General features: G+C 49.7%; 3 protein-coding genes across 9 annotated transcripts in view; all 3 read right to left on the bottom strand.

Moving 5' to 3' along the window:
* Nucleotides 1-1,290: 1,290 nt before the first annotated feature.
* On the bottom strand, nt 1,291-13,467 carry TBX21 (T-box transcription factor 21). Its single transcript, XM_039873691.1, has 6 exons — nt 12,724-13,467; nt 5,843-5,997; nt 5,348-5,469; nt 4,682-4,840; nt 4,472-4,533; nt 1,291-4,213 (listed from the first exon to the last, which is right to left on the bottom strand). The coding sequence occupies exons 1-6, from the start codon at nt 13,212-13,214 to the stop codon at nt 3,595-3,597; spliced, it is 1,608 nt and encodes a 535-aa protein (XP_039729625.1). The 5' UTR covers nt 13,215-13,467; the 3' UTR covers nt 1,291-3,594.
* Nucleotides 13,468-33,389: 19,922 nt separating this feature from the next.
* Nucleotides 33,390-50,844, bottom strand: TBKBP1 (TBK1 binding protein 1). Of its 7 annotated transcripts, none has more exons than XR_005655110.1 (11): nt 49,193-50,136; nt 48,552-48,811; nt 48,013-48,135; nt 47,650-47,754; nt 46,471-46,651; nt 45,706-45,881; nt 45,447-45,508; nt 36,929-37,047; nt 35,970-36,697; nt 33,786-34,945; nt 33,390-33,690 (listed from the first exon to the last, which is right to left on the bottom strand). XR_005655110.1 is itself a non-coding variant. In XM_039873686.1 (11 exons), the coding sequence occupies exons 3-11, from the start codon at nt 48,774-48,776 to the stop codon at nt 34,817-34,819; spliced, it is 1,848 nt and encodes a 615-aa protein (XP_039729620.1). In that variant the 5' UTR covers nt 48,777-48,811; nt 49,193-49,331; nt 50,716-50,793; the 3' UTR covers nt 33,390-34,816. The 7 variants fall into 7 exon arrangements, 5 of the variants coding, with proteins under 5 accessions (XP_039729620.1, XP_039729622.1, XP_039729624.1 ...); XR_005655109.1 differs by having other exon boundaries at nt 33,390-34,503; nt 34,620-34,945; XM_039873686.1 differs by adding an exon at nt 50,716-50,793 and having other exon boundaries at nt 33,390-34,945; nt 49,193-49,331.
* Nucleotides 50,845-59,067: 8,223 nt separating this feature from the next.
* Nucleotides 59,068-69,621, bottom strand: part of KPNB1 (karyopherin subunit beta 1) — a 22,881-nt gene continuing 12,327 nt past the window's right edge. Inside the window, exons 11-22 of the mRNA XM_039873684.1 lie at nt 68,775-68,966; nt 67,881-68,011; nt 66,848-66,995; nt 66,478-66,549; nt 65,149-65,293; nt 63,875-63,957; nt 62,801-62,908; nt 62,254-62,397; nt 62,037-62,142; nt 61,270-61,384; nt 60,475-60,636; nt 59,068-59,758 (exon numbers count right to left, since the gene is read on the bottom strand). Coding sequence (XP_039729618.1) covers nt 59,758; nt 60,475-60,636; nt 61,270-61,384; nt 62,037-62,142; nt 62,254-62,397; nt 62,801-62,908; nt 63,875-63,957; nt 65,149-65,293; nt 66,478-66,549; nt 66,848-66,995; nt 67,881-68,011; nt 68,775-68,966 — 1,407 coding nt within the window. The 3' untranslated portion in view covers nt 59,068-59,757. The remainder of the gene's footprint in view (nt 59,759-60,474; nt 60,637-61,269; nt 61,385-62,036; nt 62,143-62,253; nt 62,398-62,800; nt 62,909-63,874; nt 63,958-65,148; nt 65,294-66,477; nt 66,550-66,847; nt 66,996-67,880; nt 68,012-68,774; nt 68,967-69,621) is intronic.

Below are 69,621 nucleotides of genomic sequence, written 5' to 3'. Positions count from 1 at the left end.
TCTAATGTGTGGGGATTTAAAAAAGATAGAATTTAAGTGTTCAAAATCAGTAAATTAAGAGGGAAAACAATAGTAAATAAGGAGAGAGAAGATCAGAAATAAAGTGACCTAAAATTGTTTTATTGGCCAGAACGGAAGGCAAAATGTGATTCAAGTTTGTTATGTTAAATGTGCATATTAAAATGTATAGAGTAATGACTAAAATAATAGAAATAGATTACAGAAATGCCAAACCATTATAAGGGAAAAATGGCATGAATAGGGGAAAATCACCCGCAAAAAGGCAAGAAGCTAGCATTTGAAGTTCTGACCAGCATAATAAGATAATAAGAAGAAAATAGAAGCATAATGATTTGAAAGGAAAAAATAAAACTGCCATTATTTGAAGTTATTTTAAATGATCTGACTAGTCATAGAGAAAATAATGAATTTACAACAAATTACTGAAAAATAATGAGAGTTTAGCAAGGTGGCTGGATCTTATGATCAGCATACAAAAATCAATTGTGATTCTATAGACTAGTAACAAACAATTAGAAATATATTTTTTAATTATCTTTTTACAGAAAAAATACCTAAGAATAAATGTAATAAAATACATACAAGACCTATACCTATAAATTGCAAAACTTTACTGAAGGACCATAAGGATGACCTAACTAAATAAAGAAGCATTCCACATTCTTGCATAGAAAGATAATATAAATATACATATATACACACACATATATACTTTTTATAAAGTTCAAAAAAACAAAAACGAAATAATGCAATAATTAGATATATAAAGTGTTGACACATAATTTTAAAAGACAGAAAAAGATAAACACATAATTCAGGATACTAGTTATCTATAAAAGAAAGGTAAGAGGTGGGCTGGGATAATATATAACTAGCTATGATATTATTAGTGTTTTAGTTTTTGAGTTGTGTGGTGGATTAATGAATCATCATTATATTTATAAATAGAAAACAATTTTAGTCTCCAAATGTGTTTCTAAGTCCATTAGTTTGCTGCTTGACAAAGACATAACTACAACAAAAATGAAACTCAGACACTGTCAACTAAATGTGAGAAAATTTATCAGATTAATTTAAATAAAAACAAAGCACATATTTGAATATTAATGCCAGACCATAAAATATTTAAGGTAAAAATTTAAGATAAAATACATTACATTAACTAAAGACTGTGTGTATATATATATATATATATATATATACATATATGTCATATATAATATATTCATATATATTTGGTTTTATATATATATATATATCAGTAAAATGTACATTCAGTCAAGAAGAAACAATAATAATAACTCTTTATGACACAGTTTCAAAACATATGCCGCCGGACTTCTGGAAAAGATGAAGTATGACTCCATCACAGCTTCCTTCACCTCATATCTGATGAAATGAACAAAACCCATTTAAAAACGGTAGGGAAGAAGAGTATTGTAATTATCAGTAACAGTACCCCAAGAAAGGAAACAGGCTCAGCTTAACACTGTTAACTCCGGAGCGTGACAGCCAAAAGGTGGAGTGGGAGAAAGAATAATCTGCACTCACAGAGTACAATGTGGCAGAACTCCCGATGTCATGTACAAAATTCCGAGCTCTCAGATATGAAGAGGATGGAACCAAAGATGTCTCCTCATCTTTTCGTTCTTCTGATTAAATGGTGATGAGAAGAGCCTCTGGACATAGACCAGTAAAAGATGAGATATGAACTGTGACAGAAGTGAAGTTTTCCCGGCTCCAAATAGAATTGGGAGAACACCTCAAAGCCCATAAGGATGTCCCCTTGTTAGAACAGGGAACACCTGGACTGGGCTGAGGCCAACGCGGCAACTCCAATCTCTGAACGTTTCCCATAAGGTCCTTTTCTTAACTTTAGCAGACTCTTTCGGGAAATGTTTGTTATTGTGAAGAAAAATCGATCTTGAGTTCAGCAATTCCCTTCATTCATTTGAGAGTTTGGGGGGTTTTGATGGTTTGTCTGTGTCAAGTTTGGTTTTCTTTGTTGTTCTTGGTTTTTTGTTGTTGTTATAAATTCTGTTAACTAAAATTCAATAGCGTTGAATTTTAAGAAAAAGCATTTTTAACATGATTCCAATTTTATAAAAGTATTTCTATCTAACCATATAATGTTAATGATAATTATTGATGGGTGCTATGATTTGAGGTAATTTATTGCTGTTTTTATACTTTGCTGCATAGCTTAAATTCTTTAAAAGAAGCATCTATTAAACACAATTCAGCTATGTATAAAGAGGAACAGAATTATAGTAATAACAACAGTAGTTTGCACGCACTGAGTGCTTACTGTTTATCAAGCACGGTTCTAAACCCTTCACATGTATTAGGTTTAATCATATGAAATTGTCAAGACTTGGCTTTTCTTGACCTACAAAAACAGCAGTTTCATGAATCCTTCATCAACTCTAAGATGAAGTTTGAGAACCAGAGCTGCTAGACATGCAAAGAGAAATCAAGGCCATCCTTCCCCTTAGAGCCTCCACTCCCAGCCCAGCCCTGTCCCCTGGCCTTGCCTCACATTCCTCCTCCACAGGTTAAGGTGCATACTCAGGCAGAGGGATGGTTCTCTGTCTCAAGACTCCTTATGAGGTGGCATCCGGCCATCAATCTGAGCGCTGAAGGTAAGACATATGTTCTTGCTCTAACTCAATTTATCCCCTGAATGAAGCCACTTCAGGTTTCCAGTAGGTACAGGTTCTTCAAAACTTCAGGTTCTGTTCAAGAGCCAAAGAACAGCTTTGGTACACTTGAAATTGCCAGTGAAGTCCCCATGTCCCTCATCCAGGCACCAAAGCAGGACACACTCAATAGTTTCATGTTTATTTTCAGAAAGTGATGAAGACAAAAGATATATATCCAGACACCACTCTCTGTACAATAAATAGCCACCCCCGTTCCGAAAAAAAATATTTAAAAAAAGAAAAAAGCACGCACACACACATAACCAACTCCCGAAGACTTTGCTTCTTGAGACGTGCACCATGCCCCCATTTCCAGTCCCTCCCTCAGGACCCCACAGTTTCTAAGCAGGTGGGGACCAGGCCAGCTGCTCAAAGCCACCTGAGTCCAATCCCTGACCCTGGCTGGCTAACTGCTTTAAAATCCACATATCTTTATTTTCAGATCAGGGATTAACACACACACGCAAACAAAAATGCTGAAAGTTCCTCTACAGAGGAAGAGAGTTGAGTCTCCAGTGTCCGGCCTTCTCTACCTGAACTCCCCACCCACCCCTGCAGAAGAGAGGACGCTCCTTTGTGTCCAAGACCTTCTTGTTCTCTTTTCTGTTCTCCAGCTGGGCACTCACAGCCAGAAGCAGCACCAGGTAAATGACTGTAGTTAGGGCACAGGAAGGGGAAGGGACACTCCTCTCAGGTTTGACTGTGAACCAGGAAGCAGCCAGTGAACCCCAGAATCTCTTTCCCAACCAACTACAAAAGGAGTAGGGACAGAGGAAGCTGGAGACTGCTCAGTCCTGAGTCTCTTGCCTACAGCAGCTGGCGTCTTCCAACTTAATAACACTGTTTCTGTTCCTTTCACCACATCATCTGCTCAATTGGGAAAATAGTTATAAAACTGGCCTTCAGTTTCCTTATCAAAAGGAGACGGGGCCCCAGCAGGAGAGGAGCTGTCACCACTGGACTGATAAGGAGACACACGCCTCCTCTTGGAGTCTCCTTCGCCCAGTCCTGAGTCACAGGACTCTGGCCGGATGGGGGTGATCTCAGTCCACATGGAGGGAGAGCCTTGGTCCTCTGGTCCTCGCCCTTCTGAAGCACCAGGACCAGGTTCCATGGGCAGAGTCCGCATGGGGCGGAACCAGCTGGCTGGGCCCATCTTGGGAGGGTACTGGGGGGCCACAGGCCAGCCACTTCCAGGCGCCAAGACCTCTTGGCTTCGGTAGTAGGACATGGTGGGCCCAGGGGCTGAGGGCAGGAAGGCAGGCTTCATGCTGACTGCTCGAAACTCGGCCTCGTAGCTGTGGTCCCGGGGAGCCCCCAGCCAATAAGGCTGGGGAACCACATCCTTGGCCTGGCCAGGAAGGTCAGGGTAGAAACGGCTGGGAACTGGATATTGGTTGGGTAGGAGAGAAGAGTAGTGGTCTCCCCCAAGCAATTGACAGTTGGGTCCAGGCGGGGAGGGGACACTGGTGTCAACAGCTGCATACATTCTAAAAAAAAAAAAAAATTTGAAAAAGGCAAGAAGACAAGAGATCAGGAGCAAAACCAATCACCTATGAGCCTACCTGTTGCACAACCCTCCCCAGACTCTCCTCCCCTGGCCCACCGCCCTCTATCCCTCATCCCACCCTCTCCCATCCTCAGGGCCAGCTAGGGAAATGTGCTGAGCACATGTCTGATGTGTCCCTGTCTGAGGAGAGACCAAGAGTAGGCCTCTGCAAAGGTGAGTTGAAACCAGTGGCACTTACGACTCAAAGTTCTCTCGGAATCCTTTGGCAAAAGGGTTATTATCAATTTTCAGCTGAGTAATCTAGAGAGAGGGGAAACAGAATGACGTGAGTCTTGAAACTGGGGCTAGGAAACTTCCAAAACCCTTCCAATGGAGACTGGAGGCTCCACTCCCCCAGGCCTCTCCAACCCAGGTTCAGGCCCACACATGCTGCCAGGGCAGCCCTCACCTCGGCATTCTGGTAGGCGGTCACAGCAATAAACTGGGTTTCTTGAAAAGTAAAGATATGCGTGTTGGAAGAGTTGCAAGCCGCCTCTGGCTCTCCATCATTCACCTCAACAATGTGCAGTCGAGGCTGATACTTATGGAGGGACTGGAGCACAATCATCTGAAAGAGAGAGCAAGAAGGTTTTGGGGGTGGGGAGGAGGGAGTTTGAAGGATCTCCCCACCCTGAGGTCTTCGTGTCCATTCCCCTGCCATGCCACCATGCAACTTCTCCTAGGCCTTCCAACTCCAGTCCCCAGCCCCTTTGGGGCACCGGTTCTACCCTTTTGCCCCATTTCCTACCCTAGGTGTCCATTGTGACCAAGCACAAACAGGAGTTTTCAAGGCATCCATTCCTGAGACCACTGGGTTTTGAATCTATGCCCAGCATGGTACACAAACAATGGCAGCCCGGGATTTGGGGACAGAGAGGAATCTCCAGTCTAGCTTGGCCTGTGATGTCCTGTCTACCCTGAGATTCAGCTTCCTCCCACCTCATCTGTCCTCCCAAGGTGGGTGGGGAAAAAGTGTCAAAGAGAAAGAAAAGTGACTCCTACAGAAGAGAATCAGCCCGCAGGACCCCCTCTGGATCAGGGAGTGGGGGTGGGGGCGGGGGGGGCAGAGTCCCACCTGAGTAGCATTGTTGGAGGCCCCCTTGTTATTCGTGAGCTTTAATTTTCCAAATGAAACTTCCTGGCGCATCCAGTGGGCTCCAGTGTTGGGGGAATCTGGATGGACGTATAGGCGGTTTCCTGTGGACAGTTAACCTCTTTGGCATGCAGCCCCCTGGGACCAGACCCCCAGTGATGTGAGTCTTCTTTGCCTTTTCTGAGAGGGATGTCAAAAAGGATGGGGGGTGGCGGGGACAAGGCAGGGCAAAGGGAAGTTTGGGCAGAGAGGGGTGTGGGCAGAGGGAGGTATGGGCAGAGGTGTGGGCAGAGTAAAGTAGAAGAGAGATGACAAATGGAACAGAAAAGATAAGTAGGGAGGGGATAGGGCAGGGTGGGGTGGGATGAGGAATTAAATCCTAAATTCTGGGGGAAGGGGCTTAAGTGTTCCTCCTGGATCCACCAGGGGGCGCCCAGTCTTGGAGAAAAAGTGCCCATCCTACCAGGGGGCACATACCTGGCATGCTGCCCTCAGCCTTGCCACACTGCACCCACTTGCCACTTTGATAACGCCAGTGGTGCTGGTCCACCAAGACCACGTCCACGAACATCTGGTAATGGCTGGTGGGCTCCAGCCCAGCCACAGTAAATGACAAGAATGGGAACATCCTCCTGGGGAGAACAGAGAGATCCACCAATAGCTGACAGCCCCCAACCCCTCAGACACCTCTTGCGTAAAGGTCATCAGTGGTGTGCTGGAGCTGGCCTCCATCTCTCACGAGAGCCAACTGGAAATGCTTAGGAAGTTTGCCAGCCAGTTGTTAAAAATTAAATTATATAAACTTACCGTGAAATACATTATATTATAAACCAAGGTAATAAATACAAACATCATCACTTCTCAGTTCTTTTACTACATTTTCCTATTATCTCTGCTCTTGAGGTTATTTACATCTATTTTATCTGTATGTGGAAATACTAGATAATGTGCATGACTACATGACTCTTCCCAACTCTGCGTTCAGTAATATCACGTGGGTAGCTTGAAATCAGCCATCATAGTAGTAGTACTATAGAAATCGGCAAACGCTATGCATCAGGGCTTTTAAAAATGTTCTTCTTTCAGAGGGTCTGTTGCTAGACATTCACTGCACACCACTGTCTCTAACCTTACTTTGTTTCCTAGTGGGGAGCAAAGCCACAAGCCAGCCCCCCACAGATAGTTCCTAGTAGGTCCTCATCCTCTCCACTATGGCTCTCACAGTGCTCACACACTCCTAGCCCCATGGCACCCATCCACAGGGTCTCCTTGCCCTATCCTCCTGGGCTTGATGTCTATAGATGGCCTGCCGCAGGCCTGGGTCTTTAGAGAAGTAGCTAAAGTCCTAGGTGGACTTTCCTATCCACCTAAAAGAGGACTCTATCAAGCACAGTCTTCACGCTCAAAGTGGAAGAAGTTGGGGTTGGGAGCCTGCATTATTGTGCCAGAGTAATACATTCAAAGAAAGAAGCACTCCCATACCATAACCATCTCCACTTCCTCCGCCATCGCTACCCCCATCACCACGATCCCTACAACCATCACCCCCACCATCGCCACTATCGATACAACCAACACCTCCACCATCACACCCCCATCATCACCATCACCACAACCTCACCTCTGTGTCACCATCACTAACATCATCCCCTCCACCATCACTACAATCAGCATCTCCATCACCACCATCACGACAACCACCGTCTCTACCATCACCAACACCATAACCATCTCCAATGGCATAGCCTTTCTCTTCTAACCCAAGCAGGAAGAGCAGAGTTTTCAGGAAGACAGAGTCAACCATCATCAGAATTACTTTTCATTCCCGCATGCTTCTCCCTTCCTCCTTGTAGGATGAGAAGTCTTGTAGGATGGGAAGAAAGGCACTAGTCCGTGAGTCAGGAAACCTGGAGGAGGAAAAGTTTCAGGGGCCTAGGAACGCTATTGGGTGGATCTTAGTACCGGGAGAGGCCCAGAGAAACACCCTTAATAATCTTGGGGTGGTCTCCCAGCAGAGCGCCATCCCATTCCTGTCTTCTTCAGACGCTCCCAGGCTGAGAGCAAGAGACTTACTGGTCTTATGACCTTGAATAAATTAATTGCCAAACCAAACCTCAGTTTCTTCACCCATAAATGGAGATAACTCCTGTCCATCTTTCCTCTAACTACGTATTAAGAAGTTCGAAGATGTGAAACTCAGCTCACCCTCTCTCCCATCCCACCCCTGTCCCACCGTCTCCCAGTCCCAGAGCTGTCAAAGCCCTCTAGCCAGGCTGAAGGACTCTGAGAAAGAGTCCGGAGTTCTGGTTCCAGGCTCTGGGTCCCAGGGGCTTGGCATGTCGGTCAACTTGAGAAATCGAAGTTTAGAAATGAGGCCTTGAGCAATCGAGGGTGGGAGAATATGTTCTATCACCAATGCATTCTATGACAGTGGTCAGGTCACTCACACGTTTCCTATATTGTCACCAGTTCCTAGACAAACTAGTAGAATAAAGGAAGAGAAGGAAATATTCATCAAGCCTTTATTTATGCAGCAGCCGGTTTATTAAACTAGTCCTTTGAGATAGAAAATGTTATTTTCAATTTTACACTTAAAGAAAATGAGACTTGGAGAGGTTTGGTGAGAGAGCAGAGCCAGGGTCTCCTGACCACGAAGCACAGGCTGTGTGGTCTCCGTCCCTGCATCTTGCTTATCACTAGCAGAGGAAAATGGAGGCCACGCAGGAAGAAGATGGGCAAAAGGGAGAGGAGAAGGGAGGTCACAATTTCACCTTAGAAGTCTAGAATCATCACCAGCTGGAATCCCAAAATAGTCTCTGATTTACATGATACTTTGCTGGGAAGGAACAGGGAGTGAAAATGGGTCTGGTGCCAAACTGAGCCCCACCTCCCAAAAAAGACCACTAACCATTCTGCTCTCCGAGGACAGGACAGGGTCCAAGACCCCAAATTGCTCTGCTGCCCCTAAGGACCATCCTGCCTTGAAATAATTTTCAGGGTCGTCTACGCCTCCCCCATCCTAAACAATTCTGACGTGCTCCAATTCACCGCCATTAAGTACAAATTAAAAGGAGATGGTTTTTGTCAGTCATATTGGCAAAATGTTTCAAAATTGGCAAATGTCTAATGCTGATGAGCCTGTGGGAAAATGGGTTCTCTCGTATACCGCCGGTGTGTATACGTGGATGTGTAAATTGGTACCTTTTAGAAGGTTTCTCCAGCTATGCCTTGTACCTATCAAAATACAAAATGCACTGGGCCATCCAAGAGTCTTCTCCTCCCACCAACCTCAGACCCACTTAATAGAAATCAGATGACCACTAGCAAATGGCTGAACAGAAAGCAAAGGTGTTTTCACTTGCCTCAAGAAAAATGAAGCCAGTCAGCCCCAAATAAAGCAAGCTTAAAGCTAAACATATTTTTGAAAAATCTACAAAGTTCTTGGACTTGGGAATGTAGAAAAGGGAAAACCACCATGGCTGCAAGGCCAGTGAAGGAGGATCATGTGGGATCGAAATTGTTTTCCCAACCCCTCACTTCACATATACATACACAAATGCAAATTGAACTACTTAACAACAGACCTACCCAAAGTTATCTTAATTATAATAATCAACTAATCACACCCAGAAAAGTGGGGATTGCCAGCAATTAATGCACACCCACACACCCACAGACATCGGCCTCTCTCTTCCTCTACTCAGAATGTCTACCGTCAACTATTATACGCTTGCCAACACATTCATAGCAGATGTATAGTGCCGCACAGAAACACAACACAAGTCTGCGGTGGGCACTATCAGGCACCCCAAATCTCTACAAACACACTAACTTGAACACCAAAGTCTCCGGTTAGCCAGGCCATCATTTTGTCCTCAATCTCCCTTCCTAGCCCCATCTGAGGTTCCTGGATCAATCTCTGGACCGGGGATCATACGCCTGCTTCCCACCTCATTTCTGCCTATGAAGGAGAATGTGACTGTGTTGCTTGTCCATATTGAGGGGTAGGGTGGGTGGGAGAGAAAGGATCTGGAAGCAAGTGAGTCAGCCCAAGACGAAAGAAAGGCTATGCGGCTGTGGGTAGGCCTGGGCTGGAAGGATTTTTCAAAAAGGAAGAAGGCTGTGGGTGATGTGGCAATGACTGACAGGTCACTGGAACCCACGGAGAGACAGGCTAGCCTTCCAAAGCAGGAGGACAGAAAGGGAGCTGTTCTCCGAGCCCAAGTCTTGCTTCTCAGAAGCCAGTAGTGGAAGAAAATGGCCATTAATTTCCCAGATCATTGGAGCCCAAACTCAGATACAGGGTGATTTGGGGCTGGTGGGACTGAACTGGGGGTAGTATGTCCTCTGTCCCTTCCACCCCACCATGGAGTCCTGAGGCCTGATCCGAGGGGAGGCATCAAAGGAAATGATGAGGGGCCACTGCCTCCTTCCAACAGGGACCCCAGAGTGTCTGAAGCAGTCCCTCAGGATGGATGGAAAGCATGAGGATTGTAAACACACACACACACACACACACACACACACACGCGCGCGCACACACACTTATGAAACAATTAGGAAAATTTGACAATATTTAGGAATTTCTTTTCAGGTTTCCTAAGGGTATTGTGTTTATTCTTAAAAAGCCATTTTTAGAAGTACATGGAGAAATATTTAAGGATGAACTAATATTGTGTCTAGGATTTACTTACTAATTCTTTACACGATCACTAATATAGTTCCAGATCAGAGGAGTGGGCGTGAAGTGAGTGAGAATAAAGAAGAAACAAGATTGGAACGGTGCTGACAGCTGTCGAAGCTGTATGGGTAGAGGGAGGTCCATTACATTTTTCTCTTCACTTTTGCATACACAGTTGACCCTTGAACAAATGGAAGTTAGGGGCACAGACCCCCGTGCAGTGGAAAAATCCACGTATGATTTTTGACTCCCCCAAAACTTAACGACTAATAGCCTACCGTTGACCAGAAGCCTTACCGATAACATAAGTAGTCGATTAACACGTATTTTGTATGTTTATATGTATTATATACTGTATTCCTATAATAAGAAAATCGAAAGAAAGAGAAAATACTTTTACAGTATTTATTGAAAAAAATCGGCGTGTAAGCGGACCCCAGCAGTTCAAACCCATGTTGTTCAAGGGTCAACCGTACCGGAATTTTTCATAATAAAAGAAAATAAGTGTATGGATACGAAAAAGAGACAACAAAACTTGTCGAGAGAAACTTATTCAGCAGGAATGAAGGAAGGAAAAGAGAAGAAGAAATAAATGAAAGAAGGAGGCCGTAGGGGTAGAGATGGGGATGCACACTCAGAGACGTGTCCCCTGAGATACTTCCCTAAACAGCCTTCGGGAAGACCCAGGACCCACCAGATCCCTGAAGTTCTGGCTGAGGTTTCATCCACCCCATCGCTTGAGACTGGAGGGGCCAGGGCCTGGCGGCAGGCTGTGGGGAATCCTGGGCCAGGCCCCAGGGAGGGAGGCTTCCTGACCACGCAACAGGGTGGAGGCCCAAATTCAGATGTCTGTATGACCGAATATAAGCTGCAAGCTATCCCTGCACCTCAGTGCCCTCAGCTGTATAATGGGGAGACCGCTTGGCCTACCCGGCACACAGTAAAATAATGGAAGTGAAAGCACTCTGAACGCATCAAAGCCTTCGGACAGTGTGGGTGGCTGTTTTTACTCCTGGTCATGCAGAGCCAGAGAAAGAAATCCAAGCAGATACCATCTGGGTTCTGGTGCCAGTTCTGCCAGTGATGAGTGTGCTGTGTAACCTCAGAAGTGTCTCTTACTGTATCTGGGCCCGTTTTGCTGTCTGTGCAGGGAGGAAACTGGACAGGATCTTCAGGGTCCCCTCCAATTCAGACCCGACGTGACTAGAAACCTGGGCTGTTCCCTGGGTGTACCCAGAGGGGTTAGGGGAGCGAAGAGGAATTATCAGAAGGCTTAGAAGATGAAGGTCGTGCCATAAAAGAAAATGCCAATTTTCCTGGGTCCATCCCACAGAAAGAGGAACAGTTTAGCAACTTGAAACTCATCGTGGTTGGTAGACAGGCCCCTCGATTCCAGGACACCCTACAGAAATCATCAGGAGAGAAGAATGCTCTAGCAATGCCCAAATTGAACGCCAACCCCCAGGCCCAGTATGGCCTCTCCCCTTCTCCCCAAACCCCACACTTAGTATACAATCTTCAAAACTTCCTAGGTCCACTGATGATATAGCCCTTCTACACACAAGTCCTTGCTGGTCTCCGGCCACACAAGCCCCCGCTTGGAAGAGTGCATGCACCCTCTCACATGCCAGACACAAGCAGGACCTGATCAGTGTTGCTTACTAAACAAATACCACACAAGTCACGAGTTTCTCTTTCTTTCCCCACACAGGAGGCTCTCTCCGGAAGCAGCAGCACACTCAGGCCCAAACCCTACCCTGCATGTACTGAGTCCAGGGGACCCTGAGCCATGGAGCTATGGGTTCCTCAGGCTGGACCAGTGAATATCTGCACAGGGATGTGGACAGGCTTTCAGCGGGCAGCCCTCAAAGGATGCAGAGTGCAGGACAGGCTGCCAGCTGCAACTCACCTTTAGCTTCATCTGCTTGGGCCCATAGATATTTGTACTCTCTGGCAGGGGCCTGTGTCTGGAAGGGATCTGTGGCCCCCACATATTTCACCACCCCAAATTAATGCAATGCACACACACACACACACACACACACACACCCCAGACATATGATCTCGAAGTACTACCGGAAAGGAAACTTGGCGACTGTGTCTCCATGTCACCAAATCCCAGTCTTACTACCCCTCCCAAAGCTGACTGTTGAGCAATAACAGCAAAAGGGCTAGGAGAAGTGGGTACCCCCTCCCCAGGATGAGGGTTGGGTTCGTATGCCCTGCACTGCAAGACCCTGCCCTTCTCTCCATTTCCCCACACACAGGGGCTCAGAGGTGCCCTGCCCTGTCAGACCCAGCAACACTGGCTCCCCCTCTGTCCGCTGCGACCCCCACTCAGGCAGAGAGCGGGGTACACACTAATTCCGGGTGAACCCATAGACACTGTTTCCCTAAACCGAAATAATTTCATTGCACCCACTCTCATCCATCTCCCTTTTGAGTTCAGCCTGTTGGTGTATTCTCCCGCGAGTAAACAACCCCCAGAACTTTCCTGTCCTCACTACCAGCCCCTCTTTCCCCCCGCCCCAAGCCTAAACCAAAACAGTGAGGGACACGGAGTCACTAGCAATGTCTAGACAGAAATGAAAAAAAAAAGAGAGAAAACGCGCGTCCGAGTTCCGGGCGGGCGGGACCTCGGCGAGCCGGCTGGCGCTGCGGCGCGCGTCTCACTCACCGTCCCTGCTTGGTGATGATCATCTCCGTCTGGTGCTGATTGAACTTGGACCACAACAGGTGGTTGTTGAGAGCGACTCTCAGCTTCCCCGACACCTCCAGCCCCGCAGGCAGCGCATAGTCCTCGCGCGGCCCTGGGTAGAGCCCGGCGCGCGGGTCCGGGGCCCCGTAGCCGTCCCCAGGCTGGTAGCCCTCGGCGCCCGGCGTCGGTGGGAAGGGCTCGCCCGGCCCGGGGAAGCCGGCGGCCTGGGGCCGGGGCGGGTAGGCGTAGGCTCCGAGGAATCGGCCCGGCGGGGCGGGCACCAGGGCGCCCCCGGCGTAGGGCGCCCCCAGGCTGGCGCCCCCGCGACGCTCGGCCGCGTCCTGCACTCCTGGCTCCGGGTAGAAGTAGCGGTTCTGCGGGTCGGCGCCGGGCGCCCGGCCCTCGTCACTTGCCGGCATCGGCTCGGTGCCCGTCAGCATGTCTCTGCAGTCCTGCTCCACGATGCCCATCCGGGGCGGGCGGGCACCCTTCCGCAGCCGTCGAGGACCGGCCCGTCCGCGCGGGGGCGGCCCAGAGGGGAGGGGACTGCGCGGGTGGGACCGGGGAGAGGACCCTGGGGGCGGGGGCCCCACCGGCGCCCGGGATCGGACGCCTGGGTCCTGCGCCCGCGTTTGGCGGGCGCGCGGCAGCTCCCAGGCTCCCTCTCCAGAGAGCTGCTGTCACTAGCGTCGCGGCGCGCCTTTGCTGTGGCTTTATGAAGCTCTCCGGATCTCCACACACACCCGCCACCTCGGCCCCGCCCCGCCTCACCCCGCCCCCTCGTAGCTAAATACTTGGTAAATTCTAGGCGGGCGGCGAGGACTGGAGGGCCCCCACCGTGTAGACGAGCGAGTTCCCGCGCGCCTTGTAGTTCGGGCTTGAAGACTTTGCCTTCTGGGAGTCAACCCCACCATTTGAAACGCCGGCCTGTTTCTCTTCTCTGGACCCTGGTAGAAATTCTACCCACCTTTGAAGGCTCAGCTCAAAGACCCCCTCCTACGGGAAGCCCTCGGTGATGGCCTGGATGAGACTCAACGGGCCTTCTCGCAGCACTCTTAGACTCAGAGGCACTTCGGACCAGGAACATTCAACAGATATTCATGGGTGCCACTGTGTGCCCAGGTTCTGTGCTAAATAACTTTACCTGAAGTGTTCGTGTTCTTTCTCCAGGCCAGAGGCCCAGGTGGGCTGTGCGGGATGCATCTTGTCCCTCCCGGCCCAGGACAGACCTGGAGCCTGGTGAACTGGCAGGACAAGTCCCCTGAAAGGGACTGCATCTGCAACAGCCTTGGGCTTGGAAGGCCTGGGGCTGGGCCAGATCCACAAAAGTTCCTCCATCTGGGCACGGTAGGGGGGGACACTGGAAGTAGCACTGGGCTGCCAGTGCTCAGAGTCTCAGGAATGGCTCCGCCTGTCACTCAGGTGAGTGTGACCTGGGCAAGTCACTTCTCTTGCCTGAAAATCAGCCTCAGGTGTCTCATCTGTAGACAGATGGGAAACTGATCTACTTTCCAGAGGGGCTGTGAGCCTTAAATGAGAAAGGGGCCCTACGCAGCACCTTCCAATCTATTCTCATACCTGAATGGAAAAGCTGCTTTGAACAGATTTACAGCGAGCTGACAGGAATGAAACCCACCACATGTTCTGAAGGGGCTGCTGGGGTGATAGGACCGCGTGAGCTTTTCTGTCTCTAATTGTCCTTTTCTATTGACTAAGGTACTTATATTCCCTTTATGATGAAAACAATCCTTTCCCCCGAATTTAAAATAACATCATTGGGAGTTTTCCTGTGTATAAGATGAAACATATCCATCTAGAAAACTTAAGCAGTAAAAAAAAAAAAAAAAAAAAAAAAAATCAAGACTATATAAATCGCCCCAAATTTAGAATTAAAATTTCAATAAACACCCCTCCAGACGTCACCCCCTGTACACAGCCGCTCTGTCTCTCTTTTATGTACATACACACACAAACACATAATTTTATGTAAAGACCACGCATGCTGCTTTGTAATGTGTTTTTCTTTTTCACTCAACAAGGTGTCATGGAATTTTTTGCATGTCAATATACAGATAAAGATTTACATTTTTAAAGGGTGTTTTGAAAAATACTTTCACCTGCTAAAGGCTAACCTCTCCTCTCCCCTACCTCCCCAGCCCTCCTCAATTCTCCCCTGGGGGCTGCCCCATCTCTACATCTCTGTCCCAGCCCAACAGGGTTTCACCCTTAGGGGTCCACGGGGACTCTCTGCTCCCAACTAGAGCTGAACTGAGAGGCAGGTTGGCAGGCAAAGGAGAAGCTGAGGACCCCAGGGGGCAGGCATGACCTAGGGAGGGTGGGGAGAGAGAGAATCAGCACATCCCCTGAGGAGGAAGATCAGATTCACCCCAGCACCAGAAGTGGGGACAGGCTTCCTCCCACTCCTTTACCCACCATTTCCCCATGCCTTAAGGAAGGTGGACGTTTCTACCTGCTGTTCCAAGTGGGGCAGCCTTGCTTGAAAGAGAGGGTGACCTTGGGATCCTAGGCTACTTTTTGGAAAACATCCAAGATTGCAGTAAGACTTCCCTGAATGACTGATTCCCCCCAGGAGACATGAGACCGTTGAATGCTAACGCCTCTTCAGAGGTGCATTTTTGCTAAGTGCTTGACTATGGAAGGCCAAATGGAGTATTGTTCCTCCCTCATTCACCCCCTCCTCTTTTCCAAATTAATCCTCAAGTCAAGTGATCCATCCCCCTGCCTCTGAACAGGATGACCCAGAGTTCCCACACAGCTTTCTGGGGCAGAAGGGATTAGGAATCTCAGAAGCAAGTAAATCTGGGGACATGTCCCTGGGGGAAGAGGGTGGCTGAGGGCAGTCTCTCTATAACCTAATAGGCTGTTAGAGGGTCTTATAGCCTGGCTCATCAACCCCAGGTTCCTCACCCCCTCCTTCTAATTTCTTCCACCCAAAAAAGAAAGTGCTTGTGAAAAGCGGGGGCTGAGTGGCCCTGGTGTCACCACTGCCAGTTCCCGCCCCTCTGCCAGCTTGGGTGAGAAGAAGAACCCTGGCAGTGACACCTCCTCCTCTTGCCACCTCACCTCTTCCCAGGCCCCAGGCCTGGAGAGGTGGAAAGGGGGAGCAGGAGATGAGGCCCGCTGGGATCCCCTCGCTTCCCTATCATAGTCCGTCCCAGCCCCTCTCTCATGCCATCAACCTGCTGAGCATCCAGAAGGCTGGCCCTAGAGGTGCAGGAGCGAAGAAGCACAGGGTGTGTGTCCAGGATGGGATGGCCGCGGTCTGCAACAACCGTCAGATATAATGAGACAGGCGGGTAGTAAATATGGGAAACCGAATGATTTACCCAACACACACTGTATTCTCGGCAGAGCCAGGCCGGAGCCCTGGTATCTTGATTCCTGATCCAGTGCTCTTTCTACAAGAGTGTTTGCCTTCCTATCTTGAGGAAGAATAATAACAAATAAATAGTCAGGAGAGCATTTGGAAAACAGAAATTTGCCCCTAACTCACCAGCCTGGACACTGGTTTTCTTCACCCTGTTGTTCTCTGCGTGTATTTAAGGCTTCTTTTCAAGTCGTTTTTCATCAAGACTCAAAATGATGTCACAGAGCATTGCCACACCTGTCTGTGGGCTGCAGACTGCGCCTGGAAGCTGTTACAATGTGGATTCTTGGGACCGGCCTCTAGAGATTCTGATCCCCAGGCCTGTGGCAGGTGCCCAGAATCTGTGCCTTTAAGAAGGACTCCTCCAGATGATGCTGGACCCCAGGAATCCACACATTCTACTCTCAGGCCCCCTCCCACTTTGCTCTTCTACCTCCAAGTCATGTCCCATCATAAGAAAGTCAGTGTACCCTGACCTTGCTTGCTGTGCGCTCTTCGGTGTGGTGATGGAGGTTTAATGTCTAAGGAAGGCTGCTACAGGCATCGAGAAGACTTTCTTATTGAAGCTCCAGGATCAGACAATTCCTTACCCCAGAATCTAATGGCCACCTGGGTCCTCTCCTTAAAATGTGTGGAGTGCTGAGCTCCCCCGGGGACCCAGAAAGGCTCTTGAAAGGGCTCATACTGCATGGTGTGGGAGGGCTGAGCGGCAAGTATGCAGGGGAGTCAGTGAGGCGACGGTTGTTAGTGGAGACTCAGAGCTTAAGAGCACCAGCACCCAGGATTTCTGCCCTCTACCCTGCTGGGCACAGTCCAAGAGGCTGTGAGAGGGTAGATGAGCGAAAGAGGTGGTGCGGCGTATTGCGGATGAGGCAGAAAAGGAACGAGAGCACAGCGAGCGTCCTGGGCTGCATTTCTCAAAGAGAAATATAGCGATGGAGAGGAACAGGGACCACAAAGTCAGAAACCCAGAACGTGACTCAGTGAGAAAGTATCAGCCAGGCAAGAGGGGAAGAAGAGAGGGGGTTGAGCCAGTGAGAGGCAGCTCTACAGAGGCAGACACCTGTGGGTCCTGTGGATACTGAGGGTGGAGCAGAGGCGAAAAGGGTGAGGGGCGGGCGGGCTTCAAAACCCAATTCCAACCCTCACTGGCTGTGTGGCCTGTTCGAGTACCTTAACATCTCTGGTTTCCTGGTCAGTAAAAGCAGCTAATAGACCTTCTGCCAAGACAAACTGTGTCTCAAGTGAAGTGTGAGGTAGGGTAAGGGCTGAGGGGTTCTGCCCCGTGGCAGGAGCAGAGCAGAGGGACAGGCTATGCTGCACTGTCTCTTCTTTCCTCTCCTCTAAGCTGCCTGCATCTTCCCATTTCTCCCTCTAGCATCTATTAGTCCCCACAAAGGATCCTTCAAATCCAGCCTCCAGCCTCTACTAAGGGCCTTGGGCCAAAAGAGAACCTGTTTGTAAGACTCCGCCTCAGAAAGGACTAGCTTCCCCTCCTGACACCTAATATACCATTCCTGGAGACTCATGTGCTGAGGGCTAGGATGGGCCAGACCCTGTGGACTTTGGGATCACAGAGATAAATTAGGTATAGCCCTTGCCCACCAAGAGCTCCTAGCAAGGTGACGCCAAGAGCTGGAGTTCTCAGCCCATTTGCCCCTCAGGTATGGACTCAGCAACACACCAGCTTGCGCTGATCCAAGTGTGCGCACACACACCCTACACAGAGCCATGCTAGACACATCCCGGCGATCCGCACTGCCTTCTCTTGTCCCACATCCAGTCTCTCTGAGGGTCCTGGGGCATCCGCCTGGCTCACCCTGAACTCCCTCCCCCTCTGGGTCCAGACTGCCAGTCCTTCAGAGAGCATGGCCGGAACCATCGGATTAACAGCCAGGGAGGGCAGAAGGGGAGTGACAGGCACCTGTAGAATCTCCTCCCCCCATGACAGCTGCAGGAGTTCCCGAGTCCCCAGCACCCAGCACCAGGTGGTCAGTGTGGGCTCATCCCAAGGTCAAGGGCTCTGGGTTCTCTCCCCCAGGCTGGATCACCCTTCTCCATCCCACACACCCCTCAAGCATGGGCAGCCCTTACCCTTTGGCTCCAGGCCATGCCTGGGTCCTTCTGCATTTCAGTCCTTCTCCCTCGGTGGGTACCTAACTCGGATCCTCTTTCTCTGGTCTCTAACCTCTCTCACCCCTGCCCCAGCTCTTCACACAAGGCTCACACACCACACACACCCACGGCACGCAGAACCCAACCCCCACTGTGCTCCCAGGCCAGGATTCCTGCACCCTCTTGAAGCAAGGTTAGATGTTGGGTACTTGATCATGTGGCCTGCCCGGTTAGGGATGGGCAAGCCCAAGGGCTTCAGGGAGGCCCTGGGGAGAGGCTTTGTCCCCGCCCCGCTTCCTGGGAAATCTCAGTAGACAGGCCCTTAATCTCAGGCAGGAAGCAGAGTCCGGTTACCAGGAGTGGGGGCTGGGGAGGAATACCCCGGGCTTTGGGTAAAGGGAGCTGGGGAGGGGAGAAGAAGAGCTGAGTGGGATACAGGCCCAGGGGTTAACCCTTTCACAGCCAGGCTCCTCTCTGCTCTCTATCCTGTGTTCTTGGAGGCAGCACAACGCCCTGGCACAGTCAGGCTCTGCCAGACCAGGCCTCCCATGTAAGGCCACCCCACTGACCTTTGGCCACAGGACAGCAAAACAGCCTCTGCTCTGCCCCATCTCTCTCCAAGGCCCTCTGCTGGCTTCCTGTGAGCCACATGTTTCCCTGTTTGCCCCGTGACTCTATTAGACTTTCAGGACTTCTGAGTCTTTGTGTTTCTCTGCTATGTTTGTCTGAATCTGAGTTTCTCAGGGTCCCTGTGTTTCTGCCTGTGTCACAGTATACCTTCTTTATATCTACCTCCATCTTTGGGGTTTGTAAAATCTCTGCCTGCCTGTCCTGAGTGTAGGTTCTGCGCCCACTTCTCCGTGTCTGTCCATCCACTTTCTCTGGGAATCTGAGTTAGCTTATGTCTCTGTATCTCCATGTCTCTATCTCTGTCATCTTCAGGTCTCTCCAGGTCTCAATGTGCCTGCTGCATGTCTGTCTGTCTTCCATCTGGAACTGGGCCTCCATCTGTGAGTCCGCCCTGGGCCTGTCTGCCTCTGGCCTGAGGCCCTTTGGCTTGTCCATCTGGTTAACACTGTAGGATGGGGATGAGATGGGGACAGAATTATGGGCTGGACCAGGAATGGATGAAAGAGGGAGGGAGAAAGGGGACACAGGCAATAGTGGGGGGAAGAGATGAAGGGACAAATCCTATTCCTAAGTGGTTCCTGAAGCAAGTTAGACAGCCCTGAAATGCCAGGACGAAGCTCCGCCAGGCCAGTGGGCCAGGGAAAGAGGGAAAGGACAGGACAGGGAACACATCCGTCAGGGGTGGGGCAGAGATGCATAGAAATGGAAACAGATGTCAAATGGGGGCCCAGAAGCAAATGGAAAGACAAATAGGGAGCTCTTGGTTCTGATTTTGACTCCAACTCGAGCCCCTGATGACCCTGGGCTAGGCACTTTCCCTCTCTGTGCCTTAGTTTTATGCTCTGTAAAATAAGACAGTTGGCAGACACCATCCTCTAGAATTCTATGGGAGAGCGGGGGTTAGAGGGTGGTGGAAGACCTCTCCAAACCCAGGGCAGGAGACTGGCTGACCTTGACCTTGTCTGTCCCTGGAGGAATCTCCCAAAGTCCCTTCTAGTACCAACATCCTCTGCCTGGGGCAGGACAGAGGGCAGAATGGAGGTTGGATAGCAGGAAGGACTTCCGACCACGAAGCGGGAGGGTGAGGAGGCCCCAGATTCTCCTCCCAGCGGTCTTGGGCCCCCTCTGTTGGGGCTGGGGTGAAAAGGCAGGGTGGGGGGGGCTCAGCAGCTGGGTAATTAGCCATCACTCTCAGGCCCTGGGGGAGGGGCTGGCTGGACTGAGAAACCAACGCAAAGTGACAGGGGCAGTTTTGACACTCGGTGGAGCTGACGGGCCCAGGGGGCCAGGGCTTTGGTGTGTGTAGGGGGGTGAAAATCCCATCAGATGATTAAAAAATAGGTCAGAGGGAAGAAGCCGCAGCCGGCACTGGGTCTGTGGTGAGAATGCCATGTAGCTTCCCCAGGGCTGTGGGCCAAAATGGGGTGGGGGAGATGAGGAGTGTTTGCAGGGGGCGGGTGAGCTAGGAGTGGGGACAGGAAGGCTGTAGGCCCAGCAGCTGGCTTTCTGTCTCCCTCAGCCCTGCCTTATGGGGACACTTTGGAATTCTACCTGCAGTCCACCTTCTGGCCTTCCTGTTGCGCCATCTTCTTGCTCAAAGGCAGGAAGATGCAGCTCTTCTTCTGTCTACCCCACCCCACCCACAATATGTACATAATTCTATTCCAGAAACAAGGACGATCGCCTCCTCTGGAAGTCCTTCGCACCTTCTGGCCTCAGGTCTTCTTGCTACAAAGGTAGCTTGCCGTCTTATCCTACACCTCCTACCCAACTAAACAAATTCGCCTACCACTGCATCCCCTCTGACAACTTGCCAACTCCGCATCCTGCTTGGGGTCCACCTTCCTGCTCGTTCTCAAAGATTTCTTTTCCTTCCTTCTCCCATTTGCCTCCTCAACTCCTGTCATGAAACATAATAGCAACCTGGGAAAGGTATAAGGCAGAGAGTAAGGAGGAATGAGGTAGGAGATCTAGGAGCATGGGGCAGGCTGATGACCTCCAGGACATCAAATGGAGTCTAAGTGACTGTCTGGATTGTACAGAACTCTGAGGCACCTGGTACGGTCCCCTCTATGTAAGCAGTTTAGAGCTACCTCTCACCTCATCCACTTAAGGTTGAGAAATTCCTTCAGCATCTTCCCACAGCTCCTCATTCTGCAACTCAACCCCATTTCCTTGTCTGAGATCCCTGAACCCTGCAATTCATGAGTGGAAGGGAGGCTAGGCTCTACATACTGTGCTCCGATCCTCATAAATTTCAGACACAGTCAGAAAGCAGGCAGTCAAAAGCATCCAGAGCAGAGGGACAAACCACGCAATAGCAGTGCTATCTCTAGCTGAGTGGGCACCCAGGTCCAAGCCTCTGCAATGGAGGACACCCAAGGCCATGTTGGCATGGGAATAGATTGGCTAGGTCTGACCTTGAGTTTAACCCCACTTACCACCCCAGACACAGATCTGCTCTGACACGCGAGTATGAGATTTCCCCGGGAGCCTGTTGTCTGCTGCCCACCCTCCTCAATTACCCAGGAAGTGTCACAAGGCGTCCTGCCAACCTCCTTCCACCAGGGCCATGGGCAGCTGGCGCTCCATGCAGGGCCCTGAGACAGCCTCTGGACCCATGTCTCCAGCCACAGGGGCATGAAGCTGGTGTGGCTGCCCATCACAGTCTCTCTCCACATGCCCGCCCCCATTTCTTTCCAATCACTGGCACCAGAATATGACATATTGTGTGGGTGGCTATGGTCAGGCAAGTCCTTAGCAACTAGACCAGTGGCTGGGAATCAAGATACTGAACCCATGCTCTTTGTATCACACACATGCACGTGCGCGCGCGCACACACACACACCTGGGCTCGCCACCCAAGGCTCAGAGCCCCAGGAATAGGCTATATACCAGGGTTCCCAGGCTCCCGATATTCTGGACATATTGTCAAGTCCAGCTTGTACTTTGTCTCATCCTGGACTCTCAATGAGTTTGGCAACTGGAAAAACCTTAGTTCTTCCTGATTACCCCACTCCCATCTTCCCCAGACAATTCATTGCCTTGATTTCATTAGACTTTACAATGCTTTGATACAATGCTTTGAGGTGTACTGTGAAGGGGTCATTGTCTCTGTTTTATAGACAAAGAAATTGAGATATCGAAAGATAAGTAACTTGTCAAGGTCACGCAGCTGGTGACCCAGTGCTGAGCCCTTATGCTTGCACTATGCCTTCCCACGACCCTACCTACAATGAGGAGAGTCTTGTTCTTCTCATTTTACAGATGAGGAAACTAATGTTTAGTTACTTTTATCCCAAGATGTCCTACCAGATCCAATTCCAGCTCAGAGTCCTTCCCCTTCTTCTGGAGAAATAAATGCAAGACCCTAAGTCTTCCCCAGGTCACCTAGCGAGCATTCCCCAGTACTCTGAAAAGTCAGTCCTTTTTTTCCTGATGGCCCTGCAGAATTGAACCTCATTACTCAACAAATGCCACTCCACTTATGGGGCAGGAGGGATGAGAAGCAGGACTGAAGAATGGAAAGGGACAGGGACCAGCTCAGATACACAGCATGGCAGCAGTGGAGGAAAATGGTCCAGGCGGGGAAAAAAAACAAGAGTCCTGGTTTCCAGGTGCAGGGGTCAGTGGCAGCAGCATTTCTCACTTCTCTGAACTCCCTGCCCTGGCAACTTGACCCACTGCCACACATCCAAGCTGTTAGGTGTTTCTGTCTGAGTGGGGAGGGGGCCTGGGGAGCTCTTAGAAATGGGAGGAGGACCCCACTGGGCATGCGTCCTGCCAGGCAGCGCTGCCTCCCCATCTCTGCCCACTTCCAGGTTCATCACACCTTCAGCTAATAGAAACTGCACACCTGTCCCTCTTGCTTCACAGCTTGGGACCTGTGAGCCAGTGGCCAAGAGGTGGGCAGCAGAGCCAGTTGGGTCTGCTGGCTGCCCCACCCCTCTCCATGCCAACCCAACTGCCTATGATTCTGGGGACCGCTGTGTGCCCCTATTGCAGCCTCAGCAGTAGCTCTTGGGACAGCATGTAGGACTTAAAAGCTCCTGCTCTAAGCTAGGAGTGAGGATGAGGTTTTCTTTGACATCTTATAAAGAGAAATCAAGGGCCCCATCCTCTGGCTCCAGACTCTTCTCAAGATCTAAAACTCCTGAACCTGCCATCCTTCATTAACAAACCCAGGGGAAAATTCCAAAAAGATAATCTGAGGCAGAGTGCCTTCCTTGCTGGGCCGTAAGTTCTTCCAGAGTCTAACCTTGATCCTTTGCAGAGAGGTGAAAGGGGACAGAGATTAATCGCAGTTTCTTATAAACCTGGTGGCTTCTTGTTCCCCGACGACAATACAGCAGAGGAGCTCTGTGGTTCTGGCTCTGAGTCAGGCCTCATCGCCTGGGCGTCCCCAGTGCCATCTCCCTCCACCCCGCCCCAGACTGGAAAATCAGGCTCATGCCCCTGCCCGAGTCAGTGCTTCCCCTGCTTCCCCTCACAATCTCTCGCTTTCCCCTAAAGGGAGGCATTTCTTCGAAGCTGGGAAAAGTCAAGGGGGCAGAGACCTCGCCAGCTACCGGGAGGCGGAGGGTGGGCATGGGGCACAGGCTGGGGGTGGGGCTAACCTGCCTTCCTGTCCCACCCCCTCTCTGCTTTCAGCCCAGCTCCCCAGTCCCGCTCTTTTGGCTCCTCCGATGTGTGCGCTAGAGCGAGAGCATGGGGTGTGTGTGTGTGTGTGTGTGCGCGCGCGCACATACGCGCGCGGGTGCTTAATACGCGTGTATGATTGGTATTGGGTGGGTGCCCCAACCCCCAAAGGTGGGGGTGGGGTTGAAAAGGGGAGGTGCCATGGCTCTGGTGTGACATACATTTTTTTCCACACACATGTTCTTCATATGTTCCTTGTCCATATGCGCTCTCCATCCCGCCCAGAATCACAAGTCTGGTTGGTACCTAGCTCTCCACCTTGTATCCTGGGACATTAAACAGACACCCTTCCTCTGTAAGTGAGAAGAAGCGCCGCCTTTCCTCCCCACCCCCCCACTCCCCGCCCCGCTATGGGACTCCCGGAAGATCGGGGGATTCAGCAATCAATGAGGGGGCAGGCACTTACTTCTCATCTCAAAAAACTGCCTCCTCTTCCTCCCGCCAGGGGACCCCCTAGCCCTAGGCTGGTTGGGGCAGGTCACAGGTGGTGCAGATCCTCAACCTTCCCACCTGCTCAAAGGCTCAAAGAGATGTGAATCCTAGACATCAGCACCCAACTTCCAGACCCTAGATGAAGACAGGCGGGTTTGGGGAGGGTCTCCCTCTGTGGGGAAATTGAATCCTGGGCAGGGGTTGGTGAGAGAGACTCGAGTCAGCAATCTGAAGAACTCACATTGCCCACCCCCAGTGTGAGGGCAAGGTGGGGAGAATGAGGGAGATGAAACAGAAAGAAAGATGGAGAGACAGAGAATGAAAGCAGGAGAGAGAGAGAAACTGAGACAGTGGACAGTCAGAAAGAAAGCGAAGGGCAGAAATGGGGGCAGCCGGACATTGGGAGCAAGAACGTGGTGAGTGGTGTACATACAGAAGGAGGGGGCAGGGAATGGCTGCTTTTTCTCTTTCTTGACTAGCATCACAGATCCTCGAAAGGTCAGCGCTGCAAGAATCTAAGTCTTTCATCTCAGGAAGGGAAAATCGAGGCTTAGCGATAGTTACCAAAAGGGAAAACTGAGCTGGGGTCAGACCCATCCTTCTGCCCCCCAGACGGGGCTCATTTTCTAAGCCCAGAGAGAATGGGAGGCAGCTAGGATGTTCAGGCATAGCTGAGCACTTCCAGCATTCTCTACGCTGGATGGTGGCGTGGGGGTAGGGGACTGGAGACTTGTCTTGATGTGTTTTTGCATGGCAAGCGCATTTCTTCCTTTGAGATGTTACAAATCAATAGAAATGGCAAAATCTTCTAAAAGATGCTCTTACCCCACTTTAGGTAACATCGAAATGAGGGCATGGGACCTCCTCCCTTGGTGCTGGCTACCACTGATGCACATGAAAGAGGAGGTAGGAAAAGGGGCCAAGAGCTTTTAATATCCAGAAGAAAAAAGAAAGCCTTTCTTACCCATCCCACTTCTACCATGAACTCATGATCACTTGAATTCTCTCTTCCTGACTCTGAGAAGGATGGAGAAGTAGTCCCTGTCGAACTCCAGAATTATCAAACTCTAGATAACACTGACCAAGGGTTGGAGGTTGGTGGGGTTGTTGGACATTCCCATTAACAGCTTGGCTTCTCCCATCTGTACCACTCCTGCCTGAATGACCATCAGCAGAACTTGGCCCAGACAAGGAGGGTACTGTCTCCAGGTCGCACAGCCATCTGGGAGGGAGGTGGAGGAATTCCAACAGAGGACTCCTGTACCAGGTCCAGGCACCAGCTGAGTTGCCAGGCTGATGATACCCAGGCCCTGCTCATGTGACCCACTATAATCTGTCTCATCCTCAGCACCAGCTTGGCTCTCTACTCCCTTGGGAACTGGAGCTGGAAGAGTCACATTGAAAGAAGACTCTTTGGGAGACCCAAGGGTCCTCATCTTCAGCCCCTCTCCACTCTGAGCTATTGGACGAGGCAGCCCCGAGTGACGTCACCTCCATCAGCATACTCTCTTGAACCCCAGGGACCACAGACATGCTAGAATGCAGAGCCTGCAGGCCTGCCATCTGAGAGCTCGCCCCCCGCAATAGCCTCCAAAAGAAGCCACTTTTCTATCTCTGAGTCCTCTGAAAATTTGAGGGGCTAATAGGAGGGGTTTCCAACCTTCTTAGTCATCCTAGGAAGCCAAACTGAGTACCAGTGACTGATATTCACCCGACCACAGCCAATTTTGTGGTTTTAGTTGCTTTCAGAAGGAGCGGCAAAGCAGGGAAGGAGGCCCTGAGCAGAGGAGTGGGACCCCAGCCCCCACCCGGGGCACTAATGGGGCAGGCTGGGGGCACTCAGCTCTGCCCTGACATGACTCAGCCCAAGTTCAAGAGGGGTCCTGGAACTGCCCCCAACTCACAGATTCATATGGAAGGGTTTGTAACAACTAGGAACACCTCTCTCCCCCATCCCCTCCATGTCCCCTGGCAACTTTACTGGTTAAGCTGACTGCTTCCTAGATCCAGGAGAACTCTTTTCTTTTTGTTTGGTTTCCTCTTCCTTTCCTTTCCTTTTCTTTCATTTTCCTTTCTTTCCCTCTTTCCTTCCCTCACTCTATCCTTTTCCTCCTTTCCTTCCTTCCTTCCTTCATCTCTTTCCTCTCTCCCTCCCTCCCTCTCACTCTTTTCCTCTTACATTATGTAGTAGGGATAATTCAGGAGCCACAGCAATGAGAACAGAGGCTGTTGGAAGGTTCCCAAATGTACATGGCCCGCCAGGCCCCAAACCCAAACCTACAGGCATTCAGGCCCAGACTCTAGCTCCTTCAGCCATGGCACCCACTGCCCCATAATTCCCAGACCACATCTGTTCATCTCCCTTGTGAGCTGGGAAAAGATCAGGACTAGCAATAAGGGCTAGTGCTCACAGAGTAGATTTTAGAAGAATCTCAGAACTATGGAAAGCCAAAACGTCAGAGCCGAGAAGGAAATTAAAACTGCTCGGTCCAGGCCCTTCGTTTTTTTTTTTTTTTTTTTTCAAACTGAAGAACGGAAGCTCTGAGAAGTGATGCAATGTTCCCAGAGCATGGTTAGAACGAGAGATCCTCACTCTCAAAACAGGTTCTAACCACCTCCCCTCACTACCCAGCAAAGTGTGAATTCTCTTCCTTTTGTGGTTTTTAGTAATAACCAGATTCCTTATCCCGATGACCAGGGAGAAGAATGAGATAACCTGGGCCAGTCCAGGCACAAGGAGAGATACAGGGCATCAGCAGTGGGGCATAGAGAGGCTTAGCATTTTTCTAGAAACAGGTGGCATCTCCTTGTCCTCTTCCTCCTGGAAGCCTTCCTGAATTAGCTATGGGCCTGTCACCTTCCACACCTGGTGGCCATGGCCATGGCAGGGAGAGAAAGGAGAGAGCAAGGGCGAGAGATGTGCCCGAGTACCAGACACAGATCACAACCCTTAGTGACAGGGAAGAAGGAAGAGAAGCAAGAGGGACGGAAAGTGGGACCTGGACAGGGGTGAGGAGTGTGAGAAGCTAGGGAAGAGGAAGGCACTCCCATGGGGGCAGAAGCTGCCCAAATGAGTCACTCCTGCCCAGGTGCAGCCCTCCTGGGGGCTGCCCATCTGCGTTTAAGGTTTATCATGTGATTTCTACAAAGGATAACGAGTGGTGACCTGGAGCTGATTATGTGTGTCTTTTCCCAACGTTCAGTGTTGTCATAGTGGCAGCTTAAATGGGAGAGCTGGTTGTGAAGCATTTACCCGCACACTGCTGGATAATGGAGTCAACTTCAGTGCAAGGAGTGTATGCCTGCGAGTGCATGTGGGACTTCACGCACGTGGTGGTGTGCACTATTCCCGGGGTCTGCATGGGGTACTGTGCGAATGCACGGCAGTGCATGCCTGTGTCCCTGTGGCATCTGGGACATACTGTGTAGCACTGTGCTCCTTGTTGTATGAGACTCTGTGTTGGGAAGAGTGTGTCTCTGCAGGTTGGTGTCATTGGGAGCCTGGTAAGTGAGGAAGGGTGTGGATACGTGGAGGGTGTATGTGTTTATCTGGTACTGCCTGCATGCTTCATGCATCTCGAGCTAAGTGCGACAAAATGAGTCTGGAGGACAGTGGGGGAGATGCACATGTACCCACTGTGGGGGACTAAGGCTGTGCCTGAGACCGGAGACATACAAATCCCCAAGCTCTGACAAGTCAGGGGAATGGTGGCTGAGACCCCCTATACCAAATCCCACTCAGTGTCTCTTCTGTCCTCAGGCTTAACCACCTGCCAGTCCAGGAGGGAGAGGAGTACCAAGGCAGGCAAGGGGCTCTCTATAAGTTCTGTGTGTGCCGGGCACACCAGAAACGCCAGCACCAGGGGGCACTGTCCTCTTCCCTGCCCCTCACCCATGCTTCTGGGTGAACTATCTCCTTCACACCATCTCCTGATCCCTCACCCTCACCTCCTAGCTGCAGTTTGCTTTTGCTGTCTGAGAGTCAGGAGAGTTCAGCTCCTGCAACACACACAAGGCCAAGGGCCCCAGAAAAGGGGAGGGACGTGATCATCATTTAATCAGCCCCATCCGCCTACTCACTGTGGGCCGCAAGCCTGGGCTGAGTGTCCCTCTGGAGCAGGGGCCTCTGGCCAAAGACACGGTCTCCCTGTATTCCCCTGCCTCTCTTCTGGCCAGCCCCAGCTCCTCTGCCCCAAGGAATTTGGCTCCACAATGGTGTTTCCCCTGCCAAGAAGTCCTGTAGGCCTCTTCCTCCAGGCACAGGGGGAAGCAGCCAGTCTCCCCTTCACCATACCTGTCTCCCCTCCTCTTGTCCCCCCCACGCTCTGAGAAGAAAAACATGAAGATAGGACTTGGCAAAGGGACTGAGATGAGAGACAGACTTTTTCGCCTATGGTCTTCTAACTTAAATCCTTTACCCACGGTCTGGCTTGGGGACACGTCTTCTGAGACCTGAACTCTCCCTCATCCCTCCTCTCTAGAGCCTTCAGACCAACCGTCACCTATGATGGCTCATTCTGCTCATCCCTCTGCCTCTGGCCTGCACTGCCCCAGGGCCAGCTCCAACTCCCCAGCCTTAGAGGGAGGGATGAGCAGAGTGAGAAACGTCCGGGGAGCGGGATGCCTTGGTTCGGCTCAGAAAGGGGCCCCAGTGTCTCCCTAAAGTCTAACCGTATGTTTCTTCTACTGTGGCCATGTCCAGCACCAGGTCATTGGCTAGAAGTTGAGCCTTCTTTCCATCTCAGCCAACCTGCTCCTTCTCCAAAAACGAAAACAAAAGTCTCCACTCATCCCCAGCACTCTATCTACACGTCCTGTTCTCCCCTGCCCCCAGCCACCACAGAAACCCACAGGGCATTGGAGCCTTTGTCCCAAAATGACTCAGGGCCCCTCAGAAGGGTTCGGCTGGGGCACAGGAATTTCCCTTCATGCCAAGCAAGAGCTTTACTTTATATCGACCTCTGTCCAGCCTCCTTGGCCCACAGAGGCAAGATCAGCTTCCTCTCCCACCCCGAGAGCAGTGGGACCTCCTGTGGGCTGACCAGCTAGCCCTGGAAGCACTTTCTGCCCTCTCTTCCCCTCTTTTAACAGCAAATACGCTCTGAAGTTTAATGGGAAAGGAGAATCCATGCAGAGTGCCTAGGAATGGAGTTGGGGGCAAGAAGTGCTCAGTCCCGCTGAGCTGTGCGTGGTGACTGCCATACCCCATGCCCCACAGTACACTCCACGTTTTCATTCTAAAGAAGTGATGGAAATAGAAGCTTCTCCCTAGGTCTGAAGCCCCAGGGGGCCCTCAAGGGGGTGCCAAATCTCCTAGCTCCTTCTTTCTCCTCTTGGGCTCAAGAGAGCAAGATTTTCCCAATGGGGAGGGAAGAGTTGTGGTGGCAGAGGTTCCAGGACCAGTGGACGTGGTTGGCCTAGCATCGTGTAGGCAGCAGGTGGTCCAGCTGACCCCTGTGGAAGTGGCGTGCTTCCCTCACCTTGCACACTGCACTGCATATATTCTCTCTCTCCAAAATAGCATCTTTGGAGGGGGAAGTGGGGAAAGTTCTCAGTTCATCCTTTGCTCCTTCCTACAGTGTGTTCACAGCCCTCTGGCTGTCTCTCGCGACCTGGTTTCCCTGCCAGGCCCTTCTGCTTTGCCTCTGCCCTCACCATCTCACTCTCCCAGGACTCATCATGTCCGCCATCTCCTGCCTCCAAGCCACGGCTGCAGCATCATCATACCCCACCCTCTTTAGGACAAAAGTAAATTCAGTGCACATAAACTGAACACCAAATATGTCTGTGGGGGCTTCTGTGTGGTAATCACTGGGGTAGGGGATAAAAAACGTCCAAATAGAACAGTCCTGGTTCTTTTCTCCAAGGACCTCTCTCCCTCCTACCCCACAGCCCTGGGGTGAAGGTCTTACACTGGCCCCTGGTTCACCTCTTGCCAAGTCTCCAATCTACTCACAAGCTCCCCTGCTGTTGTTTCTCATGCAGAATGTTCCCCTGAGCAGCTCCCAGATTGGTGGGGGCAGTTAGGGCCCTCCTCTGGGAAATGCCCAATCTGACACTGGGTCATCAGAGCCATGAGAGGGGCCCCAGGGATGGGGTTCCCAGAGGAGGGAAGTGTGTGTGGAGTAGGCTCTGAGCAAGGAAAAGGGTAAGGCTGGTGTGTCTGGGACCTAGGGAAGTGGGAGGCCGGGATGGGGTGTCTGCCAAATCTAAGGAGGAAAGTGTGTCCCCCGGCCCCCTCCCCACCCCCATCCAACCCAGAGCCAGCCATGGGGCTGCGAGACTGCCCGCAGCACCGTGGGAGTGTTGGAGGCAAGGAAAGAGAGCTCGTGCCTCCCCCAGGAAACCACTCCCACCCCCCTTGGTTATTTCTGGCCCATTTGCTTGGTCAAGAAGGGTGTCAGTGGTAATGCAAATTAGGAGGTGCTGGAGGTGCTGGCCGACACCCATCCTGTCCCCCTTCCAGCCCCTCCTCTCCCTCCCCCATACCCACACTCATACAGTCGACTGGAACATCTTCAAGGTGCGGCTGGTGCCCTTGCCCTTGGCTGAGTTGGCATGGAGAGGGTGAAGCTCCCGGTTCTCAGGGACTTCTGCTTTTGCCATAAGGACAGGGGCAGCCACCAAGAGGACCGAGAGGGCCTCCAGCTGATGCCCAGGTCCTCCCCTATCCCGGTCCCCTCCTGCCCTTAGCCCTGCCAGGCTTCCCTAACATCTATATAGAGAGTCAATGCCCCAAACCATAGACTTCCCTCCCAGGCTGCCCACGGGAGGGGCACAGACTGGAGCTTTCTCAACATCACCTTCATGGCTATCTGCCCTCTATAGATGTCGTTTAAATCCAAAGAGGCACTTGGGGAACCAGGGGGCACAGCTCTGAGTGCCAAGAATTTCTCTGGAGTCAACGGAGAGAAATCTAGGGAAGGGCAGGGAAAGGGGGTGCTAGGGGATCTCACATGCCCTTCCTACGTTATCTGGCTTGTGCCCCCAGACATCTTGTCTCACTCCTTCTCAGTTAGGATCCCCTTGCCCTTGATGTTTCATTCTTGGGTCTGACCTCAGTTTTTCCTGTGGTAACCAAAGTTGCTTGGTTCTTGTCCTTGCTGAGGGAGAAATGGGATTGGGGGAGCTGTTCCGCTCCCCCCCTACTCTATAGAGATGTCACTGAGCGAAACCCCCACCCCCTCCGTTCCTCATTAGTCCTAATCAGCGGGGTGAGGTGTTTCTCATTAACACGCTGACTCACCCACACACCCCTCCCTTTTGTTAGCAATAAGCTTCTGCCCTCACACACACACACACAACCAGCTTCTGAAAAGAGCTGTTGCTCTTCTCAGCTGATTGCCCAACAAAGCCTGCATGGAGACCAGCAGCAGGGCTGGGGTCTCCATTGTAACTCTGCCTGAGAAAATCCTGGGGGAAGACAGGCAGGGCTGCAGGGTCCCCAAAGATGAGACAGGGAGGCCTGAGGGGCAGCTGGTGTTTGAAGGAGAGACTGAGGGCAGAGGGGCTGGAGCTGGAGAGAATGTTCTGTTCATGGGGCACTTGGAGACAAACGATGTACAGCTCGGTCTCTGTGAAGTCTTCCCCACCACACCCCAACCGCGCCATGGCTGGCTCTGAGTCTGTGCTGGTGGGAGCAAGCAGGTCTCCCCACACTGGGTGTATCTTCTCTTCCCTCAACAGTGGTCTTCTCTCCACTTTGCTCCTGTGAAAATCATCCCACCCACCCTCCATACCTTTCCAGGAGCCTACAGATCTAGATCTTTGCCCCCATGTTACTCCTACAGGTCCTAGTGCCACTCATATTACTCCTACAGAGAAATAAGGAGCCGGTGTCCTTACAGTTGCTCACGGCCTTGCTTGAGAAGAGAGGGATGTGTTGGCAGGGCTCCTCAGGCCCTCTTCCAGCTCCCCATCCATGATGTACTCTCCTTTGGTGGCGGGTGGGGGCATTAAATGAAAGGCCCTTAGTCTGGAGGTCCTAGGCTATGGGCATACTAATTTTTCCTCTCATCCCTGACTTCCTTCCCAGCCCCCAGCAACTTTCCGCCCTGCACCTGAGCCCTTTCCCAGGTCTCCAGAAATCAAGGAGACAAGCTGCCAGAATCTGTACCCTATGTCCCCATGCTCCCCTCTCACTGATGACAGGGGGCATGTCCAGCTTGCGGGATACTCTGGGTTGCCTCCCACTTTCAGACATGCTCAAGGACCAGAATGGTTAGCTGGGTCATGCCACCTGCCTCCAGTTCATTCCCAGGTCATTCTTTGCCCCCTTTCTCAATGGCTAGGATTTCTCTTTGCCTAGTGTCGCTGTATCACCCCTAATTCATTCATGTCCTTCTAGCAAGTGCTTCCAGAGACCCAAACGGGACCCAGACCCCAAACCTGGGTGCTGCCTTCCTCCATGGGAGTTGTCTGAGGTGGGGGAGGACCAGGAGACACTGGGCACTCATGTGCCAGAGGTTCCAAAACCTTCTTTCTCATGGCTTGTGAAACCATGTCCCATAGGGGTCACTTTTTCACCCTTCCTGGCAATCAGCATTTGGTTGCAGATGGAACCGAGGCTAGATGAACTTTTAGAGGCCAGCTGTAGTTGTTAACTGCAACAGAGCAAGGGAGGCTGGGAAGTCTCCTCATGGGGATCTGGACCCTGGCACTGAATAGGGAGGTTCTCCCTGGGTCTAGGGCTGAACCTCCAACCTTCAATGAGCAATTGCTCCTTGCCTTTTGTTTTTAAGTGAATCCTCAGCTAAAAGGGTCATGTGGAAATGAAAGGCTTCCAGAGTTGATGCATAAGTACATCAGGCCCTTTCTGCAGAAAGAGGTCAGCCCTGGCTAGGGCAAGGGTCACGGGTTCATGACCTGGCTCTGACCTCCTGGGCCAGAGACTTCTGAGGCAGCGGCTGAGCCTGAAACCCAGCACCCCACCCCCTGCTCTGACCCATAAGGGCATGGAACACTGATGTTCTTCCTCTTTGAGGCCCCTGCCTGGTTCATGGCATACAGAAATCATCTGATGAAGAAACAGCTGCTACTGACAAATGAACACTCAGAGTTTCAGAACCTCTACCTGCCAGACCTGCAGGGAGGAAAAATTCAAAAGTCCCTGATACCCGTTCAGGGCTGGGGTGGCTGCTTTGTCATGAAGACACCCTCTGCTGCTCAGTATTTGTCCTAAATAAATTCCACATTACAAGTAATCTGTAGTCACTTGCATGCCCATATTTCCAGGATCATCTTGGAACATGGGTGCCCCAAGCATGCCCTACCTACCCAATGCCCAACCTCCCATGGTGGTGCATCCTTGAGACACAGTTTCCAAGACCTTCTGCTACTGAGAACTCTCCCCACCCCAGCCATGGAGGGCACAGACCTAGCGCAGATGGAACAGGTAAGTTTTATTTGGACTTTCAACTTGTTCAGAGAACTCAGGGGCCCCTACCTCCCCTTTCCAGTCTCCCTCCTCCATTTCCCCTCCCTGGGGGAAAGACTCAAGGTACAATACCATGCGTCTCTGGAGTCCTTGGCCCCTTCCCCACCTGACACACCCCTTCACTCCTCTGCACTGAGGAGGGGAAGGGTGTGAGGAGGTGGGGGGCCTGGAAGAGTTGGATCAGAATGGTACATGCACTGACAAGAGCATCCACTGCCACCTGCCCGGGGCTGAGACCTAGGAAGACTGGCAGTGGGGGAGTTGGATTCATCATGGGTGGCAGGCTCTTGCCATAGGAAGCTCCCCACCTCAGCCCCAGAGACCCCTGGTCTCCTGCTTACCCGTCCTTCTGAGGGTACAACTCTGAGGTAGATTTCACAGAGGGAATGTGGGTCGCTGGGGTGTGGGAAGGGGGTTAGCTCTTTTGAAGTTGATCTCCACAGCACCCTGGGCCCATCCTCAGGTTCTGGCCTGGGAAGCAGGGCTGATGACACCCACCCAGCTAACAGAGGCTGAGTCACACACAGGCTCCAGGGTACCTGTGGTGTCAGGGGCTCAAGTGGGGTAAGGGGTAGGGGGGATCTGCCTTAACAATCTGTGCCTTGGTGCTAGGGGCTCCAGGGGGAGGGCACGGGCCTGAAAGGCTGGCACAGATAGTCCCCAGGCCTGAGGGTCATAGTGCAGGGCCCCATAGGGCAACCTTTTTAGGTTGGATCCTTCCAGTCCTCCAGGGTCCCCCCTCTCCTCTCCCACCTTCCCTATTCCCCAGGGTGGGCAGAGGGGAAGAACAGGGCTGGCCTGCAGGGAATAGCAAAACACAAGATGTCTCTTTCCCTTAATGGGGGCCTATGCCATGAGCCCTGAGCTGGCCACAGGATGGAAGAACTGGCATCAGTGTTCAGGGCAGGCTCTGAGACCCCAAAAGGAGGTGTTCCCTGGGCAGAGCACAGCCTGAGAAAGATGGATATCTGGGAAGGGGGCTGGGGGAGCTCTTGGAGTTCTCTGATACCTTCCCCCCTCCCCCAGGCCCAAGCACTAGACATCTTCTTGGATCCAACCCTGTTTGAGAACAGAAAAGCAGAGGGAGAGGCTGGGTGGAGTACGTTCCTCCCTGTCCCAGCCCAGATCCCCACCTCCCAGCGGAAGTGAGGGAGTTGGGGAGAGCCTCGACTGACCTCCTGGGAAGAGCCAGGGCTGAGTGGTGCCTGGACCAGGGAAGATGGCACACATGTTGACTCGGTAGCTAGTGGAGGTATCTGGGGGTCGCAGGGGGCAGCGGCCCCCCACGAGATTCATGCAGCATTCAAAGTGAGTGAGTGAGTGGGGCTGATAGGAGAGGGCAGAGAAACAGCCATTGGGTGGGGGAGGCACCCTAGATCTTGCTGTTCTCCAGGTGGGAGTCAATGTGTTTGATGAGGGCATCATCCGGGTACCCGACAGGGAAACCCAGCTGGCAGAGGGGGCAGCTGCGAATGTCAGAGCCCACTGTCTCCATCAGCAGCTGTAGGGAGAGAGGGAAGTCACTGATGGTCTCCAACCCTCCCTCACCGTCCCCACAGCCCAGCCTGCCCTTTCCCTGGGACCCAGGACAGGGAGGGCTGCAACATGCAGAAGGGGTCTGGGCACCCTTTTTCCGCACCAGCTCCCACCAGTTCATCATCTATTCCCTGACCCAGGGCATAGGGTCCCTAGGAGGTATGTATTGAAGAGGTATGTATGCTCAGCCTGCCAGGACATCTGTGGTAATGAGGGAAGCCAAGACCCAGACAAGTACTCAGAGTGACTAAGACACTGCTGCCAGATAACTCAAAGCAATGGATAATCCCAAACAATGTACAAACCAAAAATAATTTTCTGTCTGGCTTTGGAATATATTTTGGTCCTTCCAGGTGACAAGGGTTGGATCTGACATTCAGGAAACTCATTATTTCAGTGAAATGATAGATCCCTGAGACAGGATTGTCTTCTAAGACAGACAAAAAAGAGCAAGGCCTCTGAGGCCTGACAGAGGGAACAGGATGAGCGGCAGGCCTGTCCCTGTGTCACCCAAGGCTCGCAGGGTCAGCATGGCCTTTATCACCAACATGAGAGTAGATGCCTACTACTGAGCGCCCCACTTAGGCCCTGTGCAGAGGGCGATAGGCTCATGGCCTCCCGCTTAAGAACCCTCTAATGGAATTAGATAATGTAATCATTGTCCTGATTGTGTAGATGAAAAAACTCAGGACCATATGGGATAGGTAACTTGTCCTAGGTCCCAATTACTAAATGTTGGAGTCTGGAATCAAAGCCAGGACTGTCAGTGAAGGCGGTACCCTTAACCACAAACCCTGAACAAGTTTTAGTGGTATAGACCCCAATCTATGCCAACGAAAGGCCCAAGGAGAGGGGGGTGAAGGACCTAGGCTACCTAAGCTCAAGGGAAGCAGGGATGGGGAGGTCAAAGGAAGGGCGCCCAGCCAATCAAGTATGAAGCGAGGGTGGAGCTGTCAGGTGTCTATCACCCACGCGGGTCTCCCACTCACGTTGATGGAGGGCCAGGACTGCGCGTGCTCGGCATGGGCATAGGCTGTAGCCGCGGGGGACTCCGGGATGGGGAAGCCGGCACAGAACGAGGCGCAGCGGATGGTGCCTGCCTCGGGGCTGGGCGGGCTTGGGGGCACGGCCCACTCCTCTTCTTCCGAGGGCTGCTTCTCGAAGCGCAAGCGGATGCCCTCGAAGGCGCGCCGCGGGCTGAGCGGCCTGCCGGGACCGTAGAGCTCGGCGGCGCCGTAGGCCCGCGGCTTGGGCAGCGTGGCCGCCTCGGCCTGCAGCCAGGGCGGTGAGGCGCCGGCGTAGCCCGCGCCCTCGGCCAGCTCCGAGTAGCTGCGCCGCCCCTGGAAGCCGGCCTTCGCGTGGTGGCTGGGCGGCTTGGCGTAGCCTCGCTCCGCCAGCGTCCTCTCCCCGGGAGGCAGGGGCGGCGGAGGCCGAGGCTGCGGGGCCGGGCAGGCGGGGGGCCCAGGGGAGCGGCGCTGTGGGCTGGGGGACTGGCACGGCGGCGGGGGCACCGGCGAGCGGCGCTGTGGGACGGGCGATGGGCAGGAGGGCGAGGCTGGCGAGCGGCGCTGCTGGGGCGAGGGGCACGGGGGCCCAGGGGAGCTGCCGGGGAATGAGACTGGCAAGGGGGCAAGGGGCGCCGCTCGGGTGGGCGGGGATGGTGAGGGGCACTGGGGGGCCGGGGAGTGGCGCTGCGACAGCGGTGAGTGCCTCTGGCCTGGAAGAGAAGCGGGACCAGGTCAGGGGACAGTGGTGAGGAGAGATGTCAGAAATGGGGAGCCAAAGGCTTGCCTGCGACCAAAACCCACCCACTCTCCCCTACCAACGCGAGTGAAAAAGGACCAGGCACAGGAAAAGAAGCAGAGGGTGGCCCCAGGATGCAGGATGGTAGCCATAGCTCCCCTCACCTCGGGGTGTGGCCTGGCCTCCCCTCCCTGCCCCATCTCACCACCACTCCGGGCCTGCTCCTGCAACAGAGTCCTCAAGATCCTCCCCTGCAGGGAACTCAGCTCCCTGAGCCGGCCCAGCTCCTCTGTCAGCTCCGTGTAAGCCAGCGCCAAATTCACTCTGAAAGATACCCCAGTCCCCTCAGGTCACAGCTTGACCCCAGCCTGCCCTGACCCTGAGGTCAGAGGGCAAGAAGCAGGGAAGAGGAGGGGGGATGTGGGTTTACTGTCACAACTGTGGAGCAAAAACTGGCTCTGCCCCAGCATCTGGCCCTCTCCTCCCCTCCAGGGCCCTGCAGTCCAAGTGCAGAAATCCTCTTGGGCTTTAAAGTCCAGGTTAAATGCCACCTCTTCCAGGGAGCCTCCTGCTGAAAAGTACCTGGGGCTATGGCAGAGGTTCCCGAACTATGGACTGGGGCTGGGGAACTCAGTGATTCCCAGGAGCCCCTGAATCCATATGTCACCGAGCACTGTCTGGCCTGAACACATCTTACACAGGTGTATGTGTGAATGTTTTTCTAATTTGTACAGTAGCTGTGATGAAGGAAAAAACAGATTCATCAAAAAGCTGCACTGAATTTATAGTAGCTTTTGTCAGTGTGAATTTTCTCAAAAAGCACATACTAGAAGTGAAAGCAAAATATGTGTGTTGGGGGCAGAGGGTCCACGAAGAACCCTCACTTTCATAGGCTGGGGACCAATGAAGAGCCCCTTTCCATAAATGAAGACGTGGCCTCCTGCCTTGGCAGAGATGCCAACTGATAAACTTGAACCCGAGTCTGTGCAGTTCTAGGTCCATTGCTCTTGCTTCTACCTCAAAGTTGCCCCTGACCTCCTTTCAGCCTTGCACCTCCCAGGAGCTCCAGGGAGCCCTTTAAGCAGAGATCTCTGTAAACAGCTGCTGTGCACCACACACTTCCAGGGGGCACCACTCACACTGAACACTTATCAAAGGTCGCCTTGTTCTGGAACTCCACTGGAAGTTCCTCGAAGGTGTGGATTTTATCACTGTATTTCCATTGCCAGCACCCTGTCCAGGGCCTGGTACCCAGCGGATGTTCAGTAAGTAAATAATGAACTGAGCCTCTCTATGCATTTTTCTTTCTTCTTCTCTTTCTTCCTCCACTTCCTGCTCAGATCTTCTGGGCATCCACCTTCACAGAGCTGGAACAGACTGAGCTTGGCAAAGACTTCGCCTACTTCCTTTCCCTTTGGGTCACTTTGAACCAGAACCTCTGAAGATTATCACTCTCAGCACTGTACCGCCCCTCTCTTTCCCCCTGGCCTACGCACCTCCAGGGAGCCCTTCCCGACCTCACGTGAGGCTCTGCTGTGGCCTTGGGTCACGGCCTTTACCTCTGTTCTGGGCTTGAACAGAGCCTGGGAAGCAGAGGTTTTGGTTTTCTTGGATCCAAGTCCAAAAGGAACTCTGGAATTTTGTGGAAATTGAAGCTGGAAGGAAGTGGCACTCCAAGGCTCAGCCACTCCAGGTGGATCTCTTCTCAGAGGAGGCCCTTTAGCTCCAGGAGCTGTAGGGCCCTGGGCAGGAATGAGGTGGTAGGTTCTCCAGACCCTGAGGGCCCTGCCTCCATCCCATAATAAGAGACATGTGAGAGAGGATGTGTGTGGATGGGAGGGAGTGAAGGTAGGTGTGAGGCCAGTATGACGAGTGCGAGGAACATCATCCAGTTGTGTGTGTGTGTGTGTGTGTGTGTGTGTGTATGTGTATGTGTGTGTGTGACCCCAGAGGAGAGGAGGGGAAGTCATGAGGTTAGGGCTTCAGAAGGCAGGAAAAGCCGAGGTACTGAGGGTAGATAATGACTGAGCTCCCTCGCTCTCACTCTCCACTCTCTGGTTGTCTCTCTCTCAGTGGTCCTGGGGCAGAGCGGGGCGGTGGGTGAGACAACAGCCTCTCCCACAGCAAAACTATTTTTAACCCATTTGGGCCAAAGCCAAATTACTGCAAACAGGCTAGGATTCTGGAGGACAAGCCTACTTCTTAGGTGGGGAAGAGTGCTCACTATCTGATGGTGGGCAGGGATGGACAGGAGCAGAGAGGAAGGAATCCTTTTGCGAACTGTTGCTGAGGTGCTACAGCCCTCAGTCCCCTCACATCTCAGTCTTTGTGTTTGCAAACTGTGTCCTGTGTCCCCCAACCCTGATCTCATGGGCCTATTGGAAAAAATGCCATCTCCCCCATCAGACTGGAAAGTCCAGTCTGTGTATCCCATGTTAAACTGGGGACTCCCCAACAGAAGGCTTCCCGCTTCAGACCTGGGGTAAACTGAGGGCTGTTTCGCCCATCAGACTGGAAGCTTTCGGAGGATCATACTAACCCCTCAGTGGTGAAGGTGGAGAGGTTCTGGGCAGGACAACGATATAGAGTGTCCTCTAACCAAGCAGCCACAGTTTCTCTCCCCATCCATCCACAGTTACTGCTGTATCTCAGGTGACAGATACAGGTCGTCGCCTTCACACCCCGCCTTGGAGATCTCACCTGCCACACTCAGTTCCCAGGCCCCTATCTCTCCCCTGCTTGCCCTCCTCCCCTTGTCAGGAGCTAGCCCAGTTTCCACCACCCAGCTCCTGGCACCCTCCTCACAGCAAAACAGACAGGCAAGAAATGGAAGGAAGGGGCTACTGGCCCACAGTGTCCAGCCCCTCGCAGCTCTGACCTGGTTGCCTGGGGCAGGCGAGGACTGTTCTCCTGGAACCACAGGCCACTTTCGCAGAGACCTCGAGACTGGTCAAGGTGGCAGGACCTGACCTCTTGATGCCTATGGCTCTTTGAGACTTCCCCCTTCATCGGGCATCTCTCCCTGCCTCAACAAGCACAGGCCCAGGTTGTGAAATACACTAATGACCTGAATGACTCACATTAGAAAACACTGCCAATTCAGTGGAAAAAAATCTCAACTTCACAACACAACCAAGAGCTGCACATGTGCACCTGAATGAATGCACGTTCCACTTCCTGGCTTCCTGGCCCACACCTGAATGCTATTTTCCACCATTGCGACTGTCCAGGAAGGATAGGTCAGGTGAACGGCAGCAGATGGCTGCATTTGGGTGCTTCTTCATTGCTTAAATTATGGGGGAAAGTTCTGAGTCCCAGAACCTGGGAGGAACCCAAGGAGAAAAGGATCACAGATAATCTGTATGACTGCTTATCACAGGCCAGGCATTGTACTAAGAACTTGACTTAATCTTCACAACAACCCTACACTGTTGTCACTTTTATTTCTATTTTACAGAGGAGAAAACTGAGGCTTCCAGAGATTAAGCACTTGACCAAAGTTATAAAGCCTAGTGGTAATGGAATTGCTGGAACTCTGACCTCCTGGATTCCAAAGTCCAGGCTGCTGACCACTAAGTTATATCCTACCTTCCAAAAGCATTAGGAGAGGGAGGAAAGGGAGAGATGGGAAGGCAGCAGAAGGAAAAGATGAGGAGGAGAAAGAGGCTGGACAACTCTAAAGTGGCCTGGGAGCCCTGAGCACCACCACCCCTGCCCTGGGAGGGGAGAGGAAGGTGCCAGACATATGTGGAAGTGGAAGATCAGGGCTAGTAAGAGGCTGCTTCAAGGTCACACAGCAGGGATTCAAACATGCTCTTGGCACCTCAGCCTGCTGAGCTGGCACCTTCAGAGGAGCCAGAGTGCAAATGGCAGAGTTGGCAAGAAGGTGGACACCTTCCGCTGGAAATCTTTCCACCCTTCATTGACTTATCCTTTCATTCATTCTTTCCACAAGTAATTCTGGGATCTCCAAACTTGATCTGGAAATAATAATCTTCACTGTTGTTGATACAGGTACTGAGATGAGAAAGGGTAGAGACCTCTATAAAAGGTCTCTTTCTGCCCCAAACCAGCTGGGAGACACATGAGCTTCCAAGTGCAGAGAGACTTCCCCAGGGAAGTTCACTGGGTGCCTGAGCTGCACTGACGCCACAGTGAGGATGCCTCAGAGTTGGAATCCAGGCCAGATTTGAGTCATAGATTAGAATTAGGGATGGGCGTGAGGTCAAGATTAAGGCTGGGGTCAGGGTCAAATTAGGGCCGGGGCTGAGAGTTCATTTTCCATTGTGGTCATTTTGAGTAGGGGTCAGGATGAAGGATAGGGTTAGTCAGGGATGGGATCAGTTTCAGGGTTAGGACTGCGATCAGGGTCAGAGCTGGCCATGGGGTCACAATCAGCAGCTGTCTCAGAATCAGGAGGAAAACAGAAATCCAGCATTCTCAGTCCTTCCATCCTTACCCATAGCTGCCCTCAGCTGCCCCCTGCCACCTCACCCCTGTGGGTAAATTTAGGGACCAAACTTTCCACTATACATAGGCACACCCAGCATCAGGCTTCCAGTCCGACCCTTGGGGAGGGGACCACAGGCACCAGGCCGTGGAGCGGACTTGAGGTTGCGGGCCAGGGGGAGGAGGAAGTTGCTTTGCAACAACCCAGTGCTCCACCACTTCCTTTCAGGCGCCTTGAGCCCCTTCACGCTCCTCGACCAGCTATGACTTGTGGTCCACAGAGCCTGGCTCTTCATGGCAGCCCTGCCATGCTTCCAGCACAGCCAGAAGTTCACTGTGTCTACACAGCCTCCCCTATGCTGTCAAACTTAGCAGCCCACAGAGAGGCTGGTAACCAGAGTCCTTGTTTAGGTGGGGGCGCCACACATCCCAATTTGCCCAGCACTGTCCTGATTCAGACTAGTTGTCCCAGCATAATTATTAATAATGCCCCCTTTCACTTTCAAAAGTGATGGGGTTTGATCAACAAATGATCTGGTCACCCTCCTATAAGGGCTTTCGACCTGAGAAAGAACCTGAACTGGAAAAACACCACACAGGTACTCTCAGCTCATGTGCTCAGGACCTGCTTGGTATCTGTACTTCTTTGGTTACTGAACTTCTTTGTACCTCAGTTGGCTCAGCTGTAAAAGAGGACAATACCTTCACGATGTTTTTTTTATGAGAATTAAATGAGATTTTGTCGGTAAATTACCTCGCATAGTGTCTGGCATGGATGAAGAACCAAGGGAGTGCCCAGGGGATGGGTGGAGATGGGGAAACTGTTTTGACTCTTTTTTTTGGAGATACCGGCTCAGTGACTCTCATTGAAGAATGAGAGGAGGATGTGGAGTTTCCCATGTAGGGAGAGAGCGTGGGTAAAAGCTACTCTCTGCCTCTGCAGGGAAAGGGCCAGAGACACCAGTTCAAAGCCCACCAATCCCTCAGACCACAATGAGGTGGGAGTGGTGGCCCCAACTTCAGAACCCTTCCCCACTGGTGGGGAGCCCCCAAGGCTGCAAGTACTCAGGGGTTAATTCCTGTGAGGGTTGCCAGGTGCCCTGGCTGAAGGAGACTTGAAAGAAAGGAAGTAGGGAGGGTGAGAAGCGTGAAGGGGGAGGCCCTGGGCCTGCTGCTTCTGGGGCATGAGGCTAAGCTCAGGGTACATGGGGGTCTCCGACTTCCGTCCTGACCCACCCCACACTGCCCTTGACCTCTGTGCAGAGTTTCCATCCTCTCTCTCGGAGTTCACACTTCTCCCCCACCACTAACCGCAGCCCACGCAGAGGCTTGTGGGCGGAGAGAGGGGTATGGGGGGTGGGCGGAAAAGGGCTCAGGCTGCAGCGCTGAGCCCCCCACGTAGGGAAAAAAGAAAGACCTATAGTTTTCCTCCTCATCAGTCAAACTGAGCCCCATGACTTCTCACGGTGGACCCCTCACGGATCAGCCTCCTCCTCACTGGGCCCTCATTCCCCTCACTGAGCCCCGGCCTACCTAAAGGAGCCCCCTCTCCGCAATTTCCCTTCCACCCTCAGAACTGGTCACACTCTCAGAAAGGCCTATGACTCTAGCTGGGCCCAGAGGGGAGGGGGCCGTGGGTTCTGCACCTCCTATCTCAGCTGGGACCCTCCTGGGGTCCTTACCTCCCAGTGTATCTTCAGGAGCAGGGTGGTCTCCACTCCCACCTCCTTCCTCATCACTGCCTGTGGTCCCTAAGTGATCCCCAGAGGCTCTTCCTCTGGGGACTTTGTCCCCCTGGACACTGGCTATCAGGTGCTGGGCTAACCAAACGGCAGGGAGATCTTGCCCAGATGTCAGACCTAGAGGGTGGCAGTCTCGTCTGGTCTAGTCCCCTTTGCAGAGGAACAGTGATGACCAGAGCTTGTGGGCCAGGGGCTGGAATGGTAGGGACCGGGAAACCTTCGGGCTGGGATTGCCTCTCAGGCCTGCCCGCTTCAGGATGAGAAGGACCTGTGGAGGAGAATTAATAGAGGCAAGAGCAGTATTGGGGGCGGGGGGGGGGTGCTATCTTAATAGTCAGGACTCCCGCAATACAACAGGCTGCCCTGGAGGTGTCCAAGATGAGAATGGGGAAGAACCTTGTGGGGACACAGAAGTTTCCCCCATAAGAGTCGACCAAACTCCGGAATTTCCATGATGCTCTCTTTAGCTTTCGAAACCCCACCTGAATAATCCAGCCCCTGAATTCCTCTCCTAGGTAAACATGCATGTGAAATTCCCACTAGCCCGGAGGGTCAGGCAGAAGTAGAAGGAAGAGGAGGGGCGGGCGGGGGAAAGTGAGCTGACAGCAGGTGACTGAGGCCTCCTCAGGTGGGAGGACAGGGGAGGGAGCACCCGGGAAGCTGCCTATTACTAAAAGGAGCTGAGTTTATAAGAAAATAAAACTACCGGGGGAGTGAAGACTTCCTCTGAGAATTAACTCTTGCCAAGCCGGGGCTATCCAGAGATGCTGGGCCTCGAAGGAAATGTGAGGCTGGGCAGGTAGGGCCTGGCTGACTCCAGGGCAGAGGTCCAGGAGCCCCTCAGGCAGAACCTGAACCACTGGGACAAGGGGAAGAGCAAGGAGGTTAAGGGAGGTAAGATGGCTCAGGCTAGCTCCAGAGCACAGTCCAGCTCCCTCTGGCCAAAGGGACTGGTGGGACAGGTACCTTGGGGTGGGAAGGGACGAGGCTGTTCTGGCCAGAATACCAGAATGGAGGATCCGACCTCCAAAAGCACCTTATGGGAGGGCTTCTATTTCACTCACGCATGCACAGCCTTGGCCCCTGGGATCTGCCATCCCTCCTCTGCCCTCACCCCTGTCACCTTCCTCTCACATCTCTCAGCAATGACTGACCTCTGAGCCCCTGAAGGAAACCTGAGGCCAGAGAGGGAAAGTCATTAAAGCGAAGCCACTCAGCAGCCCAGCAGCCCTGGATTCGAAGCCTGGCTGTTCAGGCCCCTGCTCTGCCACGAAAGTTCTCCCTTAGGGTTCAACAAACCAGGGGAATCTTCACCGCTGGTCTTCTAAGAGCAGTTGGACTCAGTGACCCATAAAAGGCCCTGCGGTGTGACTTTTGGGGCAAGCTAAGATTCTAGAATGTGTGTGTGTGTATGTTCCGGGTCTGGGCACACGGGCAAGGATGGGCTCTGAGACCCGGCCACAAGCTAGGGCGGACCCTCTCCACAGAGGCCCCCAACGCCCCATAGCAGACTAGCTAAGGGGTACCACCCACCAGTCCCACAAACTGGGTTCTCACCCCCCAGCTATCACAGCTCCACCCAGGCCCTCACCCCAGGGTGCAGAGGGAGGTGAGGGGTATCTCCAACTGGCCAGAAGCTGGGAGGAAAGTGAGGAGGAAGCCTGCTAGGGGAGGACCCCTGGGGTGTTATAGCTAGGTATGCCGTGTGATTGGGGGTGAATTCCTGCCCCTCTCTGGGCCTCAGTCTTCCTCTCCAATGAAAGTAGGGAGCATGTGCCACATACCTCATCTCCGGCGAGAGGAGTTAAGTGGAAGGAGATTTGCATTCTATTTCTCAGAAAGTGGGAGAGGATGAGTTGGGTGCAGATGTGAAAGGCATCAGGCTCTCTGCTGCCAGGCTGCCGCTCCTCTCCCTTGCCACTCAGTACTGCCCCAGAAGCCCTTACCGTTAGGCTCCCCACTGACACAGCCCCCTCTCTACTTCCTGCTGCCCTTCTTTCCTGGCAGGATTCCAAAGGGACACCCCAGCAGAGTATGCTCTAATTCCCCTCAAGCAAGCTCTTCCAACCCTAAGCTTCAACTTTCTCCTGAGATAGAAGATGAGGTACCACAAATACTGAAAGAGATCATCTCCTTCCTCCGTGTCAGAGAGGGAAGGGTTAACCCAAGTGGCTGGGCCTTGTTATTGGGACAGAAAACGCAGCCCCAGAGAGGCCCAAAAACTCACTAGGAGACACAGAACACAGCAGCAAAACCACTGCGGAAGCTTCTCTCAACCCCTGACATCTTGAGAAGACACAGGCTTGGGTTCCAGAGGAAAGTAAACGGAACCTCCCCGAACCTGAGCACCCTAGAACCTCACTCCTTCCTGTGAAAGATGCAGAGCCACACAAGCAACCCAAACCCCACAGCCCTGCCAGCTTGGAAGAGAGGTCCCCCAAACAATGCCGAAGGGGAGAAGTCAACTAAATGGGGGACCTGGGAAATGCCACCCCCGGGTTGTAGAGGTCAAGGATTACAGACATGACTTACTGATCATCTCCAACTCTTTTCACCCACGCCATGTCCCGCTCCGACTGGTTGGAGGCCAGATCCTAAGGGGGAAGATTGACAGGTCAAATGCCAACCTTGCCTTGCCTAGACTCCGCTTCTCTACTATTCCCAGGGCTGGTTTGTAACCAGTGAGGAAGTCCAGAACCTCTAAAGACTGTTTCCAGCAGCCCCTAGACTTTTGTGGAGCTCTGGAGGTGCCAGAGCAGGGGCCTGGGGTCAGTGCCCCACTGCCATTTACCTGGGCCCGGGTCTCCTGCAGCTGCTTAAGCTCCTCCTGTAGCCGCTCACACTCAGCCTGGAGCTGCTCCTCCCGAAGCTGAGCCCCCCGCGCCTCTCCCTGGGCAGCCTCCAGAGCCTCTTCCAGGCGCCTCCGCTCTAGCTCACTCACACTCGGCGTGGGGCCTGGCCAGCCTGCTAGCAGGGGAGAGAACAGTGTCAGGCTGGGTCCAGCTGCTGGGCACCCTCCACTGACTCCCTGATCAGCACAAAGTGCAAGAGGTGAGGCCTGCAGCATGAGGGATCCAAGAGAGACAGCTACCCCAGGATGAGAGATACCTCTACTGAGGGCAATGAGGAAGGAGGGGCTGAGCTGCTTTTTCTAATCCACTTGGAGGCCAGGGAAAAAATAAGATGGCCTCTTGAAGGGTTTCATAGGCCAGATTCAAGTATCAGAGCATCCCCAGGGGCCTCTCCTAAATCACAACCTAAGACAGGCAGGGGGACACTGGGTGGGGGTGCCCTCTGCTGACATCTATAGGAATTGCATGAGGGATGAGGGAGTTGAGAGGGAGATATATATATGTCCGTGGCAGAAATTGGGGTAATGGTGCATGAAGTGAGGGAAGAGGTGGCAAGGAGGGATGGGTGATTATGGGGGGAATTTAAGGCATTATAATGGGGTGTTGACCACCTGAGAAGCTGGAGGTGTCTAATGGTGTTGAAATGGGGGTTGGTTTGGTTTGGGGAATTGGGGTAGGGAAACCAGGGATCATTGAGATCTCACCGTGACTCAAGCTAGATCCCCCTCTCAGAGCCAAGTAGTGCAGGTCCAGATCAGTGCAGGGCGGGGCAGGGGCAGGCGGGGGGCTCAGGCTGGAGAAGGCTGCATCCCGGAGGCCCTGTTGCTGCCGCAGCTGCTGCTCCAAACCACAGATCTGCCGCAGGTGGGTCTCCACCAGGGCCCGCTGAGGAGGGAGACAAAGAGGTGAGGGTCTGCACAGGGCCAGAGTGTCCCCCTGGACCCCCAAATCCAGGACTTCACCATGTCTGGATAGCCATCACCCCCAAACTGAGCACAGGCATCCCACCTCTACCCTCCAAGTGGCCATGAGTGCAAGGTCTCCTCTCTCAGCAACTGATGTTTCCGGCTACTGCCCCTAGCAAGGTATAAGTTAATGCTTCTTCCACATCACTAACACACAGGGACACCTATAAGAACACTTGGCCCCCTGTCCAGATACTGCTACCTCCTCAGGACCATAGTAACTTCCATTTGCATATGTGACAACCACTCTGGTTTCATCTACCTCATCTATAACATGGGGATAACCATGCCTACCACTTAGGTTTGTTATGAGGATGCAAATGAGTAACTTTAACCAAAGACATAAGTGTTTATGATTATTAAAGCAAAGCATTTTTACATGAATGCACACAATAGCTCAACAAGGTTGTTTATTTGCTCCACTTTTCAGAGGCAGGACAGAGGCTAAATGCCGTAAGTAACAGCTAAGAGTCAGCAGAGACCATGTCTCCTGATTCGGACTCCTGCCCACTCGCTCACATGTATGGCCATGTCCTGACCCAGAATCACACACATGCCAAGATCCATCCCAGCAGCCACAGACACTTCTGGTCACCTCTGCCTTCACCTACACAGCCTTCCAAGCACGGTACCATAGGCAGAGGGTTGACCCAGCAGGAGACCCAAACATACACTCAGAGACACAATGTTCTACAAGATCACTCACACAGTCACCTCCTGTCACTGCATGGTCACTGCATGGCCAAGATGTACACAGTAACTCACAACCTGGACGACACACAGAGCCCCACTCGCAAGGCCAAAGAGACACACACGAACATGGCAGGGTGCACATCACAAGCACATACACACACGGAATGGCATGCAATCACACAACCAGGGTCATACCCTCCAGCACCCCAGCTCCCTGGGCCTCACCATCTCCCCCAGCTCTGTCTCCAGGTCGCTCTTTTCCACACAGAGTTTCTCATAAGCCTGGATCATCTCCCCGAGCTGTTCTTCCTGCTCCTTATTCTTCTGTAACTGGATGGGACCCAGAGGGGTGGGATGCATGACAGTCAGGCCCATCTTTGACTTGGAGCTGAGTAGCTCCCTGTGCCTCCCAATCCCACCCTCAGCACCCACTGAAGGGGCAGGAGGAGCTGCAGCTGGCTCTAGGGAGGACCACAGCCATCTCTGATCAAGGGAACAGAAGGCCAGAGGCTGGGGAGTGGGGATAGTGTCAGAGACTGATTGGAGCAATGAGCTCAGGGAAGGCTAGAAGGCCTGCAAGGGACTTACCTCATGCTGGAACTGGTTGAGCCGTTGCTGCAGGCTGACCTTCTCCACCTCTAACAGGGAGCCATCCTTGATTTCATACAGAGAGAAGCTGTGCTCTTCTCCAAAGTCATTGATCAGTGGGTACTGCGGGTGGGGCAGGCCCTCAGGAGAGCTGGTGCCCAGCTTCCTGCCCAGGCTTCAGCCTCGCTGTGCCCCCACCTCACAACCTGCCTCAGAGTCCTTGCTTCTCCCTCCCCTCTCCAGTGGGATCTGTACATCCCAATTCTCATGCGCCTGTAGGCGGCACCCACTAACCAGATCTCTTTTAGATCTAAGGTCTCACCACTCCAAAGCAGATCCCTCCTGATCCTTTCCTAATTGGCACTGGGCTCTCTGGAGTTCCCATCCAGAGGAGCCACATCCCTCATGGGCAACCCTCGAGTTCCAAGAATCTGTACCCTGATTCCTCTTTTGGATCCTCAGTTCTTGTCACTCAACAGCCCTCCCCAGCTTTCCCCCCCGGCCCCATAACCAGATCCCTTTCATCTCTAAGTTCTGACCTTGATCTCATAGACTTTGAGGCGGCGGCGGAGGGTGGCATTCTCCCTCTCCAGGCCCCCTAGCCGCTCCTTTATGTCTCCATAGGCCGTGATGAGGGCAAAGTGGGAGGCAGAGCACATGTCTCCCCCAAGTGAGGGGTCTCCAGGGGCATCCAGCCACACCTCACTGGGCCCCAAGGCCTCCTGGGTCAGGATGCTGATGTCATCCTCAAACATGGACTCCATGGTAAGGGCCTGGGCTTCGGCCCCCACTGGGCCACCTGGGAGAGCACAAGCAATAGTGGAAAGGGCAGCCTAAACCTTGTCCCTGATACCCCTTCGTCTGGCCCAAGGAGCCTGTGAGCAGCTAAGATGCAGCCTGGTCGTGCCCCATCTCCCACAGTCCCCTCCAGACTACCAAGCCCTATTTTCTCTTCTCTGTGACCTGGAGGGAAGGGGATGAAACCAGGTAAAATTTGGGCGTGGGGGCGACAAGCAGGGACAAATAAACCAGGCTAGCAGCAAGGGAGGGCTCCTTCTGGAACCCAGGGAGACCAGTGGACAGGAAGAGAGTTGCCTTCCCAGCATAGGGCCCAGACAGGGGTCTGCCTTGACTCATCCCTCAGCCCCATTTCCACCCCAGGCCTCACTTCCCCAAATACCTCTCTGCCAAGCTCCTCATCCCAGGCTTCTGGCACCCCTGGCTCTTCCCTAAGGAAGGCGAAGTGCTTCTGGGAGGGTCAGCCCCACCACTGTCAGCATGTCCTCTGCTGGGCCCCCGCCCAACTTCCTAGCTTCCTCCTGCAGGATCCCAGAGTTCAGGAACAGGAAATGCCTCCCCCACTCACACCCAGGCTGTGGCAACCCTCCAGGCCTTCCTCACCCCTGACCTGGGACCCACAGGAAGTCCTCCCTGAGTGTCAGAGGATACACAGAGGGGAAGGGGGCTCTCTGAGAGAGGACTAGGGCCCAGGTGAAAAGGGCCAACAAAGAATTCCCTAGATGGCCCTGTGGGCTCCCCACAGGGAAATTGGGCAGCCCTGGGAGGGGACTGGAATGACTCAGGGCTCCCAAAAGAGTAAGCTAGGCAAGGGGGTGCCTGTGTACTTCTGGCCCTGTTTATGAATGTCTGTGGTTGGCATATGTGGGTGTGTGTGTGTGTATGTGTGTGTCTGTGAATGAGTGTAGGTGTGTCACAGTCAATGAGTGCCTTCGCGGGGCTGCGGGTGGGAGTCGGGATGGAGTTGGGAAGTGGCCGTGTTTGTATGTGCGCGTGTGTGCACGCGTGCGTGAGCGTGTGTGAAGGGTGGGCACGTTCAGGGCCGTGTGTCACGTGAGGCACTATGGGAATGTCCGAGGTGTGCGCGAGCGCGCGTCGGAGCCCGTGAGCGCGTAGGACAGGGGGCTCCTGAGGTGTGAGTTGAGATAGTAGGGTCCGCGACCTCCCAAAGCTGGGCGGCGGAGCCTGTGGTGAAGCCGGCGCAGACCCAGCCCCCGCGCACCCCCCACGCTGCTTCCCCTATTAAGTGCCAGGGAAACGCGTGTGACCAGGTCTGAGTAAGGAGTGTGTGCGCGTGTTTGTAGGGATGGCCCCACCTTTAACTCCTTCCTCCCCAGGCCCATCCCCCCCCCAACTCCGCTTGCCGGCGCTCACCACACACCCGCCCACCGGACCCCTGCCCACCACCTCGGGCCCAACTCCACAAGCGGGATTCTGTCCCCTGGGGCACCTCGACAACTGTTTCCTTCCGTTTTCCCCCCTCTGCCCAGCAGCCCCGGGTGAGCGCCACAGAAGGTGGATGGGGAGGGGGGGTGCCTCCTCGGGCCAGGGCCCCTTCTGCGGCTCCTTTAAGAGCCGCCCTTTAAACCCCTTCAGCTCCGCCGACAAAAATTATCGCCCCTCCCATCTCGGGGGCTGAGACCACTCAGCCCCCTTCCCCGCTGCTGGCCGGGCCCGGAGTCCGTCATCCCCGGGCCAGGGTAGGGGCTCCAGTGGCGGTGCGGCCTGAGGAGCGGCGGAGCAGGGCGAAACGGGGGGTATGCGGGCGGCCGACGTCGGACCCTTCCCCTCCCGGCTATCCTGGGCCAACTGCTGGCCAACCTCCTCCCATCCCCCTCCTGCGACCCCCGGGGGCCGACCTCCGGCGCCGCTCCCCTCCCCCGCCCAGCCCCGCCGGGGACTCACAGCTGCCGCCGGTTCCTGCTTGTAATCGCAGCTTACCCCCTCCGCCTTCTCCCTCCCCAGGACGGGCACCGGTGCCCCACCCCCCTGGCGCTCTGCTCTCGCCTGTCGCCGCCGCCGGGTCTCTCCCACCCCCCACCCCCCCCAGCCCCCTCGTCCCTCCTCCCGCCCCGCTCCTCCTCCGCCGCCGCCTCCTCCTCCTCCCCGGCTGCTCTGGGTTTCTCCAGCTGGGGAGGCGCCCCGGACCCTGCCTAAGCCCCGCGCGTTACGGCCAGGCCTGGCAGCGCGCCCGGCGCCCACCGGCTCCCTGCCGCGCCGGCCAGCGCTCGGCGCCCCCTCCCTGACGCCTCCCTAACGCGGTGTGGCTTTGCGTGGGGCGGTGTGTGTTGGGGGCGTCTGCGGACCGCGCCAGGGCTCAGGTGTTGCTTTGATTTTTGTTTTGGACTGTATATTTTGGGGGAAAGTGAGCGTATTTTTTTATTATTATTATTATTATTATTATTATTATTATTATTTATTATTATTTTGGTCTTTGCTCTTTTGAGAAGGAAAATAGTAGACCTACTCGTCATTGCTCTTGGGCATTGCTGATAATAAATACACTGACCATAGAATCCAGTCGGAAAGATGAGAGTTAAACCAGGAACTTTCGGAAGCGAAAGTTAACTAAGGAGGTCAAAGGTTCATTTAGGAAGGGGGACAGCTTTCCTTCCCGCTACACAATCCCTTTCCCCAACACACAGAAGCACCCATAGGCCAGCGAAATTAAGAAACAACAAATTTTACCCTTTGCATAAAGATTATTTGAGCACCTGCCAAACTACTGAGCAGGAGCTGCAAGTTTTTTTGTTTTATGTTTTTTTGTTGTTGTTTTGCTACTCTCCCACTGTGGCCTTAGACAAGTTACTTAACCTCTCTGAATAAATTTGGAGATAATTCCCAACCCCTGAAACCAAGGGAGAAGAATGGGGATTAGAGCTAAAAGCGCTCTATGACACTATAGATATTAAGTCATTTTGGTCAGCTTGGCTGCAGGTAGCAAATGATGGGGGAAAGGAGGACTCTGGCAAATCCTTGACAAGCCAACCCTGGAAGCAGGGTATATATAGGTTGGGGAAGCGGTGGGTGGGGGTGGCGGGGGCGGCCTCGGGCTTTGGGTAGGTTTAGCATTTAGCTGTGAAGTATCCCATCTGGAAGGAGGGTTCATGATGCTAGCACTTGAGTCTACCTTTTTGGCTCTTGAGGGGTGGAGGGATGAATCTGGAAGGGAAGAGGAGTGAGCTTTGAAAAGCAGCAGAAGCTGCCATCTTGCCCCACTCTACGGAGAAGATAAGACTGAGGGGTGAGCTTCTCCCATGGGAGCCAGCAGCTGGACTGTCTCTTCAAAGAAAGAGATTCCCACTGGCTTCCTCCTCCTCCTGCTGGGTTCCTTTTATAGTCCACAACAGGAAGGCAGGTCAGCCACTTGCTCTCTAAAAGCACTAGCTTTCTTTGAGCCACGTGGGAAAACCCATTTGCCCTCTAGATATGAAAGATACCCAGCTAGGACATCCATGGCCCCACTAATCTCAAAGGCTAGGCAGATGTCACCTTCCTTAATGCTGTACAAGTTCTCTTCTGAAGCAGAAGACTAGGCAAAAGATTGGAGCTAGGCTAGAAGATGTGGGGCAGTCTCTGAGGGCTTGATGAGTGTGGATTTGGCCACCAACTGGACCTGTGAAACTGGCAAGTCCTCCCTCATTGGAAAGGGTAATGGGTCCAGCTACCATCTGAGCACATACTCCAGCGGATGAGTTGTCGGCTCCTGCCACTGCTGGGCTGCTCAGGGAATAGACCTGAGTCACAACGAAATGGTTTTAACCTGGGTTCTGGGTGGTTGGCAAAAGCCCAGCAGAGATTAGGCCTGGGGTGACCCTAAAGTACCCCAACCCCATCCCTAATCTGGACCTGATCTCATCGCATTATCCCCGTTTCTGGTTTTGTTGCTCACACAAGACAGTTCCGAAAGCAGGGACAGTATCCCATCCATCTTCATATCCCCAGGTGCCTCGATGGCACCTGCTCACTCATAGCATATTTATGCAGCAGATTTCTTGCACACCTATTATGTGCCAGATGCTGTGCTGAATACAGTGATGAGTATGTCTCTGAAAAATGAACATGTCTCTTGCCCTCATGGAGCTTATATTCTAGTAGAGGAGTCAGACCAAAAGAAAAGATTAATAAATGAAACAACTACAAATTGTGATAAAGGGTAAAAAGACACAGAGAAGAATGATGAGTGGGATCTGCTTTAGATGTAGTCAGATGTCTCTGGTGAGGTGACATTTAAGCTAAATCTTAAAGAGTAAGGCGTGTTCTTGGTTGAGTGAATAAATGAATGAAGCAGTGTTAACTTTGAATCAGTTACTCCCCCTTTCTAGGCCTGTTTCCTTACCTGAGAAAGCTGGAAACTGGTCTGAATTCCTTTTAAGAACTCATGATATTATCAGGGCTCATCATGGTAGAGGCAGAAAAAGGGAAAAAATAGGGGCATGGTAAAGGGTAAGTGAGGTAGGAGCTAAGGTGGGAGAAGGAGAGGAGGGAATGTGGCAGACAGCTGGTCAGGCATGAGTTGTAAACATTTCTAGAAGGCGGTCACAGGCACAATAAGAGAGGACCCGCCTCCAGTAGTTACTGGTAGGAAAGAGCGCAAAAGCAGGGCCCGAGTTGCCCCTGCATGTTTCCTCCTTGGGAACCATCAAGGAGAGACTGTCTCCCATTCCAGGACTATTGCTCTGGAGTGACTTTCTTTCCTGTCCCATTCTTGCCTGAAAAGAGTGGGAGGAAGTGGCATTAGCAGCTGGTGAAGAGATTGAATCAAAATAAAAACCAGATGACTCAAATAGAACCAGGCAAGCAGGAAAATTCATTAGACACATATGACAATGCAGGATCTGGCTGTCACCTTAGCCCTCCTGTTCTAGACCTTAGAAAATTAGGGTTCATTACAGAACCATTCTTTGACTCCAACTGCAGTTGATGGTCTTCCATCAAATCGGAGGTTTGGGCAGTGGTATAAAGATATCCCCACCAAATCCCCAAATTTCTCTGGAGATAATGCACATCCTCTAATCCAATTAGACAGGTTTGGGAAGCAATTGTTTTAATAACTTTTTGTGCTTCATGTTCATAACCATGTTCATTTCTGCTATCTCCTAAACAGAATTTAAAAAATTGTTGTATTACAATTTTGAATAGTTACTATGTAAGCTCAATAGGAGGATTTTATTTGCTTCATTCTCTGCTATATCCCCAGTGCTTTGAACAGTGCCTGGTACATACTTAATAATTGTTGATCAATTAATTAATGCACATGCAAGGCCCTGCCTAAGAACTTTATATGTCTTTTATTGGAATTCCTATTTTACAGATGAGGAAACTGAGGATCAGAAGAGTTGTAGAATTTGCCCAAGGTCATACTCAAAAGACTATACAATATTTTGAAGGGCAGTGCTCAGAAAATAGCAGGCATTGCTCATCGCTATGAAGAGCTTATTCATACAGAACCATTTCTTAATTCTGTTTCCCTCAGGACTGTGACAGGCTGCCCCTCTGCATCCAGAGCTGAGGCTAGGTGCCAAAGCTGAGATGTACTTTCCTTTCAGACAAGAAGGTACATTTCATCGCTTCTCGGCCTTTTGGCTAAGATCAAGCGAAGAAGGTACATTTCACACCGAGGAGAGCTCAGCTCAGGAACTTAGGGCCTAGGAGCACCTGGGAGAGGAAACAGCTCAGGCTTTTCAGGCCTCCAGCCCATGCTGCACTGGCCAGGATCAGCTGACAGCACTGGGGTCATTCAGATGTGGAGCTTACTCAGCAGCCCTGTGGCCTTTCTGGCCACCAGGCACCAACATCCACCCCTCCCCCCAGCCCTGTTTCCCAGAAGCTATCTACCTCAGGGAAAACAGAGCAGAAGTGCAGGGAGATGATTTAAACTCCAACTGGTTAAACTCCAGTTGTAAGTAAAGTTGACTTTAGGGAAAAATCACACTCCCCCCATCCCTGAATTTAGACAGTTGCCAAAAGGTTAACAATGGACCTCATAGTAGAATTAAGACAAAATGGCTTTGCTATTTAATTCCAAAGCCACTTCATCCAGGACTCTGTCTGCTTAACGCTCGCTGGGAGCAGAGACCCATCTGCTCCTCTAACCCGCATAACACACAGCTATGCAACAGCCCAGTGGGACAAGCAGTCTGTGGAATCAGCACTGCTTGCTAGCCTGCATGACTTTGGGCAAGGTTCTTAGTCCCTTTGTGCTTGTTTCTTCTGTGGAATGGGGTTAAAATGATGCCTTTGTTATAGTGTTGATGTGGGTCACTTTTATTGTTCTGTTTATTACAAGCCTGGCATCTACATAAAATGGACACCATATAATGACTATTGACTAATCCTATCCCCATCCAGTTAACCCAAGATTAAGAAGCTAGCCTGAAGACATCCAGCAAATGAAGAAAGAGCTAGGAGCCCAACTCTCCTGAGGCCCAGGTTTCTGGATGCTCTGTCCTTCAAAGGCTAAGTGATGCCATTCCAGAAACTCCCTGAATTGTACTGACACATCATTAGTTCAACAAATACTTATTGAAGGTCTACTGTATACCAGGCTGGGGATACAGTAGTAAAGGCAGCCAAGGTCACTGCATTAGGATCTTACATTATTAGTTGGGTAAACCAGCAAAAAATAAAACAAATTTTAAATATACTTTTAGTGCTGTGAAGTAAATGGATAGCATTATCATAAATAGGTACAACATGGACCCTTGTTTTTATATCGCAAACATGCTGACAGCATCTGTCTAGGGCAAATGTGAGAAAAGCTCAGGTTTTGTTATCTGGCAGACTTGGGTTTGACTTGGTGTGATGAGTCAAACTTTCTGCCCCCCTCCCTTGGCAGTAAATGGGACTAGTGACTGTTAAGAGTGTTGTGAGAATTAAGATATAATTAAACATATAAAATCTTCTCAATGTTTAGTATTTTTCACTTCAGACTGGAAGACTTGTTGAGGGCAGGTGGAAATGCAACCTTGTTCTTTTGTGTTGGGAAGTGGGTATACAGGAATGGAGTGTTACCTGCAGAACTGCTGAAAAGGAAAAATTTTTGGTGGGGGCAGCAGACCCTCCCTGCCATTTGATAACTAATTGATATCCTTTCCTTTAAATACACCTTTAATGGAGAAATGTTCTTGGTCGATTGCCATTGCTCAGGATTTAATGCAGTCTGATAAAAATTGCAAGTTACCCTCCATAACCCAGTAATCTCCAAAATTGGGCACAGAAATAAAATATTATAACTTCTATTTATATTTTCATAATCATTTTAATATCTATTTGTGTCTTATGATTACACAATATATGAGCACAGGAGAGTACAGGCAGATAATTTATAGACACGTGGGTATGCATGATCAAAATTTCTTACTGACAGGGTGTGCATTCAGAAAAGGTGAAAGGCCACATGGAGGCTAAGGCAGGAGAATTAAGGTCAGCCCTCATTTTATTTGCCCAACATAATCTAAGAAAGTGTGCCTTTCCATAAGGTAGCCTGCAGGCATCACTCTGGTAGTAAGCAGCAGGGTGAAGGAAAGGACCCAGTTTCTTAAATCCCAAGTTAGTGTTTTCTCTACAAGTTTTTTGGGGTAAAGGTGGAAGTAGAAATTAAATACGCACTGCAAACTAAGTAAAAAGCCAACCTTTGGATGAGCCATTAAACAGCCCAATCAGTAGCTTGAAAAATATGCACAACAGAGGACAATCTCCAGCAGCTTCAGAATTACTGTCTGAACAGGAAACCTCCATGTAGTACTTTTGCACTACCTCATTTGTAGGAAATGTTACACTATATAGAGTCCATTTTTAAGACATGTGTCCTTCCTCTCCCCGACTCACACACACACATCACCACCACATGCTCCAGTTTCTTTCAAATCATTCATTTCACCTCCAAGGAGGTGACACCATTTGGAACCAAAAATGAAGCAGCAAAATGTTGAAAATAAAAATAAAGCGGACTTTATTTAGAAGATAAAGGTGGTGGTATCAGTTTTGGTTAATAAAGTTGGGCTCAAGTGTTTTAACAGGTCTTTAACGCCATCACAGACTGGCATGCCAAGAGCATTCTGAATGCCAATTACAGACTGAAGTTGTTTCGAAAACCAAGATGCTATCAAAAGCTGATGGAGTTTGGATTTCTCTTAAAGTCAGACTAACACACTTCTCAAATATAAGAGTGACTAGATTACTTGGTTCTGAAAGTGAAAACACTACACTGAGCCATTCCCCTCCCTTTCTCCACAAGTCCCTAAGGCAACATTACAGTTGCCTCTTGACAGCCAACATTTCAACATTTCAACAGAGGGGAGCTGAAAAAATGAAAAGCAAAATTAATAAACTGATATAGGCAGCTGCCACTTGTGGCAAACCAAAGCCTAGTCCGATGCCCATTTTCTTCACATTTGCACTGACATCTTCCTAAACAGACGGTAACTACATTCTTGAAGTAATGTGCCAAGACTAGGGTGGGGAAGGCCCAGAGAGAGTGGACAGAATGCATTTTGCATCCAGTTGCCTTAGATGGTATAATCAATTAAGGACAAATACCCAGACTATGGAAAACCCACAAGCCAAAGGTAACTAGAAAAGAGGATTAAATGCATAACCAGTGCAGAATTACTGTGAGGCACCAAGACCACAAACCAACCAGCCTATTTCCCTCCTCTCCATCACTGGATGGATCTGGGAGAAAGCATTAATAACAGCACTTGTCAACTGCTTCCCTGGAACAAAACACACGGAAGGTTTTGTTTTCATTATGGTTCTTGGTGTACTTTATTCCCCTGCTGTCTAGCTAAGCAGCCCACACAGGACAGAAATGGGTAGCACTGAGGAATGATCAGATTTTTTCTCCCCAACATTCCTGCCATATCCCTAAGCCCTGATCAACCCCTATCTACCAGGAATGGTTAGTGTATCATCCTCTCCTTCAAGGAACTAAAATTTAAACAAGGCATTAGGCGGCCAGGTCTCTTCTTAGTAGGGCTTAAGAGCTGGTGCAAACTCTTCATTCACAATGGAGCGTCTTTTCAAACACCTGGATATTTTTTGTACACTGGTTCATAGATCGGCACTTGACTTTGAACCTGGCACCAAAAGGCACAATATCTGATACCCTGTACAAGAGCTATTAGAGATGCTGCCATGTGGATGGGCAAAAACTGAGCCAATCCCACTTATGAATGGAGGGCTTGGACAGGGAGGGGAAAATGGCAGAGAGAAAAACATAAGCCCATATTTTTTGCCAGAATGGAAATGAAAGTGGGAATTTAAGGTCTTATTTTTTAATCCTCAAAATACCAGGAAGCATTTTAAAAGCTTCCTTGTTGTTTCTGAAAGCAGCATGTTCAAAATGCCAGCAAAAACTCCTAGTAACTGCAAAACCAAGAGGATCAAAGCTTACCGACATCCCTCCTTATTGCTGAGATTCTAAAACCCAAATTCAGGGTGCCCTGTTCCCTTGTAAAAGGGAAAATAATTAAGTCTGATTTATGGTTATCATAGCACATCACACTTTTAAAAAAATATTAAAGAGTGTGACCAGGGGAATGTTTGATACCATTTTATTACTCTTCAACTTCAGTGGAAAAATATAACCTTTTTCAAGTGCCACTTTCATCACAAGAGTTCTAGTCTATATATATATATATGTGTGTGTGTGTACATATATATATACTTTTATATATATATATAGTTTTTTGTTTTGTTGGTTAGTTGGTTTTGAAGTGCAGCAAGAGACCAATACCGCAATGTAGTCAATCAAATAAAAGAGAACAGAAGGCCAAGCAGTTTCCAAATGGTTATTTTATCAGATTGTTTGAACATTAAATTTATCCTTGTTTGCAATCCAAAATAGTTACCTGAAGTTTGCTCTGTGCGTGTGTATGTTTACTTTTACTGTATATTTGTTTTCTAAACTCTTTGGCACAATTTTCTGGGGGTGTTCAGACTGCCACGATACATGTCAGAAGAGAACTTTTGTGCTGCCAATTCTAAGCATGTAAATTTTGATTTGGGTTGTGGCTTTCTTTTGTTTTTGAAGCCTGTGTTCTTTATTTGTAACAATTGTATTTTTATTTTTTCTATATCCTCTAACTCCAGAGTTTTCTTTTTCTCCCCCCTCCCCCCACTTCTACATTCACAGTTGAACCATATTATTAGGAAAAGCTTTGATGAAAAGATCAGGATGGGAGCTCTGAACATTGTCAGTGTTTCCCTAGAAGATAATTAAAAAAAAAAAAAACACCTAAAGAACGTCTTTCCTTTTTTTCCCATCTCTTTGTGCTGCATCAGTAGACAGAACTTCAGTTAGTTTTATGAAATGCAATGTCTAACCCCTTTTTTTTCTGGGAAAAAGAAACTGCAATGACTTGAAGTTGAGAATGTGGATACCGCCTCACTCACACACACTCATTCTCAGACTGTAAAGAATCCCTCACCCTCCTTTCAGCCGGCACGCATACAGTACCGTGTGGCAAAGGTACACCAAAGGTGGGCTTGAGACCCAGGCTCCATCTTTCGTATCAGTAGCAAAGGCCAGGCTGCCTTTTACAACAAAGCACCACAGCTGAACCCAGTCCCTCCTCCTCTCCCAAACTAGTCATTCCACTCGACACCGGCCAAAAGACAGAAAAGCTAGTCCTAAGCCTCTCCTGGGAAGAGATAACTTTCTTTTTTTAAGTAAGTAAATCCATCATTTTTCTCTTTTCCAAGATGGCCGACGTTATGGTTTTCTACGAAGTCAGTGCTTACTTAGCTCACTAACAGCGCTGCTGTTGGCGGCTGCGGCTGCTGCTGTGGCAGGATTTTCAATGTGGTGTGTTTTCAAGCCTCACTCACTCATCCTCTCATTCCCAAACATTCAGCATCCGTGCACACTCCTCACTTCCGGGTTTTTCAAAAGATTGGAGATTTCCAGTGGGGGTCTCAGGTTATCATCCCAATGGTAACAGATCTAAAAACAGATGGAAAAAAAGTCAATCTCTGAGTTCACATAGAGTCGGTAGGGCCAAACATCTCTCTGATTCCTACAATTAAGTGCTCATACACCTGAACTGAATTTGTCAACTTTTCAAAGGCTGATTATTTTTCTTCTTTTCCTCTGTGCCATCTAACTGCTCTCATTAGCACCTACATCAGAGGGTGGAAGAGGAAGTAAAAAGATAAAACTCAAAAATAGCCGATTTTACTGAGATCAGTGAAGTAAGATAATTGCAAGGAAAATTAAACTATATTTCTAAGCAGGGGTCAGAAAACTCTGACTTTGGATATCTTCTGTTGAGCTAAACAATGTCTGAAAGCATTGCAGTCAAGAAAGAAAAGGGCATGGAATAGGGAATACGAGTGGAAAAGAAAATTATGGGAAAATGCCTTTATTGATGACCTTATTAGGGGCCAAATAATGTGGAGACTTTAGTGAATTCTAGTTATAGAATTTCGGTTCTTCATCACCATGAAAAAACAAATATTTGGTTTACGGAAAGACTGAAGATGCCTGACCCTTCCACTAGTAAAGGGCTTAGGAACAAAGGCCTGGCTCAGAAGCACTTATATGGAAACAAGTACAAAAAAAAAAAAGGCCAAAGAAAAATAGCCCCAGTCAAAGCAATCTAAATAAAATGCTCCTCCTCCCTAAGAAAGCAGAAGAGGAAAGTGGAGATAAGCTCTTACCAAGCTTGATTCTTCAGTTTCCTCAGTTCTTTTGTTGCCCAGGTAGCAAGGGTTTTTGCTTTGTTAGTCTTCGATCTCCGTCCTTCAGTTAACAGTTCATGGATCATTGGCCTAGCTTCTACTAATTTCAGTACATCCTTTCCAAATGCTGTACACAAGTCCCTGTGAAAAATAACACACCTAAAAACGAGCTCCTGGCCTGATGCCAAAATCATGTATTGAGCCCTCCAAACCAGTGCTAAGCTAGCTATGGGTTTCTCAGTATCACCTTTTAAAACTGGAAGAAATTTAAGAAATAAGTCTAACACTTGCCTTTAAGAGATGAAAAAAAAGAGGTCTAATGAAGCAGAATGACTTACCCAAGTCATTCCACAGCTAATCCATGGTAAGATCAGAACTATAACCCTAGTCTTTGAGCTCAAGACCAATGTTCTTTTTTCAGAAGATGCCACAAAACCTATCAGTAGAGGAGGCTCAACAGGCAATCTGTTGGCCAACATGAGAATATGGGATGGACACAGATGTGATGCTGCTTCTACACCTCTGAGAACTTACTTCATAAATACTTTAGTGGGAAAAAATTAGAAATCTGGAGGGTCTGGAATGAGGCTAAAGTCTTCAATGAATTATTTGTGAAACATAAAAACAGAACACCATGGATTCTATTAAAGAAAGAAATCTCAATACTAAATAAGCAAGCAATTATCATCCCGATTACTCTCAAAACTCTTTACTACACGTTTTCACTTTCCATGAGAAGTTCTCTTCAGCTATTGGAAGCATGATATAACCTACCCTATCAGTCCAGCAGCACAAGCTACTACTCCGTCTGTATGATCCTCATCTCCAGCAATGTGGTCAATGAAAGACAGAATAAATTCTACTCTGGGTTGTACCAGCATTACATCCGCTATAAAAGAAAGAGAAGATCTGATGAACTTGTCCCACATCTGGCAGGACTACACCCCCTTTCAAAATTTCCAAATTGTCTACTCCCATCAGGCAGGTGTCAGACTGGAGAACGAACTGGACACAGCTAAATCAAATTATTCTTCCTCAGATTAAGATATCATTCCTCAAGTCTGACAGAAGAGACAGATCATCCTCGTCTCATAAGCAGATATAACATAGAAGGAAAACGGGACCTTTCCTCTGAGGCCATGATCTTAAAAGGGTGAAGTACAAATATTCTCCCAATCAACAAAGAAACAACAGATAGAGGAAATCCGATCCCCCAATCCTTGTGTTCAGTTGCATGAGGTGGGGGAGGGGTTCAACAACTGTCACTCATGGTTGGTGCACATGCAATCAGCACCAATAGCCCTGCTGTATGTGTCCCACCCCTGCAATGCTAAAGAAATGTTAGACAAAGCAGCAGGTGGAAGGGGGAGCATAGATAATAAAAGTCTATATTCCTCCCCCAAAGTTACTCTCTTCATTAGGGCACTGTTCCTCCTCCTCCCTTTCCTTTAAGCAATATAGTTTACAAGTAAGTTACAGAATGAAAGCGCCTATTTGGCTAAGTGCACGCTGAACTAAGCCAGTTGGGATTTATACTCAACGGTGTACGTTCTCCTGGTCTCCCTTCAATCCCTGGACGATTCCAGTATAGGCTTCCAAGCAGCCTTCCCTTAGCTCATTCAGATAATCCACCATGTCATAGTCTGACTGTAAGAAATAAAGAACAGAATCTATCATACTGATAGCCTTTAGCTGTATGTTTGTCACAAGTCCTGCTTCTTCAATCAGGGCTGGACTGAAAGATAGCTTTAAGCTTACCTTGTCCACTTGGGCTTGGGAAGCCTGCTGAAGAGTATTCAATACAACCTCTAGGTATTTTTTAAACTCTCCACCAATAGCAAGGGCGATATCACCAAACACTGACAGAATCTGTGGCTTCACAGACCTGTGGACATTCTCATTCTGACAAGGAAAAATACAGGAAAAGAAATTAACAAAAGTCAAAATCTGGTCTAAAGACTCTTTTTTTTTAATATAAGCAACTACTAATATGCTAAGTATAGACCTTAAGGACATACACAAAAATTAACAGTGGTTACCTCTGGGTTGGGGGATTATATATTTACTTTTCCTTTGCATTTTACTGGTTTTACTCCCCAAGTTCCATGCATTAAGCATGCATTCCTTTAACTGCATAATCTTACTTTAGAATTGTCTTGTGAAAACAAACAATTCCCTTCATAAGCCCACAGCCAACATTCTGGGAACTTAAAGCTCCCTGTCATAGATCTTGAGGTTTAACTATCTTTCCAACCAGTGATTTCTTCAAATACTGGCAAACTGGATTATGTGTGTGGATACTCACCCCCAAATTCTCCAGTAGGAGCTGCATCACCTCATCACAGAAAGGTAAGATGTTGGATTGCAGGGCACGGCATAAGTCCCCCACTAAGCCCACAGCTGCCAAACAAACCTGAAAAGAATCAAGGAAATAATATCTCAAACAGAAAAGGCTGCCTGCAGGGGTAAGGCATTATTTTTACCTAGCTACTTGTCCTTTTTCGCTTGAACCTGGAGTCAAAGGGGGAAAAAACCCTCTCTGAGATTTATTTTAACACTATGGCAGGAAGAGAACTAGGACTATCAGAAATATCGTTAAGAAAGGACAAAAAAGACAATACCCTCTAGAAATGGTGGTGTCTTTTAAAAAACAAACAAACTGTTCCTAGGGTGCTACTCTGCACTGATACATCTAATATCTTTTTTTCTTACTACTTCTAGTTCAGAAACTCAAGGCAACAAATAAAATAGCTCAACACTTGGGACAATACACAGGAAAGAACTACCTGGGCTACAGGAAACTGACCTTGTACCACAATAACTATCAGGTATAAATGAGAATATAAATGTATTAGTTGACCCTTGAATGATGTGAGAGTTGGGGTACCAATACCTGTAGTCAAAAATCCACGTATAACTTTCACAACACTTGAGCCCACAACAATGGCAATAGGAGATGGCTATGAAATTATTACAGTAGTGCTGTGTATATTCCAGTTAATTTCTTGCAGTTGTGAATTAAATACTCCATCTTTACATTTGTTTACATTTCTCTTGAATGTGAATGATGCCATGTATAGTCTGTATGCATTAAGTTTTGAAATACTTAACTTTTTATAATAGATCTGTGTATATTTTATGGTAGTAAATGATAAAATAGGCTAGTATCTACATATATTTTATGCATTCACGACATATTTAACGTTCTCTTAATTTTTTTCAATATATTTCTAGGCTAGGCTGTGTTTAATCTGCAAGCTTTTTCAAATCCAAAAAAATTTTCTAATGTATTTATTGAAAAAAATCTGCATAAGTGAACCCGCATAGTTTAAACCCACGTTGTTCAAGGGTCAACTGCATTTTGAAATGCACAGCCTACCTGGTACTCAGCATAATTTTTCAATCCAATGCCCAGGAAGGGTTTAAAGGCCTCCATGTACTTTAAAAATTCACCACCCAACACTGTAAAGAAACAAACCATTACTACCACAGGATATCCTCACAGAAATGAGAAAAAAATAACCATTCTGGCTCTCTCAAAATGTATTCAATCCACTTAACAGGTTGGGTAGATTGTGAGTTAATTATTAACTCTACCATGAAGACATTAAAGGCTGCCTTGGACAAGCCTAATTTATAACTGTTGGAAGAGCCTAACTTTTACGACCTGGAGATAATGCCACATGTCGAGTGGGATTTCACTCTGGCTCAAAAAACCAAGTGGTATGGCTCTCAAGGAAAGTCAAGATTAAACTGAATTGGTTGAGCTAGCAATACTGCCTCTTGTCTACCTCTTCATCTGATTATAACATGTATTCTTTGGAAGCTAGCTCTAAAACAGGGTCCCTAGGCAATTCCATCAAAGACTGACTTAAGCCAGTCAGGAAAAACAGATGGGGTTTCATATCCAAATCAGCCAATCCAGAAGCCAAAATGAATTGCTGTGCCCTGTCAGGGTGGTCACATGTTGCCATACCAGTTGAACATACGCTCTTTATGCTACAAGTAAGTCCGGTCTTCAAGGGAGTGGTCCACAGATAATGGCCCCAGTAATATACAGGCCACCTTACAGGCCACCCATGAAGAAGTATTCCAGGTTTCTGAAGTGCTCTTTAATGACCCTTCGAAGAGTCTTAAGTCAGACATGGCTTCTCCAAAGCAATTTTGCATAGTCAGACATTTAACAACCAGAAAATCAACTAATTCCTAGAACTCACTCAATATTTCATTCCGTCCTATACCAGGCACCATAATGTGTGAACTGGAGTCCAATGCATTAAAACCCAAACAGGAGGTACCAAAGTGCCAGGAAAGAAAACAGAAACCTTTGCTTCCTCCATCCTTGGTAGGAGCCAAATGTCAATAAAGCAGGTAGACTTTCAGGGAAAAAAGAAACCTGGATAAATATGAGGTGGATAACAGTTTTCCCCAATAAGATTGCCAAACTGAGTTGCAAACTGGCTCCCCATTTACTTTAAGGAGTGGCAAGGCAGTTACACACAAATTTACACTTACATTCAATCCGACTTTGAACTGACTTGTGCCCCAGTACTTAAGAAAACAGGACTATGCTTTCTACAGTCAAAATTTCTTCATGGCCATTAAAACTCTTACGTTCTAAAGACATACCCTGGCCAATTTCAGCTCACTGACCTTCCACCAGTGTGCTAACTGCCATTAGGGCATCCTCTTGAACTCCTCCAGACCCAGCTGTGCTTTGGAACATCCTTAACAGGGAGGCCATGACAACATCCGATATCTGCAAAGCATCTTGATGCTGCACTTTCCGGAGAACATTCTGTGAATTGTACAAGAGTTCAGGATCTGTTGATTCCAAATCCTCCAATAAGAACAATGTACCTTTGTTTTTTTGATCAATTAAGTCCTTTGAAATTTTTAGAAAAGCCAAACATACTTTTTATGTTCAAAAGTTTTGACAGTGTAAATCATCTGCAATAAAGCACACATTTTAATATTTCTTCTATTTCCCAATTCAGAACAAACACGAGACGATCTTCCATGGTGCATAAACCCATATCCTCTGCATTTCATTGATGCCTGACAAACCTGTCAGCAGCCTCCATATTCCAGCCTTATTATTTCACTTCAAAGGACATGTCATATAAGAGTTCTTACTCAAACAAAAAACAAACCCTTCCTATATCCTAACTCATTTACAGATGGTCAAGAAAGTGTCTTGATAAAATGAAGCCAACCTGACTTTTCCTAATTCAATATTTCTCAAACTTTCCTCCTTACCCTTTGTTTTTCAACTGGTGTTATTGCATCATTCCTCTATTTGTCTGATGAATAAGGAAACACACCTAACAGTCATGCTTGAAAAAAATAAGTTTGGAGTAAGAAAGAAGAGGGAATTCATAGGTAAGATGACCTGTTACCATCACTCAACACTAAAATCTAATACTAACTCAAGCATTAGACAAGTTCCAGAGTTTTCCTGTTCTCTGAAGGGAATACATCCTCAGTCACTGCATGTCTCCAATTATGAGTGGAGTGACATTTTAATTATCTCAGCCTCTCAGAAAGTCTACTGTGAACACTAGATACTATAATAAAGTTTCCAACAGCAACTGTTATTTCAAAAATGGTAGAAACTCAAGGCTGTATTTTTAGCTAAGTGAACTACAGCTGGGAACCATATTTAAGTGGGCTACGCTTGGACAACCCAATGAAAACCAAAGACTAAAAGTTGCCAAAACAGTTGAATAGCTAGGAAGACCACCACAACCCGAGCAGTTTCCTTCCCTACACTGTGCAAAAGGCAAATTTCATCTTTATAGTCAGAGAACAAGGGAAAATGAAAAATTACTCTCCCAATCAAACACAGACCAAGGCTTTTTCAGAAAAGCTTCTGATCAGCATCATCTATGTCATTTCAGATTTCTGTGTATACATGAATTTGCCATCTTGGGATAGGATTCTCTTCCCTGGAGTTATTAAGTGACATGGCATCAATCATACCTGAAGAGTTGCGCAGAGTAAAGACTGAAGGTCATTGAACTGGATTCTATCCGATGTGCTCTGGATATGTGACTACGAAGAAAAAATCATCGTGTTCTAAATAAACATCTTCTAAAAGGGCTCTAATCTTTACTGATGCTAATGTAGGAAAATAAATAAAAAACTATGTATATGGTGTAACACATGTATGGGTAAAAGTTGATAAGCAATGTAAACTTTAAGTCACAACATTTTTTGCATAAGCCTCATATCTTTCTGAGAAAATATAATACTTAAAACACCAAAAATAGAGAAGAGCCTTGAAAATAGAGCTATGTGTTAGAAGTACTGCATCTTTCCCATCAACAGCCAGGAACGCCCTAAATCTCACCTCCATCTGAAGCACTTGCTGAAGTCTTTCCATGATGACTAGAGTAGTTTTCTGAACTGCAGGGTAACAATCCTTGGCACTGTTCTTCACAATTTCCATCAGAGATTCGTATGCAGAACTCCTCAGGTTGTTCTGGTGTCCGTCAGGTCTGTAAGGAACACATAGCAAACATCTTAAAGTCTCAAATGAGAAAGGGCAGAGAAGCTATTATAATGTAGACACTGTTTCACCAAAAGTAAAGACCCAGAAACTGATATGGTTACAGACTTCATTTGAGTTTGGCAACACAAATAACCAAGAATTAAAATTTCAACCTTTGAGCCAATGGCTATGTTTATTATGGTCTCCAGACTTGGTTAAACTTTAGAATGGCCCTTTTGGAAATGGGCTAAAATTATAGGGAAAAAATTAAATTAAAATGATGACAACTGAAGAGGCTGCCAAAAGAGCTAAGGAAAAGATACTTGTTTGCTTCATCTATCTGTACAAGATGCCTTAATATATACTCTTAAGTGGAAATGAACTACGTAAGCCTGAAAGAATTTACACCCAGCCCTCTTCCTTAATGGTTTCTTTTGAGCATGGCTTTAGGTATAGCTCGCACAAAACCAAAATAATTCAAGGTTGTCTCCAATTTTTAACCCCTTAAAACTACATTTCAACGCTCACTTACAAAACTGATTTAATGCCAAGTTCTTTATCCAATAGAATAAATGGCAGTTAATAATCTCATGTGGCAACTAAATTCATAACAAGAGCTACTATTTCTTATACCATAATAAAATACTCATATGAACTATAGAAATTGCAAAATGAAGGGACTTCTCTCGATCAATTTCTCTAAGTACAGAGGTGAGACTATTTTCTGACTTTAATTCTAAGCTGAAAAATTCTAGTTTACATTTCTCTTATTTAAACAAATAATCTACTATAGGAATCTTCTAATTCTTATTGAAATATTTCTATGATTAGGTTAGACAGCTCCCACACAGATGACAGAAGACACCATCCATTTCTGTGTAGTATCAGTTACCTGTCTGTGGTCTCCAGGAGCTTCTGAACTATGAGTTCAAAAGATGATGACAAGCAATAGGTAGCTGGTTCTTCCTGATCATCAGCTACATCTGCAGCTTCATAAGCAGCTTCAGCCAGACTAGAGAAAGCCTTAAACCCAGACAGAGTTAATATTAGCCCTGAAAAGAACCCCACCCTAGGATTACCTCATTTTTCCTTAAGATACCTTGGGCAGTTCCTTTCCAACAGATCTAAGAATAAATCGATGCTAGTGAATCCTCAACTTTTTCTGTCAAGGTCATCAAGAAAACCTAACATTTTATAGGTTATCTTTAAAATTAAATGATTATTTATATTTTGTTTGTCCTGCCCACAACTCTCCAAGCAGCAGAGTTCTTTCGCCTATCATAAACGCCTGCCACTTCACTTCTCTTAATAATCACAGAACGGTTTTTAGCCCCATTTCTTCCTTATTTGAACTTCCTCCTCCACACCCCCAAACGTCCCTAATGAACCACATTCAACCTATACTGACTCAGCATTTAGTCCGCCTACCTTCCTTCCCTCTTGCCCCCTTCTCGACAATGGTACTTTTTGTGGCCAGCAGCTTTCTACCTTAATGAAAATGTCTTATCCCCAAGCAACTGAAAAAAGAAAACTCAGTCCAGACAGTTTTCCCACTGGGTTAGCATGACTGTTCTAAATGGTTCAGGAACCAGTCACCGTGAGTCAACAGATCCCACTGGCTCATGCAGTTGACATCTCCCCCACATTTTAATTGAAGAAATTAGAAGGGAGATGCTATTCAGAAAAAGCCTTCTAGTGAGGCAGACCCATTTCTCTCCCACACCTCCTACTTCCTTGCCAACGGCTCAGCCAAGATCCTTATCTAACCAGGAAGAAAATTCCTTACCCAGCACACATTTGAAGCCACTCTGGGTTCAGCACTGAGGCCCTCTATCAGACACTGCAGCAGGGGAGTCAAGTAGACATCATTGATGGCAGCTTCAGGGAGCAATTCACAAATTCTGCCCACAGTCCATGCAGTTGTATCTCGAACAACTACACTGGGGTCTTTCATTAATTCTATTAGGGTGGGCATAGCCTGAAAATACAACAGTTATGAGCAAAGCAAAACAAAGATTAAAACTCATGTTAACTAACAACTTAGAAGGGGAAATTCTGGTGGTTAGGTTTTAACTCAAAGCATCAAGATGGTTTTGTCAAAAGTGAAAAAGTCTTCCTCTCTTCACCAAATGCTAGTATATAGTTTTATAAAAGTTCGGTATAAAAGCTTTCAGCAAGCAGTCTTTACTGAATTACTTAGGTAGAGATTTCAAGATGCAGCTGTGATGGCATTTGGCTATATCCTGAAAGGTTGAGTTCTCTATGTACTAAACGCGATTGATTATAATGGACTTGTGTCGTTTTTAATAGCAAAATAAGTACAAAAGTCCTATAATTTTTTTATTATATGTCATTTTCCCCAAGGGACAGAATAATCACATCATTATAAGGAAATGTTTATGATACAGCACTAATTGAAAAAAACAAGTTATAAGACTATTTGCACACTAAGAACTCCATCCTGTTGCACATACATGCACACAAAAAAGGCTGCAAGGATAAATACCAAGAGCAGAGTGTTATCCCTCAGCAACAGATTATAGCCCTCAGCAACAGATTATAGGCAACTTTCTTTTTTGCCTTTTCTGCATTTTTTTTTAAAAAGTCACGACTTCTGTAATAGAAAAAAGCTA

This window comes from Pteropus medius, unplaced genomic scaffold, assembly GCF_902729225.1.
Source record: "Pteropus medius unplaced genomic scaffold, Ma_sr-lr_union100, whole genome shotgun sequence".
In the NCBI taxonomy this organism is placed as follows: Eukaryota; Metazoa; Chordata; class Mammalia; order Chiroptera; family Pteropodidae; genus Pteropus; species Pteropus medius.
The sequence above is the reverse complement of the archived record's forward strand: the minus strand, read 5'-3'. Positions and strand labels throughout refer to the sequence as shown.

What these genes read in the sequence shown, in the direction of transcription:
- TBX21 (XM_039873691.1), bottom strand. Translation starts at nt 13,214, where the DNA reads ATGGGCATCGTGGAGCAGGACTGCAGAGACATGCTGACGGGCACCGAG. An exon ending in ATCATCACCAAGCAGGGACG is followed by an intron (nt 5,998 to 12,723) that starts GTGAGTGAGACG and finishes TGTTCTCCCCAG; the next exon opens with GAGGATGTTCCCATTCTTGT. An exon ending in CCTCCAACAATGCTACTCAG is followed by an intron (nt 4,841 to 5,347) that starts GTGGGACTCTGC and finishes TCTCTCTTTCAG; the next exon opens with ATGATTGTGCTCCAGTCCCT.
- TBKBP1 (XM_039873688.1), bottom strand. Translation starts at nt 48,776, where the DNA reads ATGGAGTCCATGTTTGAGGATGACATCAGCATCCTGACCCAGGAGGCC. An exon ending in TCAAAGTCTATGAGATCAAG is followed by an intron (nt 48,136 to 48,551) that starts GTCAGAACTTAG and finishes CCCCACCCGCAG; the next exon opens with TACCCACTGATCAATGACTT. An exon ending in TGCAGGAGACCCGGGCCCAG is followed by an intron (nt 45,509 to 45,705) that starts GTAAATGGCAGT and finishes CTTCCCCCTTAG; the next exon opens with GATCTGGCCTCCAACCAGTC.